This window comes from Aegilops tauschii, chromosome 6 (genome assembly GCF_002575655.3).
Source record: "Aegilops tauschii subsp. strangulata cultivar AL8/78 chromosome 6, Aet v6.0, whole genome shotgun sequence".
NCBI lineage: Eukaryota > Viridiplantae > Streptophyta > Magnoliopsida > Poales > Poaceae > Aegilops > Aegilops tauschii.
In genome coordinates, this window is record NC_053040.3 from 30,510,829 (window position 1) to 30,582,917 (window position 72,089).

General features: G+C 44.0%; 2 protein-coding genes across 2 annotated transcripts; one reads left to right on the forward strand and one right to left on the reverse strand.

The window, feature by feature from the left end:
• The first annotated feature begins 6,003 nt into the window (after positions 1 to 6,003).
• On the forward strand, positions 6,004 to 35,298 carry LOC109784375 (structural maintenance of chromosomes protein 6B-like). The gene is made up of 23 exons (XM_073500905.1): positions 6,004 to 6,218; positions 6,307 to 6,412; positions 7,449 to 7,582; positions 8,215 to 8,270; positions 9,402 to 9,488; positions 10,019 to 10,339; positions 10,652 to 10,771; positions 11,371 to 11,505; positions 15,715 to 15,791; positions 15,877 to 15,952; positions 17,073 to 17,147; positions 17,297 to 17,401; positions 19,660 to 19,826; positions 19,903 to 20,005; positions 20,399 to 20,511; positions 24,449 to 24,656; positions 24,721 to 24,849; positions 24,970 to 25,084; positions 33,071 to 33,153; positions 33,919 to 34,014; positions 34,630 to 34,766; positions 34,861 to 34,959; positions 35,067 to 35,298. The coding sequence occupies exons 1-22, from the start codon at positions 6,113 to 6,115 to the stop codon at positions 34,949 to 34,951; spliced, it is 2,640 nt and encodes an 879-aa protein (XP_073357006.1). The 5' UTR covers positions 6,004 to 6,112; the 3' UTR covers positions 34,952 to 34,959; positions 35,067 to 35,298.
• LOC141025511 (uncharacterized) lies at positions 29,159 to 30,936 on the reverse strand. Its single transcript, XM_073500906.1, has 2 exons — positions 29,853 to 30,936; positions 29,159 to 29,577 (listed from the first exon to the last, which is right to left on the reverse strand). Exons 1-2 carry the CDS (start codon positions 30,928 to 30,930, stop codon positions 29,531 to 29,533), a joined length of 1,125 nt encoding a protein of 374 aa, XP_073357007.1. The 5' UTR covers positions 30,931 to 30,936; the 3' UTR covers positions 29,159 to 29,530.
• Positions 35,299 to 72,089: the final 36,791 nt, after the last annotated feature.

Genomic DNA, 72,089 nt, shown 5'->3' on the forward strand with positions numbered 1-72,089 from the left:
CCCAAGGAAACTATTGGGTATACCTTCTACCTCAGATCCGAAGGCAAGATCTTTGTTGCCAAGAACGGGTCCTTTCTGGAGAAAGAGTTTCTCTCGAAAGAATTGAGTGGGAGGAAAGTGGAACTTGATGAGGTGATAGTCACCCCTTCCGAACCGGAAAGTAGCGCAGCGCGGGAAGATGTTCCTGTGGTGCCTACACCGACTGGGGAGGAAGTTAATGATGATGATCATGAAGCTTCGGATCAAGTTACTGCTGAACTTCGTAGGTCCACAAGGACACGTTCCGCACCAGAGTGGTACGGCAACCCTGTCCTGGAAATCATGTTGTTAGACAACGGTGAACCTTCGAACTATGAAGAAGCGATGGCGGGCCCGGATTCCGACAAATGGCTAGAAGCCATGAAATCCGAGATAGGATCCATGTATGAAAACGAAGTATGGACTTTGACTGACTTGCCCTATGATCGGCGAGCCATTGAAAATAAATGGATCTTTAAGAAGAAGACAGACGCTGATGGTAATGTGACCATCTATAAGGCTTGACTTGTCGCTAAGGGTTATCGACAAGTTCAAGGGGTTGACTACGATGAGACTTTCTCACCCGTAGCGAAGCTGAAGTCCGTCCGAATCATGTTAGCAATTTCCGCATACTATGATTATGAGATATGGCAGATGGACGTCAAAACGGCATTCCTTAACGGCTTCCTTAAGGAAGAATTGTATATGATGTAGCCGGAAGGTTTTGTCGATCCTAAGAATGCTAACAAAGTATGCAAGCTCCAGCGCTCAATCTATGGGTTGGTGCAAGCATCTCGGAGTTGGAACATTCGCTTTGATGAGATGATCAAAGCGTTTGGGTTTACACAGACTTATGGAGAAGCCTGTGTTTACAAGAAAGTGAGTGGGAGCTCTGTAGCATTTCTCATATTATATGTGGATGACATACTATTGATGGGAGATGATATAGAATTCTTGGAAAGTATAAAGGCCTACTTGAATAAGTGTTTTTCAATGAAGGACCTTGGAGAAGCTGCTTATATATTAGGCATCAAGATCTATAGAGATAGATCAAGACGCCTCATTGGTCTTTCACAGAGTACATACCTTGATAAGATATTGAAGAAGTTCAATATGGATCAGTCCAAGAAGGGGTTCTTGCCTGTAGTGCAAGGTGTGCAATTGAGCACGGCTCAATGCCCGACCACGGCAGAAGATAGAGAAAAGATGAGTGCCATCCCCTATGCCTCGGCCATAGGGTCTATTATGTATGCCATGCTGTGTACCAGACCTGATGTAAACCTTGCCGTAAGTTTGGTAGGAAGGTACCAAAGTAATCCCGGCATGGAACACTGGACAACGGTCAAGAATATCCTGAAGTACCTGAAGAGGACTAAGGATATGTTTCTCGTTTATGGAGGTGACGAAGAGCTCGTCGTAAAGGGTTACGTCGACGCTAGCTTCGACACAGATCTAGATGACTCGAAGTCACAAACCGGATACGTGTATATTTTGAATGGAGGAGCAGTCAGCTGGTGCAGTTGCAAGCAAAGCGTCGTGGCGGGATCTACATGTGAAGCGGAGTACATGGCGGCCTCAGAGGCAGCGCAAGAAGCAGTCTGGATAAAGGAGTTCATTACCGACCTAGGGGTGATTCCCAATGCGTCGGGCCCGATGACTCTCTTCTGTGACAACACTGGAGCTATTGCCCTTGCGAAGGAGCCCAGATTTCACAGGAAGACCAGGCATATCAAGCGTCGCTTCAACTCCATTCGTGAAAGTGTTCAGAATGGAGACATAGATATTTGTAAAGTACATACGGACCTGAATGTAGCTGATCCGTTGACTAAACCTCTCCCTAAAGCAAAACATGATCAACACCAGGACGCTATGGGTGTTCGATTCATCACAATGTAACTAGATTATTGACTCTAGTGCAAGTGGGAGACTATTGGAAATATGCCCTAGAGGCAATAATAAATGGTTATTATTATATTTCTTTGTTCATGATAATTGTCTATTGTTCATGCTATAACTGTGTTATCCGGAAATCGTAATACACTTGTGAATACATAGACCACAACGTGTCCCTAGTAAGCCTCTAGTTGACTAGCTCGTTGATCAACAGATAGTCATGGTTTCCTGACTATGGACATTGGATGTCATTGATAACGGGATCACATCATTAGGAGAATGATGTGATGGACAAGACCCAATCCTAAGCATAGCTCAAAGATCGTGTAGTTCGTTTGCTAGAGCTTTTCCAATGTCAAGTATCTTTTCCTTAGACCATGAGATCGTGCAACTCCCGGATGCCGTAGGAGTGCTTTGGGTGTGCCAAACGTCACAACGTAACTGGGTGACTATAAAGGTGCACTACGGGTATCTCCGAAAGTGTCTGTTGGGTTGGCACGGATCGAGACTGGGATTTGTCACTCCGTATGACGGAGAGGTATCTCTGGGCCCACTCGGTAATGCATCATCATAATGAGCTCAATGTGACTAAGGAGTTAGTCACGGGATCATGCATTGCGGTACGAGTAAAGAGACTTGCCGGTAACGAGATTGAACAGGGTATTGGGATACCGACGATCGAATCTCGGGCAAGTAACATACCGATTGACAAAGGGAATAGTATACGGGATTGATTGAATCCTTGACATCGTGGTTCATCCGATGAGATCATCGTGGAACATGTGGGAGCCAACATGGGTATCCAGATCCCGCTGTTGGTTATTGATCGGAGAGGCGTCTCGGTCATGTCTGCATGTCTCCCGAACCCGTAGGGTCTACACACTTAAGGTTCGGTGACGCTAGGGTTGTAGAGATATGAGTATGCGGAAACCCGAAAGTTGTTCGGAGTCCCGGATGAGATCCCGGACGTCACGAGGAGTTCCGGAATGGTCCGGAGGTGAAGAATTATATATAGGAAGTCCAGTTTTGGCCACCGGGAAAGTTTCGAGGGTTATCGATATTGTACCGGGACCACCGGAAGGGTCCCGGGGGTCCACCGGGTGGGGCCACCTATCCCTGAGGGCTCCATGGGCTGAAGTGGGAAGGGAACCAGGCCTTAGTGGGCTGGGGCGCCCCCCATGAGCCTCCCCCCTGCGCCTAGGGTTGGAAACCCTAGGGTGGGGGGGCGCCCCACTTGACTTGGGGGGGGGGAAGCCACCCCCCTTCCCCTTGGCCGCCCCCCCATAGATGGGTCTTGGCCGGCGCCCCCCTCCCAGGGGGCCTATATAAAGGGGGGAGGGAGGGCAGCAACATTACTGCCTTTGGCGCCTCCCTCCTCCCCTGCAACACCTCTCCCTCTCGCAGAAGCTCGGCGAAGCCCTGCCGAGATCCCGCTACATCCACCACCACGCCGTCGTGCTGCTGGATCTCCATCAACCTCTCCTTCCCCCTTGCTGGATCAAGAAGGAGGAGACGTCGCTGCTCCGTACGTGTGTTGAACGCGGAGGTGCCGTCCGTTCGGCACTCGGTCATCGGTGATTTGGATCACGGCGAGTACAACTCCATCAACCCCGTTCATTGGAACGCTTCCGCTCGCGATCTACAAGGGTATGTAGATGCACTCCTTTCCCCTCGTTGCTAGTATACTCCATAGATGGATCTTGGTGATGCGTAGGAAAATTTTAAATTCTGGTACGATCCCCAACACTTCTCTCTATTAATCAGCTAGCTAACACAATATATGAAACACCTAAATTAACCCCCCAAAACCCCCAACCCCTCCCCCCCTTTAAAAAAAAAACAAAAACCCCAGCCCCTGAAATGCTGACGCGTGGATGCCTATTGGTCCCGGTTGGTGACACCAACCGGGACAAAAGGCCCTGCCTATTGGTCCCGGTGGGTGGCACCAACCGGGACCAAAGGCCCCCCTGCCTGGGCTGGCAGCAGCGGCCACGTGGAGGACCTTCTGTCCCGGTTCGTGTAAGAACCGGGACTAAAGGGTTAGGGTTTTAGTAACGACCATTTAGTCCCGGTTCGAAAACCGGGACAAAAGGCCCTTACAAACCGGGGTAAAAGCCCCTTTTCCTACTAGTGGAAGTGGAGGTCGTGACAGTTTTTCCTTGTCGACGGGTTTCTCCTCAACTTTTCTGTGCGTGGGGATCGATCGAACGAGGGGAGAGGTCGAACGGAGGTCGAACCATCACGACGTTCGATCCTCCTTTAATAGTAGAGATTCACATAAGACCTTACAAAGTCATACACCAGTAAGACTAAGCCACCGTCTAGACAACATCTGTCGCTACTCCTATCCAGTTGATGAAGGGATGCTGATAGTCTGGGCCTAATACCAAACAGACCTCGCAGCCAAACCTAACATCTAAGACCTGAGGTCCCAATCAGGACGTCTGCCGGGTATGGGGCACCCACCAGTCCGGCGCACTCCTTAACCAGGACAGCTGCCGGGTATGAGGCCGCCGCAGCCACCTGCCACCACTCCATCTTCAGTACTGTACTACTGCATCAACCTTGCCCGGTCTAGCTACCGTCGACGCCACCACGGCGCCAGACAACACCACCATCCTGCACGTATCCATCCACACACGCCCGTCGCCAAATTCCACAATGCTACCTTCTGCGTTATAAATGCCTGGATTATTGTTTCATGTAGGTCGCAGAAAGAATATGTATTTCTACCACCTCCTCGTCTCGTTTTCTCCCCCACAAGCGAGCAATTAGGAAACGAGAGTCTGCTTCTTCTGATCCGAGGCAGTTGGTCTTCTCTTCCCATTTACTTTATTTATAAAGCAGGGCGAATGTCTATTTCGAGTCTTCTCTCTCCACGGTTGCTGCTATAGCAGCAGCAGGAGTAAGGGGGACGTTGGTCCTCCGCTTTTGTATCGTAGTTTGGGTTAGAGACTTAGAGTCAGTATGTCCAACGGCAACGCTCCGGCAGTAGCAGCGATGTTGTGTTGAATAAATCTTCCCCAACTCCAGCTACGCCTGGACGGTGTTCATGATGGCGGCAAAAAGGAGCCCATGGGTTTTGTCTTCTGGCATTCCTATGGGGTGTCGGATATGGTGTGTTTGGGTGCTACCGACGAGGCGGCAACGACGACTGCATCAGGGTATGTTTTCTTCCGTTTCCAACCCCGTTGCTACGGCGTCTCCTCCATCGCTGTAGTGGCGATCGTGAAGTTCGTTCCAGGAGCATGGCTGGCGGTTGTCCTACGAGTTGATGGCGGCATTGGCTCTTGCAAGTTTCAACAATGTTTGAATTTTTCAAGTGGTTGTTGAAAAGCGGATCCGGTGCCGTTCTCCGACAAGATCGGTTCGTTGCAGTGTTTCGGGATTCGGGAAGCACCGAAAAGATTCCCGGTCGACGCGCCACAAAGATGTGGGCTTCGACGCTTGCGCCAGCCCTCTTCATCGATCCAGAAAGCCGATGGACGATTGTGCATTCCGGTTTCAATGGATCTCCGGTGTTGTCATTGGTTTACCAATGGTAGGTAGTTTCGTTGGCATATGCAGGGACTTCCAGATACTTAGCAGTTATTTCTTGTTGGAGGTGTTTTCTGCAGAGTGTCAGTACGGTTGTATTCTCTCGTGCTCTCTTTTTTTTCCGTGTGGATAGTTTGTAACCTTGTTCTTCTACGAATATATGCATGGTTAACTTTAAAAAACCCCTGCATTTCTTAGTTATACTCCCTCCGTTACACCATAATGTAGTGGTATATCTTTTTTGAGAAATCAAACTTTGCAAACTTTGACCGAGTTTATAAAGAAAATTATTCATATCACAATGCCAACTATATAAAATATGAAACTACGTCTTATGGTAAATCAATTAATATATGTTTGGCATTCTAGATATAAATATTTTTCTTCACAAATTTAGTCAAAATTTATAAAGTTTGACTTTTCAGAAAATATATATGCATTACATTGTGCAATGGAGGGAGTATATTTTTTGTTGAGTCGGTTTTTGTTTTGAGGATTTTTTTTTGAGTCGTTCTAGGTTATACTCCGCGACCAGACACCGCGATGTCTCCCGGCCCATTCATCAGTTTCGGCGGGCTGCCGCCCACCACACCAGAAATCCACCCCCCCCGGAAAATCCCCAAATCTACGCCAACTGCCGGCGAGGAGCAAGGCGGCGGCGGCGATGGCGGGGACGATCTCCCGCATCCGGCTGGAGAACTTCATGTGCCACTCCAGCCTCGACATCGAGCTCGGCCAGCACGTCAACTTCATCACCGGCCAGAACGGCAGTACGCCTCCACTCAAACCCTAGCTCCCCTCCCCCAATCCCCACATCCCCCCTCACCAATGCGCCTTTTCTTCTTCGTGCCGGCGCAGGCGGGAAGAGCGCGATCTTGACGGCTCTCTGCATCGCCTTCGGCTGCCGCGCCAAGAACACGCAGCGGGCGGCAACATTGAAAGATTTCATCAAGACTGGTTGCAGGTCGCGTCTGCCTTCTGTACCCGCTCACATCTTTTATTTTATTTTCTAAATAACTATTAATTGCTGAGTCATTGTCGAAAAAAACCAAGATTTCGTTGCGTTAATTACCTGTCCAACCCTTGTCCGTACCCTTGCCATTGCACATGACACTAACAATCGTCAAAATTTCTTACCTGAAAATCTGCTGGGGTCATTTTTAGACAATGCCACAGCTGTATGCTCCAGAGAAAAGAACAGAGATGACAGGACTTATCAGAAAACTTAAAGACCGGTCTTGTTTTATCGTATTAATTGATGTATTTTGCAAACAGGGCACCAACTGTCACACACCAAATTGTTAATATTAACAGAGTAAGTGAATTGTACTCTGCACTAGGCATATTGCCAATAATTTCACTTTGCAGCATGTGCCATACGGACACATGTTTGAAAAGATCCATAAAAGTTCATACATGTGTATTATGGTATGAAATGTGTACCTATAGTTTTCGTTAGAAAAACACAATTTTAGTTCAAGATTTCATACATGTTCAGAAAATCTAGACAGCGGTCTAGTTGCTCGGATCACACAGTATTCTTTTAACAGAAAATCTGTAGATATACATTCTGCCCTATAATAAACATGTAGCATAATTACTCAGTTTGTCTTGAAGATTTTGATGGAAATATCGAACAGATAGCCTGCCTATTAAAAGCAGATAGTCTCCGGGGTTAGACCTTTGCAAATTGGTGAAATAGCGGCTGAACCTGCTTGTTCACCAAAGAACTGCCCTTGGTCGAATAAAATTATATTAAACAATTCCAAATGGTCACCACCGGCTGAGTAACTGAACAATAAATCAGAATGTTGGCTGGGTAAATGACTGTACAGGTTCCAGTTATCATCTTATGGATGATTGTGGAGCTGATGTCTGCATCGATCACACGTAATGTTTCTACTGTACAACCTCTGGTTAATGGTTTTGCATTTATCCTCCGACTGTCCTATCTCTCTTCCTGTGATCGATTGAAAAATAGTTTATTCGTTAAATCACAGCGATGCAGCAATTGCTGTTGACATCAACAACCAAGGGGAAGACGCGTTCAAGCCTGACATATATGGAAACTTAATTAAATTGGAGCGCAGGATTACCAAGTCATCTAGTTCAACTATCTTAAAAGATCAACATGGTACACATACTTGATCCTTCTTCCTCCTAGTTGTTGGTTGTGCCCGTCTATTGTAAGCATTTCTCCTGCAAAGTTGTTTAGATCTCTTTTAGCTGTCATATTAGTACTTTGTCAACTTGTATTGTTTTAAGGGTAATCGTATTTTTCTGTGACCCTTCAGAGTTCTCACGTAGTTGTATTTTGCTATTCAGAGATGATACATTTCTGAACTTAGGATTGTTGCATTTCTTATTTGATTATCCATTCTTGTGTCCTGGCTGCATATCTTTATTCTATTTAATGGCTATTTCAAGTTTTAATGTTAAATTATCACATCTTTCCCATCCTTGGTTCTATCAACTTTTCATGTTGGCAAAAGACCTATATGTTCGCTGTGCTTGACTTATACTGTACATGTTTGCATGGCCGCAGAAAATTTCCCTTTTCACTTTATAATTAAATAAGCTTTATGTGTCCCAGGCCTTAATTTGCATGTTGCATCCATTTCCATACATTATTAAATGCTAGTTTGGGATGGAAAAAACACTGTAGCAATTAATTTTATTCTTTTTCAGAGTACTATTAGTACGTATTTTCATTAGTTTACTACAAAATATTATATTTTGACAATTGTTTTACATGTGCTGGAATAGGGAGGAAGGTGGCACATCGCAAAGATGATCTTAATGAGATAGTCGAACATTTTAATGTAAGTCGCTTGTTTCTCTCATTCAGTCATTTGTTCTGCTGTTTACTTTCTGTATTTGGTAATATGCAAAACAGGTGTAGAAACTGATGGACCCTCTCATCTACCTGTCCTCGCCGCACTTTTGCCTTTGTTTCTATAGGAAAAAAAATGCCAGGTGAAGATGTTTTTCATACAGATGCATCTGCAAGAAGAGACCATAGCGCCTTCCTCCCTAGTTTTGCTCTCTCGCCCCACCGCGGCTACGCTATTGGTCCGCTTCGCAATCACATATCTATCACCCCCTTCCTCTTTTTTGTTAGAGAAACACAGGATAGACGCAAACACTCACATACACACTAGTACACACACCCCTATCAACGCACACACCCTACTCCTATGCGCACCTCTGAGGGACTGAGATTGACGAAGTCAGCACATGCACCTCGTATTCGACGGGCACGTCGTCTCCCACTAAAAGAACATTGCCAGAAAAGTGCGCAATAAAGGCTCTGGTCTGGGTGATCTTGATCAATGGCTGCTCCCAGCTAACACAGCATGAGTCCAGTTTGGAAACATTTCACATGATATCTCCTTGAAATCTACTTTGATCTTTATGCATGCATGACTCGATTTTACATGATTCCTTTGAACCAAACTAACCTCCTGAGGAGCAACATATCTATACATGTCAACAGTTAACTAATCTTCGTCATCGTATCTCAGGCGCAAGAACCTCGGAGTGTAAGCTATTGGTGCATAATTAGTTTTTTTTAGATAAGCATGGTAGTATCAACACCTGCAGTTTGTTTTGACTGTTTTCACTGCCATGCATCAGCATTATTCAATCATTCATGATATGTACATTGTTTATAAAGCAGCCTGCTTCAGACGTTCAAGAGTCGCGTAAGCAATAAGGCGCCCTGGTAGCGCCTTAGAAATATGCCCGCTTTAGGTGCTTAGGCGCCCGCTTTAGGCGCTTAGGCATCAGTTATGCGTCAGCGGGTGGTGCTTGCTTTAGATCGCTTTACCCTTGTAAACCATGGATATGTATCTCCAAGTTTTTTTGTTTTTGTACCATTCTGTGGAAGTACTTTGTTAGAATGTAATGAATGTGTTATATTTCCACATCCTGATGCGTACACAACTTTTCAGATTGATGTTGAAAATCCTTGTGTAATTATGAGTCAAGACAAAAGTAGAGAATTTCTGCACTCAGGAAATGACAAGGATAAGTTTAAGGTAATCAATTTTTTCAGTTTTCCGCCAATACCATTGTATCAATAAGTGTGCTTTCCCTAATTTTATTTGATGTGTTGGAATATCTATGGTTTGACGAACGTGAATGGAAATGTATAGTCGTACTCCGCAGGGTTTCCATGGTATTTTATTCGCTTTTAGATGTACTCGACCGTGAAGCACGCCTTCAGTTAGTCAGTTTGTATAATACCATGATTGCATTTTCATTTGCCTCTCGACATCTTTCTAGTTGTGCAGGTAACCAATTAGCATTTTTATATATTCCAATCGATCATCATTTTATGAGAACACGACACTCTTATGTATTCAATGCCAGACCAGATATATTTTGGTAGCTTACGACTTCATATGAGTGTATGACCCGTGAACTGAACTGCTATTTGACGCAATGTTGTTTCTGAGTTGAGCTCATAATTCTGCCTTATACCTGTGCTTGCTATATCCCTTCCTCTGATAGAACTCTGAGCATTATTCCTTTTCTTTCACTGTCCATACATTATGTCTTGTTGCAGTTCTTCTTCAAGGCTACTCTTCTTCAACGACTCAAAGAGTTGCTTGAGACAATAAGAGATCAGGTGCACAAGGCAGACTCTGATGTTCAAGAACTGGAGAAGTCAATTAAGCCAGTGATGAGAGAACTTGATGAATTACGAGAGAAGATAAAGAATATGGAACACATAGAAGAGATAGCACATGATATTGATAATTTGAAGAAAAAGTTAGCCTGGTCATGGGTTTATGAAGTTGACCAGCAAATTGAGGAACAAACAGTGAAACTCCAGAAACTCAAAGGGCGAGCTCCTGCGTGCCAAGAAAGAATTGACCGAAATACAGTAAGTTGTGTCCTTTTTACTGGGAACCCATTGTACCATTGTATCCTCTAGAATAACCGGTGTGTTTTTACTGTAATTTTTTTGGTAAACCAAAATAAATCCATGCAAGCTTGCTGGCACATACATCTATTGCCAATTTGAACGTCATCTGTTTGACTAGGGCCAATTTCAAGTCATATTTAATGGAGTGAACTACAGCAATAGTGTGCCAAAACCATCCTGTATAGTTATGTTTGAAAATACATATTCTAAAATAGTAGTCATATTTAATGGAGCTTATTGTTATGTCTGAATTATTTTTTAATCTTTTAGGTTGTTATTGATAAACTGAAGAAAGAACTAATTGAAAAGGAAGAAAATCTCAGATCTTTGGTGGGTAAGACTCGTGAAGAGAACAACATGAAGAAAAGTATGGAAAATAACATTGCTGAGGTATGTGAGTAGATGATGTAGCATCCGGTATGTTGAGAAAAAGCAGCTGTATTTGGACCAATAGGTGGTAGAGCCACATACAGCTCTGTTGTCTTTGCACATGGAAGTAAAAAAGTGATGGTCATGATAAATGTAGCAAGTTATGACTGTCAAGTCTTTGCGATCCTTCTGGTTGTCATATCTTTGTGTCTTCAGTCCTTATTAAGCCTATAAGCTCTGATGCTGGTCATTATTGCAGAACAAAATCTGCAGTAATTTCTGGCTTAGTAATATGTTCATCTTGACCGTGTCATAACATTTGCCTCGAAATATTGCCACTCATCATGAAGTGTTGAGATTCCTATTGTTGGCAGCTTAATTTTTCCTAGTAATAATTCTATTTGAAATTTAAGGATTTTATGTTCGGTAATCTTGTTTGAATATAACGTGTGCGTGTAAATTCAGTCATTTTCTCTCCTCATTTCTGAGTAAACACCCACACTAACTGATTCCTTATTTTGAAGACATTGACACCATGGGCATCTATCTGCTATGGACATGATTGTGCAATTATTTAACTTGTCTTTCTTAACAATTCTTCATGTTCCTTTTGATTACAGGCTGTGAAGCGGGAGATAGAACTAGAGGCGGAGCATGAGCGTGGTGCACACATGCTGCAGAGAAAGAATGGCCGCCTGAATCAATTGCAGGCACAACTTCGTGATTTCCAAATGCAGCATATGCAATCTACTCAAGTGAGCTATTATCTAAAACCCATAAAAACTAAATTCACCTTACAAGTATGAAGTAGTAGATAGTGTTACTCCCTCTATCCGGATATATAGGGCCTTATACGTATTTCGAGATTTACTTTGACCATTGTTTAGACCAATAGTATATGATACGTGTTACAAAGAGTATATTGTCGAATTCGTATTTGGAAGGAGTTTCCAGTAATATAATTTTTATACCATACATCTAATACAGTATTGATCTTACTGATGGTCAAAGTAAATCTTGAAATGCGTATTAGGCCCTATACATCCAGATGGAGGGAGTATGAAACATTGAGTCTGGCTATCACAGCAGCCTAGGCTGCTGTAGCTACAGCATGGCCTGCATGAATTGGTGAAGATAAAGTACACTGCAATTCACAACAGCCTGCATCTAGTCTGGCCTGCATGAATTGGTGAAGATAAAGTACACTGCAATTCACAACAGCCTGCATGTCAGGCTAATATTAGCTAGTACAGGCTGCTGTAGCTACAGCATGGCTCTAAGGGCAGTCCCAGTGCACTATATCTTAAGCTATATCTGATGACATTAAATAGATGTTTACATATAGCAGTCTCAGTGCACTATATCTTAGTGTTGTATATAAAACAACCCTCATTTAGTGTCTTTTGTGAGAGAAAAGTTATGAGATGTTTTGGATTTGGTGCTAAGATATATATCCAGTTTAAGATATGGTTGCTCCCTATTTCCTCATTAAATAGTGTCACATCAGATATTTACCAATGAAACTTTGTGAAGATACAAGCATTGGGAGTGCCCTAAAAAGTGCACAGCACGTCACAGGCTGGAGCAGCGAAGGAGTGAGCTGCAATCTGGACCCACAACAGCTAGCACGGAGCAGGGGAGCCAGAACAATGGAGAACATGGCTCTTAAGGCGTCTTTCTGATGTACATACGTGTCAGTGCTATGGTGCCCGGGATTGTAAGGCGTAGCCCTCGCCTTAGACATTTAGCACAGGACTACCATAGAGAAGATCCTTGGCTTGGCTGTGTGCTTCCTCTGCAGCGCGCTCCCTCCCGCGGTCCACCTGCCGGCCGCCTGTTATGCTCTCTCCTACGTCTGTTCGCTGATATTGCCTCATGTGCTGCCGTTGCCGCCGCTGCTTGCCAAGGCTGAGGCTGTCCGCTGCTCGCCAAGGCTCTAGCCTTCGCTCCTTCTGCTGCTTGCCCGCGGCCCTCCGCGTGGCTCTCCCTACTTCTGCTACTAGCACTGCTTTGCTCCCGCCGCTGCGTCTCCCAGCATGGCTCTCTCTGTCTGCTGCCCCGCGTGCAACTCTTCCTGCAGCTGCAGCTGCAGCTAGCATACTTGCCTGCTGCTGCTAGCGTACTACTGCAGCCGTTGGTGTACTAAGGCTGTCTGGCTCCTATGTGTGCCTATTAGATTCCTTTAGCAAAAAAAAAGCCATCCGACATCTGTTTTCCCTCCTCAATGTTATGTGATTCTTGTCGGTGATCTTTTCCTTGACTCCGTCTCGCCCATGCACCTTCTATTGGTGTTGCATGCTCATTCGCTAGTTGCTACTCATCGCTGCTCCTCCACCTGCACGGCCTCCTTCGTAGCCTCTCACGCATCCATGATGGCTCTTGCATCTTCATCTTGTGTGTGCTTCCTAGCTTCTAGCTCTATATTTTCCGCTACGTCCACCAAATCCGTTGCTATTTCATATTTTTATGTCATCCTTGTCCACCAAAACTTACGCGAGCTTTCCTTTTCTCGCCATGGTCCTTTCTATACAATTTGTGTATCCTTTTCTGGTCCTTGTTTTATGTAGGATTTTTGTGGCCTCTTTTTGCGTTGTCGCGCCCATTCTCTTGCCGCTGAGCTTCTTTAGCCTTGGGTTTTAATGGCTATGATTTTGTACGCAATGCTTCATTCTCTTGTGTTGTCTCAACATAGCTGGTCCCATGCCTGGGTAAAGGAGGGTTGTGATAGGCTTGGCGAGCCAACGTCAAAACTTAGCCACTCTTATGGAGATGTAACCCAAAATAAAATCGTTGGGACGTAACCCATATCGGTACCCGGGTGTGGTGTCAAATGGGCAAGGGCCGGGCCATCACCCCCTGGTGGCGCGCCATATCTTGATCTGGATACGGTGGCAAGTGAGCATCGTCGCATCCTTAGTGGCGTGCTACATCGACTCCTTGGTGTAGTGGAAAATGAGCAAGGGTGTTCGCATTTGACTCGACGAGTGCGAAGGGTAAGGAAGATAGCCGAGCCTAGGAGGATCCGCTTAGGTAGCTGGAATGTAGGGTCCCTGGCAGTTAAGCTTCGAGAGCTAGTTGATATAGTGGTGAGGAGAGGTGTTGATATCCTTTGCGTCTAGAAACCAAATGGAGTGGACAGAAGGCGAAGGAGGTGTAGGATACCAGCTTCAAGCTGTGGTACACGGGGACGACTCCAAACAGAAATGGAATAGGCATCTTGAAGTATGGAGTGGTACACGGGGGAGCCTCAAGTATGGACTGGTAAACATTAAGAGGCATGGGGACCAGATTATCCTAGTCAAGCTGGTAGTTGGGACTTAGTTCTCAATGTTATCCGCGTGCATGCCCCGGAAGTAGGCCACGATGAGAACACCAAGAGGGAGTTCTGGGAAGGCTTGGAAGAGATGGCTAGGAGTATACCTATTGGTGAGAAGCTCTTCATATGAGGAGACCTCAATGGTCACGTGGGTACATCTAACACAGGTTTTGAAGGGGTGCATGGGGCCTTTGGCCGTGGCATTAGGAATCAAGATGTCTTAAGCTTTGCTCTAGCCTACGAGATGATCGTAGCTAACACCCTCTTTAAAGAGAGAGAATCACACCTAGTGACTTTTAGTAGTGGTTAACACTAGCCAGGTTGATTTCATCCTCTCGAGAAGAGAAGACAGGCGTGCTTGCCTAGATAGTATGGTGATATCTGCAGAGAGTGTTGTCCCTCAGCATAAAGCTTGTCGTGGCTGACTTCCGCTTTCAGATTCATGTTCAGCGGGATAAGCGTGCCAAAGTCGCTAGAACGAAGTGGTGGAAGCTCAAGGGGGAGGTAGCTTAGGCATTCAAGGAGAGGGTCATTAAAGAGGTTCCATGGAAGGAAGGAGGTGATGCAGACAATATGTGGATGAAGATGGCAACTTGCATTCGTAAGGTGGCCTCAGAGGAGTTTGGAGTGTCCAGGGGAAGTAAAAGCGAAGTTCCAGGGGAAGTAAAAGCGAAGCTAAAGATATCTGGTGGTGGAACGATGATGTCCAGGCGGCTATTAAGGAGAAGAAAGAGTGTTTCAGACGCCTTTACCTGGATATGAGTGTGGACAACAGGGAGAAGTACAAGGTGGCATAGAAGGCCGCAAAGAGAGCTGTGAGTGGAGCAAGGGGTTCGGGTGTACGAGGACCTCTACCGGCGGTTAGGCACGAAGGAAGGCGGAAGGGACATCTATAAGATGGTCAAAATCTGAGATAGGAAAACGAGTGGACAAGGGTTCATGGAAGCTTGCTATCCATGTGCTAGAACCATGAGTGGGTTGCGAGATCTTATGGGTTTTAGCTCTAGCCTACCCCAACTTGTTTGGGACTAATGGCTTTGTTGTTGTTGCTTCATTCTCTTGTGTGCCATCTTTTGATAACTCATCTTCTCTTGTGACTTATCTTGTATCTTCTACTTATGCGGTGTCTTCCTTCGATGCACCATCTTCTGGTTATCCCCTTTGGCTTGACTCGACAGGTTTTGAAGGCTCTCCATGCCACAATGACACTCTCAAGATGCGCTTCTTCAAATACAGTGCTATAGAGCATCCGAGGGTGTGTGTTAAGTAGTGGTATTGGTCTAGGAGTCTGTATTAGGCTATGTTTTCTTCCTTGTACCCCATGTCTTGTGTGATTCTCCTTGGGCTATACAATAGAGATAAGTTGTATCGTAAAATAGTTTGTTTTCAATAAGGGAGCATCAGTCCTGTTAACTGGACTAATCACATTTTTGGTTTTCACATGAGCTAACTGTTACCACTTTGTACCTGTTCCTCAGAAGACTTTGGGCTATCTCCTAAAAATGACATAATCGGTGAACCTTGATATCAATTGTTCCAAAAGATTCACTTGATAGCATGCCTCTTGATTTTTTTTTTTTGTATTTCCTTGGCTTTGTATGTTTGAATTTAGCTATTCTGTCTGAATCATGTCTTTATCAATCTGAAGGCTGAGGCATCTCAAATGGAGAAAGATATGCAGAACATACAACAACAGATTGATCATCTTCATTCAAATGTTACAAGGTCATTCAATTGTACTTCTTACTTTGCTTAACCACATCCAAGTAAAGTTTCTTGGTTGTTTGATTCGAACTTGTGTGCCATTCAGGTTAAGAGAGGATGAAAATGAATTCACAGCAGAATTATCAGGCATCGTAAAATCTATCAATGACATATCAAAAGAGGTATCTTAAACTCAATGTGCTACCAGAAATACTGCTTTCCTGCATAATGAACTTTAAACTCTGTCAACACAGTAAAAGTGATAATGTTACTCCATCCACTCCAATCACAAATAAGCCACATTTTGAACCAGAAACATTGCTAAAGAAAGTTCCCTAACCCATAAATGCGAATCGTATTTTTAGTTTTATATTAGAAGTATTTCTTCAGGAATCTACTTGTACCATTTTCCTATGGCCTAAATCTTCATTGTGATATTGTTCTGTCAGTTTGGAAAATATTTTATCAGCATTAACTTATTTTGACTGGAGGAATTGTTTCCATATCTATTGTTTACTGTAATTATATTACCTTTTGTATTTTATAGTTACTTAGTGGTACCCATTCCATCTATTGATGTATGAATGCGGGTATATGTGTTCCAGATAATGTAATTATGTATAATGCTATTATTAGAGAATATATATGTGTTCTGGATAATGTTATTCTCATAGAATATTTATCTTTTTTTGCTAGTTCTCATATGTTTTGCTTCTTTCTGATTCCTAATGCTTAATGTGAAAAAAGGGTGGCAGGGTGCGATCGTGCACAGTAATAATTAGGCTTAACTACACATTTTCATGCACACATCAATTCTGATTTGATTTTATTTCAATTTCCAAATAGGTTTGCACATGACACATGACACAATGTATGAAAGAAAACCATGTCCACGCGATGGCCCTTACTCATAGTTGACGCTCCATGAACCCTGTCTGTTTATCACATTTTCCCTTTTGTTGAACTTTAAGAACATAGCTCTACTTGTTCAAAAAGATATTTTGAGCGAGGCTGAACGTGCAGAGTTAGGGGTAAAATACATCTGGGTCTAAGTTCGATGGCCTGTTTAAGTAATTTGTCCTCACATGATTTCAAGCTCAGAATAAGCTTTGGAGCAGTATTAGGTTACCTTTGAAAAGTGTTCCCCCAACATTTATCTAAAAAACATCACTTATAATTATCCACACTATTTGAAGTTCACGAGTCTTCTGTACTTTCATGTGAAGTTGGCCACCTTTTTTCTGCATTGAAAAATGTGGGTCTTGTATTGTATCGTTTATGCCATTAAATTTTATTTCACAGATAGCTGAAAATGATAGAAGGACAAAACAAATAAAATCCGACATTGCAGACCTTCAACGACAGCAAAGTAATACGGTATATTCTCTCTTTACAGTAACCAGTAAGCAGTAGATGCCCTTTTTGTATGATCATAGCCCCGCTTCTCAGGATGTGATTGATTTTAGTAGCAACTGGCAACTGCTCTCTAACATCTTCATTTATATACAATCAATGCTTCATCTTAGGTAACGGCATTTGGGGGACAAAGAGTTCTGAAACTCTTGGAATCAATAGAGACAAACCACAAAAAATTCGAAAGCCCACCTATTGGTCCAATAGGGGCTCATCTGGTATGAAAATGCCAATTATCATGATTCTTGTCTTGAATTATTGGTTACTCTTGAATATGTATAATAATACCATGTGTAGTAACTTGATGCAAATGATAATTTGGTATATCATTTAGCACATGTTTTGATCTGCTGTATTTAGCAATAAACTTCGTTAATCCACATTGCTTATATTTTTATATTGTATTGTTTTATTATTTATTTATCCACGGCTTAACCCGTGGCAGCCCAACTAGTGTTCCCAGCTACAGGTCAATGCTGTGTTCCCATAGTGCAGCTGCATTGGTTCTTACGAAGTTCTTTTTTTTGAAAGGTCACCGGGGGGGGGGGGGGGGGGGCAGAGATTTAGGAGAGAGGTGGAGGGGAGTCAGCTGGTTCGGACTGGTAAACAGTCAAGCCAGGTGTCCACATCACCCGTTGGACTGGGGCAAACGGCGGCCTCCTTGCGGCACAAGCATCGGAGGCGTGTGAGAGAGGGGGTGTCACTGTTGAAGAGCATCCCATTGTAGTGCTTCCTAGCCATGAGAAACAAATGAGAATGAAGGTTGATACCAACCACTTAGGTTATAGCGGGGGAGAGACAGACATCCTGTAGAGATCGAAGCGAGGCCTCGTGCGGCGTCGGCGCACCAACAAATGCCCAGAAGTGCTAGGCGAAGGTGCACTGGAAGACTAGGTGATCTGCAGTCTTGCAGGGCGCCTCACAGCGCCTCACACTGTGGACAACCGGCCTCGGCAGTGGAGGTGATGCTTTTTCGGAGCAACGCACTCCGGGTGTTGATCCGGCCCTGAACCATGAGCTAAGTGAAGAAACGAACCGAGGAGGGGGCTTGCCTCCGCCATGCGAAGTCGTGGAAGGTGGCGACCACCCCACCAAAAGAGCAGAGGTAGTAGAGCTGGGCGGTCTGGAACCCATGGGTAGGTAAGGAACAACACTCAAGCACCTGGTCGTCGGTTGAAGTGGACAGCTGAACCCTGTCTAGAGCCATTAGCAGGGCATCGAGATGACGAGCCCCAGCGGCGGTGAGGCGGGGGATGAGTTGGGACCACACCTCCAGCAAGGCCGCAGGCATCGAGACCACGACGCTCGTCACATGCGAGAACATGGTGGGCATAAAGCTACAAAGGGGGTCGATAGGCAGCCAGTTGTCGAGCCAGAAGGCGGTCTGTTCACCATTGCCGACTGCAACAAAAGAGATAACCCTGTAGAGCGGCATGAGCTTGATGAGAGCACCCTAGTGGCTCCCAGGTAGCCGCGCGATCGCAGCATCACAGACCGGCATCCGGTCCAACGCAGACTAGAGCCACACAGACCAGGGTGTGTTGTCGCTCGAGTGCAGCCGATGCAGGAGCTTCACAAGCAGGAACTGGTTTTGCGTCGTTAGGTCCTGGACATCAGAGTTCTCACCCAGCCTACTACTTTATTACTGTGACTGGGCATCCATATTCTCTGTCCTCTATTCTTCCTAGCACCTCCTACTGCTCTAGAGCTTGTGTTGACTCTGTGAAGTACAAAAGTCTGTGTATATGTCCCAAGTGCTTCATATTAGAATATGGAAACTTCAAAATTTGTTCCAAGTTTTGGGCCTTTTGGCCGTTTGTGAATTGCACAATAAGGACAGAAGGTTTCCCTAATCTTTAAGACAATCTTTTTTTTTTTGGGTACAACGGAAAAAAAGATCTAGACCTAATCGGCTACTGATACAATGTTAGAGGAATAACAATTTAATCTATTGCCAAGGATCTAGGGCCTTATGTTAGGAGATAAATTAGGAATCCGAAATACAAAAAGGAAATATAAGAAACTTAGTACAGTAAGTACCTCTCTGTAACAGCCTCAATGTTGACTAGTCTCTGCATCCTGAGTTCTTGAGTCTTGACCCCATCAATCATTGACCCCTTTAGAAAATTAATCAATTTGTTTGATCTTTTTGTCATTGATGCTAGTTCATTGGAGTATCTGTAATAATATTTGTTCTCGTTGCATCAAATAGCATGAATGCAAAATCGATTTGTTTCATATAGTATTGCTTTTTCTACAATGTACTCCATCCATTCCTAAATATAAGTCTTTCTAGAGCTTCCACTATGGACTACATACGGAGCAAAATGAGTGAATCTACACTCTAAAGTACGTCTATATACGTCCGTAGGTAGTCCGCATTGAAATCTCTAAAAAGACTTATATTTAGGAACGGAGGGAGTAGGTTATAGCTGTATTACTTTTTCCAGACCTTAATAATGCTTGTTCCATGCAGCAACTTGCTAGTGAGTCCTGGTCTGTGGCAGTTGATAGCGCATGTGGGGGGCTTCTGGATGCATTTATTGTCACGTGTTGTAAGGATTTACATGTTTTGCGAGAATGTGCAAGTAAAGTGAATTTCAATAACCTTCGAATTATTGTGTATGATTTTACTAGGCCACGGTGAGATTAAAGGCCCTGTATCTTATTCAATATTCTGTTACATTTTGATAAATTCTAATTCTCTTACCTTCTATAGATTGATCATTCCTGATGGTTCACTTCCTACAACAGAGCACCCTACAGTACTATCAGTTATTCAGTCAGAAAATCACACTGTGCTGAATGTATTGGTGGATCAGGTACTGCATTATATAATCTCAAACAACTACTCTGTTTGTTTCAGAAAAGTGGTCCATTTATCATATGCTAAATACCAGGAGGCACAAAATTTGAGTATTATATAATGGAATTGGACTGCCTTTACCCCTACTTATGTCATATTTCAACCATTTGATATCTTCGGTACCATTGACTGTGCGGGTTGAGGATGGAAAAGTTGCAACAATCCAACAACTGAAATCTTCCCTGGATGGATAATTATTTTGAAACTAATAATCCAAAGAAACCTGACATCTGTTATGAAATAATTTTTAATTATGAGATATCAATAAGCATCACACTTTTTTTTTGTCAGATCCTTCAGTTTGACATGTTATTATTAGAGCAACATTTGCAAAGTTCCTTTGTTTCAGGGTCATGCTGAAAGGCAGGTCCTGGTTAAAGATTATGAAGTCGGAAAATCTCTTGCATTTGATGATAGGATGCGGAATATAAAGGAAGTGTATACTTCTGATGGGGACAAAATGTAAGTCTCGGTGGTGATGCTCATATTAGTTTGGTCATATTGCAGCCATTTACTTGTTATATCAAGCAGTTAACCATAAATAATCCTTGCTAGAAGTAATTTTAGAATCCTTATAGGCGTTTCTATCTCCATGTGCCGCCAAATATTCATGTAATTGCAGATTCCTGCTTATCAATTTAGATTTGATGAATTACCATCTTGCAATTTTAGCGGGAGCACTCCCCCTTCTGAAAAAAACATCTTGCAATTTTGTGGGACCGACTAGCTCGAATGCACTACGGGTATCAGTATCGGGCCAATACGGATACATAAATTCGACATTTTGAAAAAGTGCCAATACGGATACGTTGTATTATTTTTAAATAATTGATTTAGTGTTGGCCCCTCCAGGTGATTTCTCTATGATTGTAACATGGCTCCACAATGGTGCCCTTAGATTTGTAGGTACAGTAGGAGGTTCAGCAGAGCCATCTGGAGGAGATGAGAATATGAGATCTTCAGAGATCAGAGGAGAAAGAAGAGGGGATGAGCTTGGCTGGGCAGGAGAAAAGGAGAAGAGAAGTGCACATACCTGGCTGCTGCGTGAGAGGGGACGTTGGCGAGGAGGAGCAGCAGCTCCTCGCCAGCTAGCCGCTGCCGCCACCAGCCATGGGTGAGGAGCTGCTAGGCACACAGACGCCTTGTCGCCGCCTGGTGTGAGCTCGGGAGGGAGGAAAGAAACTGGGAGGGAAAGGATGGGGGGCATTGGAGTACTAGGGTTGCTGGCTGCCTCTTAACTGGGCTGAGTGGGATCTTAGGTGGGCTGAGCCGTATCCAAAACGAATTGAGAAAGTATCCTTCAAGTATCTGAATTGTTTTAAATCATTATTCACAGATACTCCATGGATACGTAGCGGGGGTGTATCGGTACTAGATACAGTATAGGATACCGATTCGCTGGTCGCCTGAAGTATCGGTGCATTCGAGACGACTAGTGACTTGAGATCAGTTTCTGGAGTTCCCCAGTTGGGTTGATGGCACACGGGGTCATTTGGAGGGCCAACTAACCACAGTTCCCTGATTCGCAATCCGCTTGTTCATGAGTTGTTATTCATGCTTCGTCGCTTCCTATAAGTAGAGTTATTTGGAGTATGCACATTTCTAATCGAAAAGCTTACCTCACATGCATTAGATGCAGAGCGAATGGTCAGAAATGATGGTCGGCGGACATACCATCATCACCAACTTGGTCTTTTATAAGAGTAGAGAAGTTAGTGTATACACACATGGAGTGTTTGGCTGGGCTGTGGCTTTAAAATAAGCAGCTGTTGTCTGTCGGTTATTGCAAAGCTGCTGTGAGGAGTAGAGCTATTTGGAGAGCTGGTTGTCTGGGATGTGACTGTAGTACAGTAACTAGAATACTCGTCCAATGCTGATATTCTGTTTATCTACTGATTTAATGATAATAACCTCATGTTTTCCCGATTTAGCTCTATTTCCCCGACTTGTGAGCTGTTGTATGTAGTCTTATTAGAATAGCATACTTCTTTTAGCTAACTTATTTAATAGAATGATGTCATGTACAAACAAAATGCTTGACATATTATTTTGCATGTCATTCATTATTTAGAGGTTTCAAAGTATTATGTCTGCTATTTTTATACCAAGAACAAAATCTGCCACCAAAATTGCATACACATAATAGTAATAATTACCTAAAAAATGCATAGTATGGCAGCAGGAGCATGATCACATGGACAAGAACCAATGTGTGTAGATTTTTTTTTTTGGTCTCAACCATTTATATAGATTACAAGCAATTCACTCAGCCAAATCTGAATCCATTACTCTTGTAATTTCGTCCACCATCATCCATTTACGACTACAAGCATCCATTCATCATGAGAAAGAAACCAAAGGGAAAAATAGAGAAGAAATCCAAAGCCAGGTTCCAGCATGGGCTTGCAGTCGCTCGATGGCAGGCTGCTGTGAGGTGGATCCAGCGCATGCTTACGGTTGCTGGATGGGCAGGCTGGTGGTCCTGTTCTTGCCGGTACGGGGCTGCAGGGCCAGCTGCCGGCGGGGGTCGTCGTAGTTGCAGAGGAGGGCCGTGGAGGAGCAGCGGCGTCGCCCCAAAGTGGGTTTGCAGGGGAGTAGCCGTGCCATGCCTTGCTTCCTGGGAGGAGCCGCACCACGTCTAGTTGTCAAGAGGAGAAGTTATAGGGGAGAAGCAGATCGCTGGATGGTGCCTTTTTCTGGTGTCTGGAACCGGAGGAACCACAAGACGGCAGTGGTAGTGGCAACCCTAGTGCTGCCACCTTGGATCTCGCATGGGGTGGCGACTCGGGGATGGGAAAAAATGAAGATAGAGGCCAGTCGAAGGGATTTCTGTGCGAGGAATATCCATTATATGTGGTATCAGCGCGTAGGATCTAGGATGTTTCAAAAGCCAGAAAAGCATGCTTTTGCTCATATGCACTAATTAATAAGCCACCATGCGTTTTTTTAAAAGCCAGCTGGTTGGTTGGGCTTTGGCTTATGAGTGCACAAAACCAAAGTCCAACCAAACACGTCACATAGTATGTCAATTTGGAAAATTCACATTTGAAAGTCATGACCATGTACTGGGCCTCTTCTTTATATCTCCCATGCCTCCTTCGGCCCGTGTGCGGTACTCAGTGATTGCTGCGAGTAGTGACCACGCTAGGTCATGGAGATAAAGAGAAATACCAGCAGCTGCTACAGCGAGGACAAGAAGCAACAGGGGCCCAAGGTCTCATTTCCCTTCTCTTCTTCAGCGCGTAACCTGACGGTGTCCAGATAAGCATTCCAGAATGTTAGTGACCTGCAATTGTGAAGACCCACCATGATTATAGACCATGCGATTGGACAGTAATCCTGGTAACTGACTCTGGCCCCATCCAAAGTTTGCTGTCGCCACTGGCAACCTTATCACAATGGTTACTGTGCCTCTCCAGCTCCCTATCTGCCTTGTGCATCCAGGGATGCTGCAGCCCTTTGAGGAGAATACATAATCCTAGTACTATTCTCCCTTGTTGAAAGAAGGGTGTGGGCTGGCTGGGTTGATATTGTGCTAAAGCTTGCAAGTGGCCTATGTATATCCCATATGCAGCCCCTTGCGCTCCTCATGTTGACAACTCCCTTATCCGAAAATTCCCAAGTGTTTGTGCAGGCAGTCACTTTGTCCACCCCCTCTCTCCTCCCTTCTTTCCACTGAACTCCCTAAATTGCTCATGCGGCAAGTTGAGGTTGCTTCCTCCAGTTAGTGCAGTTATGTAATGAGACACATATATTTAATTGACCTCTTGATAACATGATAAAAAGGTGAGAAAAATTCGGGGAAGTAAACGCTTCTATAGAAGCATCTCATAAACTGATTTTTCCCGAAGCAGAGCTCACCAGTGTTGCTATGTCTCGTGTGTTTCAACTCTCACGGCAGTTTTACAGTTTACTGACGAATTCTCTGTTCATGAACTTTTGGGAAATAAAACATCATGCAAATTGCTAGATACTCTCTCCGTCTGGGTTTAAAAGGCCGGAGGGCCATGAAGCCATGTCCTGATTTTTAGGCCAGGTATAATTAAGATCCTACTTTTTTGCTGGATTCAATTGGGGTTTTCTTCGCTGATTTGTGGAATTAATTATCGAGAGAAAATGCGATGCATGCAAAAGCTAGGGGCGAGGCTGCATGCAGAATTAGCCAAAGCATGGCTGAATTAAATGGACTCCTTCTCATTGGTGCATGCGGCCAGTGGAGGATGCAGAAAAAAATTTCTTTCCGTAACTAATGCTGGATTAATTCCTCCTTGGTTCAGTGTTTTGGCTCATAGGCTTTTTAAACGCGGGTGGATGAAGTAACTTCTTTCGCTTAGGAAATGAGCATGCTGTGATCTGTTCATTCTTTGATGATTCTGCTCCCGTCGAATTTTTCTTGTAGATTTTCTAGACGTGCTGTTCAGACTTTTTATCCTCCTACAAGCAAAAAAGGAAGACCTAATCGTTTGTGCAGTTCACTGGGAGAGAAAATTGCTGAACTTAAGAATGAAGCAGAAGGTATTCAAAGAACAATCGTGGAAAAAAATGGTCAGAAAAGCAAGTTAGTTAAAGATCAATGTGACCTTGAACAGAAAATAGCAGATTCGAAGGTAAAATTCTTGTTGATGTGTAATGCATTTCAATTATCTTGTAACTTGCCATGTTGCTTCGCAGAGAAAACGAGAACCTGAGGAGCATCGTTTAGAGAAAAAAATACTGGAACTTGATGACGCCAAGAGAGCTTTTGCTGAAATTAATAGATATGCTGCTGTGGATAACAGTGAACTAGAGGAGGACATAAAGGTTTGCTCCCTTTTTCCTTTCTTGAGGAACCATCTATCTCATTTCACTGCACTAGGTATAATGATCCTCGTTATCTAAGCAAAAACTTTATCAGTTTTGTCATGTTACTTTTTTCTGCAGAAAGAGAAGAATATCATTGTGGAGAGCGAACAATTACTTCAGAAGATTAAAGTGAAGTTAGCAGCGGCTTCACGAGAAGTGAACGATAGAAGAGAAGCTTACAAGACCTTTATGGGTATGATAATTTACTGGCATGTACACTGTGAAGTTGTTTAGCATTTGAGTTTTTGCATTTCGATCTTGAGATAGATAACCATGCCTGCCACATTGTAGCATTTTACTTCAGAATTATGCTTAGTTATAAATGATGATAGAGGAATAGTGGCGTTAGCGTCTTTAAAGTAGGCATCCGGCAAATGGAAGGCAACATGTCTATGTAAAGGATATAATATAGCTTAGTTATAAAGCTAGTATGTTTGATATGTTAGGCAATATCTGTCCCCTGATGAAGATAAAACACCCGCTCATTTTTTATTTTATTGTGCTATCTTACTCCTGTACATGGAATGGGAAAAAAATGACACCTTTTTCCAGTGAAGTACATGTATATTTTGGGTTGTTTCTGTGAGGAAATATGCAACTTTTATTCCTGTGAGGCCATAGGCCGTTACATGCATAATAAAATATGCAGAAAACCCCTTATACAACTGGGATATCACATGGCTATTATATACTCCCTCCGTTCACAAATATAAGATATTTTGGATATTTCAATATGGACTACATACGGATTGAAATGAGTGAACAAACACACTAAAACGTGTCTATATACATCCGACCCACAAAAAAGTTAGAACATCTTATATTTGTGAACAGAGGGAGTACAACTTAGAGCAGTTTCTAGCCGGAACTTGTTTCTCAAGTAATTTTTTTCTGCATTCCAAATTTATCATAGGTTTCTTTCATTTATGATAGACTCTAGTATTTAGAAACAATTATCCTCTTTCTAAGACAAGCACTAGTTTTCTATTCCTTCTATTGAAATTTACGGATAGGCCTTGAACTCCGAGGCCTACCTCATAATTTTTTTCCTAAAAGGAGGTTAAACCCCCCTGGCCTTTGCATCCCAGGATGCACACAGCCATCTTTATTATATTATTCAACAGAGCCGGACAAAATAAATACATGGATCAACCCAAAGCCACCTTGCTGGTGACCTCTGCCATTGGCGCCATCATGACGCCAAACAGTGCCACTGCCCTGCTCTCGTTCATCAAGACGCATCCATCGCTGAATGCCGCCGAGACCCACCGTCGTTGACGTGGTAGATGCCACACCGCTCCACCTCGTGACGACTCTAGCAAGCATCTGCTCCAAAACGATGCCCTCAAGAGGGATAACGACACCGAAATCGTCACCAGCGTCTAAGAGACCTAGATCAAGGGTTTCCCCTCGTAACAACCCGAGCTAGGAGATGATGACTGCAGTGACAATGCATTCAACAAGGTAACGACGCATAGACATCGCCCGCCACGACCGAGGTCGGAGCTTGGTTTTCACTGGCGGCCTTTTCTTCCCAACTCCCAGCCGGATGGATCGCCACCAAGTCGCGCAGATCGGCTCCGCGCTGTTAGGAATAAGCAACTTGTATTCCCATGAGGCCATAGGCCAATATATATACATGTACAGGTGTGGTACATATGCAAGAAACCCCTTATACTACGGGATAAATACAAAGGGGTATACATGACTTATATTATAACTCTAACACCCCCCCTCAAACTCATGGTGGAGGAACAACACTGAGTTTGGAGAGATAAAAGCCATGTTGTGCTCTAGTCTGGGCCTTCGTCAGGAAATCCGCCAACTGTAACTCGGAAGGCACATACTGAAGAGCAACGACCTGATCCTGCACAGCAGCGCGCACATAGAAAGCATCAACACCAATATGCTTGGTGAGCTCATGCTTCACAGGATCGCGCGCAATGCTAATAGCACCTGTACTGTCAGATAAGAGCATAGTCGGTGTAGTGATAGAAACACCAAAGTCCTGAAGTAACCACCGTAACCAAGTCACCTCTGCCGTCAAAAGAGCCATAGCTCGCAACTCAACCTCAGCACTCGAACGGGAAACTGCAATCTGTTTCTTCGTCTTCCAGGCAATGAGAGAACCGCCAAGAAAAACACAGTAAGCAGAAAGCGAACGGCGATCAGAAGGATCACTAGCCCACGTAGCATCCGCATAGGCCTGAAGCTGTAAAGAACTGGAGCTAGGAAAGAAGAGACGGTGAGAGATCGTGCCCCGAAGATATCGAAGAACACGAAGGAGATGACTATAATGAACCGATGTGGGAGCAGAAACAAACTGACTCAGAATATGAACCGGATAAGAGATGTCCGGACGAGTGACAGCTAGATAGACAAGACTGCCAACGAGATGACGATAACGCGTCGGGTCAGGGAGAGGATCACCATCAGTAGCACGAAGGTGAACATTGAGCTCCATAGGAGTCTCAACAGTGCGCTCGTCAGAAAGAGCAGCACGAGCAAGAAGATCCTGGATATACTTTTCCTGTGATATAAAAAAGCCATCAGAGGTAGAAGAGACTTCAATCCCAAGAAAATAGCGAAGAGGCCCAAGATCAGACATAAGAAACTGCTCACTAAGACGGGCCTTTACAAAGGCAATATACTCGGGATCATCCCCAGTGATGACCATATCATCAACATAGAGAAGAAGAAGAGTCCGGCCACGTGGAGAAAGGTGAATAAACAATGCGGGATCGTGAACACTTGCTGAAAAACCAGCAGTAGTGACCACAGAAGCAAAACGCTCAAACCAGGCGCGAGGGGCTTGCTTAAGGCCATAGAGAGAGCGACGAAGACGACACACCATGCCATCAGGAACAGAATACCCAGGTGGTGGCTGCATGTACACCTCCTCACGCAGCTCACCATTAAGAAAGGCATTCTTAACATCAAGCTGAGATATAGACCAGTGGCGTGCAGAGGCAACGGCAAGAAGTGTACGAATAGTGGTCATATGGGCCACAGGAGCAAAAGTCTCGTCATAATCACGACCATGCTCCTGCTGAAAACCACGAGCCACGAGACGAGCTTTGTGACGCTCAAGAGAACCATCGGAGCGAGTCTTAACCTTGTAGACCCACTTACAAGTGATGGGACGGACTCCGGGAGGAAGAGAAACAAGATCCCAGGTACCAGTGCGTTCAAGAGCAGCAATCTCCTCTGCCATCGCAAACTGCCATTCAGGATGAACAACAGCCTGACGGTAAGAAGTCGGCTCAAGAACAGCAGCACCAGCGGTGGGAAATCCAAGGCGATCAATAGGCGGACGAGGACGAGAACGCAAGCCATAAGGAGGCTGAGAGGAAGAGGACGACTCATCCAAGGAAGCATCCACAGGTCGTGAACGACGAGTGTAATGCTGAGGAAGAGATGGAACAAGAGAAGGAGGAATCGCCAAGGTAGAATCAGGGGGTGGCGACGAAGAAGTCACCGGAGATGAAGGTGTAGAATCCGGGGACATGCTAGGTGAGGAGACCGGGGAAGATGGTGGCGGTGAATCGACAAGGGGTGGAGAAGCAGAGGGAGTGAGACGAATAGGCACAGGCGCGACGGGAGTGATAGGGGAGTCAGGAAAAGTGAGAAAAGAGATATCCTCCACGGAAAAGACCGAGGAAGATGGGCGTGGGTAAAAAGGACGAGACTCATAAAAGTCACATCTCGAGAGATACGCATCCGACGACCGACAGGATCCCAACAACGATAGCCCTTATGCTCATCACTGTAGCCTAAGAAGACACACTCAACAGACTGAGCGGTCAGTTTGGTGCGTTCGCGAGGGGCAAGAAGAACATAGCAAACACAACCAAACAAGCGAAGCATCGAATAATCGGGAGAGCGATCAAACAGACGCTCAAAAGGAACACCACCCTGCAAAGCAGCAGATGGCTGAAGGTTGATGAGATAGACAGAAGTGGAGATAGCCTCGGCCCAAAAATGAGGCGGAAGAGAGGCGGCGATCATCATAGCACGAGCCGTATCAAGAAGGTGACGATGCTTGCGCTCAGACAAACCATTCTGAGCATGAGCACCAGGACAAGAGAACTGGGCAAGAGTACCCTGCTCAGCAAGGACACCACACAACATCTTAGAGATATACTCACCAGCGGAGTCAGCACGAAAAACACGAATGGGTGAAGAGAACTGAGTATGAACCATGGCAGCAAAACGCTTATAAATAGACAACACCTCACTACGTGAAGTCATGAAATAAAGCCATGTATAACGAGAAAAATCATCGATGAAAATAATATAGTATTTATGACCACCTTTCGAAGGGAAAGGAGCCGGACCCCATACATCAGAATGGACTAAATCGAAAGGACGCTGAGACACTGACTCACTATGAGAATATGGTAGCTGAATCTGCTTGCCAAGACGACAACCCTGACACTCTAAAGAGACATCTCCTGAGACAGACCCCAGAAGGCCTCGACGAACTAAAGACGATAATCGAGAACCACACAGATGACCAAGTCGATGATGCCACTGCTTGAAGGAACCAGTAACAGAAGCGACAGCAGCGGAGGAACTGGCGATGGTGGTGGCAGCAGAAGGAACATGAAGCCAGTCCAACTCCCAAAGACCCTGAGAATCACGGCGGCGAGGGCCAGCCCCAACCAGAGTGTGCGTGCGACGATCCTGGACAGAATAAGAGTCAACATCAAGGATGACACGACAACCAGGATCAGTAAGTTGACCGGCAGAAAACAGATTCATGGTAAGTCGAGGAACATGAGCAACATCAGGAACAGAATAAGGAGTAGAAATATGGCCTCTACTGGCAACAGAGAGTGGAGTACCATCAGCAGTAAAGACATGAACAGGAGAATCCAGCGAGCGAAGAGAAGACAAAGCAGAAGAATGAGAAGACATATGAAAAGAAGCTCCAGAATCCAGAACCCATGGGGATGTACCTGACTGTGTAGAGGGCGAGTGCTCAGTGCGGGAAGCATCAGTCACAGAACCAGCAGTACCCGTCGAGGAAGAACCTGAAGCCGCGAGCAGACGCTTAAGTCTCAGAATATCCTGCTCGGTCAAAGCAATGGCTGAAGCTGGCGAGGGAGATGACGCAGTCCCTGATGATCGCGCCTTGCGCAGGTGTTTCCGCTTGGTGTAGCACTGTGACTCAATATGACCATCATTCTTGCAGTAGTCACAATGTGAACGGGGGCGACCTGAGCCTCCAGAAGGAGTGGGCAAGAGCGGCGGAGCACTCGAGCGAGAATGAGGCGGTGCAGCAGGTGGAGTGGAAGAAACCCGAGTAGCGAGCACAGAGGGAACCTCCAGCAAGCCAGCACCACGTAGGCGAGTCTCCTCAGCACGAATCTCTGAAAGCGCCTCCATGAGAGAAATACGGCCACGAGCAAGCAACTGAGCACCCCGGGGCTCAAACTCCTTACGGAGCCGAGACAAGAACTCGTAGACGCGATGAAACTCCAAATCGGCCTGGACAGCCTGGCAGCAGGGGCAAGTACGACAACCAGCACTGCGGAGAGAATCAAGCTGGCGCCAGATAGCAGAACTCTGTGCATAAAAGTCATCAACAGTAGAGTCATCCTGCTGAAGAGCATGCTCCTGACGAACCACAGAAAGATATAAGGCATCACCAGAGGGCTCATAGCGCTGACGAAGACAGGTCCACATCTGGAAGACAGTAGGAAGACCTAGAAACTCGGAAGCAAACTGAGGCAGAACACTAGCAGTGAGAACAGCTGCAGCACGAGCATCATCATCAAGCCACTGGGTGTAAACAGACAAAGCACCATGATACGTCTGAAGAGCCTCCTCATAAGCCAGAGCCCTCTCATCATAGGCACGATCAGCAGCCTCATCAGCAACCTTAGCCGCATCCTTGGCGGCCTGATTAGCATCCGGAGGAAGAACCAGTGGAGTCGGCGGAGTAGGGGCCACTGGAGGAACCGGACGTGGCGGACAGCAGACCTCGCCAGAAAGAACACCCCAGAGACGGATGCCACGCATGTGAATACGCATGAAGCCAGCGAACTCGGTGTAGTTGGTACCATCGAAGATCACCGGACAGCGAGGGACAGCAACGTAGCCTGATGCAGTAGACATTTTTTTTTTTGCAAAGATCCGAAAATAGCAGAGGCCAGACGAGGACGGCGGCTGGGAACGAAGGCCGGCGCAGCAGACCTCAGCGCCTGGGCAGGAACGAACGCGGCCGAGCAGCGCCCGGGCAGGAGCAGCGGCCTGGCGGGAGAGGCGCTGGCGGGAGCTGCGTTGGCGGGAGAGGCGTCCTGGCGGGAGCGGCGGGCGGGAGATGCGTCCTGGCGGGAGCTGCGGGCGGGAGATGGGAGCAGCGCTGGCGGGAGCTGCGGCCGGACGGGCTGCGTCCTGGCGAGCGCTGGCGGGAGCTGCGGCCGGACGGGCTGCGTCCTGGCGAGCAGCGCTGGACGGGAGTAAGGTCGCCTGGCGGGAGCTGCGTCCGGACGGGAGCGACGAGAAGAAGACGCGGCGACGGCGAGAGAGGATCGGAGCACGAGTTGCGCGTGCGAAAAAAGAAACCTAAGGCTCTAATACCATGTTAGGAATAAGCAACTTGTATTCCCATGAGGCCATAGGCCAATATATATACATGTACAGGTGTGGTACATATGCAAGAAACCCCTTATACTACGGGATAAATACAAAGGGGTATACATGACTTATATTATAACTCTAACACGCGCAACCATCAAGCCACCACCACTGCTCGGCGTGGGATGCCAAGATCTGCCACCACCGACCATCAGCTGGCCAACCACCCACGAAAGGAGATCACTGCCACCAAGTCCGGTGTTCGTTCCTCGATGACCTTGCACAACGTGCAAGCCGCACACCCAAACTCGCATGTGCGCTGCCACTGGAGTGATGTTTAACGTACCAGCATGGCGCAGCCCGTACGCCCATCTGGGCCGAGATCAGGCCCGCCCGTCGCTAGCAGCCTCGCCACCACCGCATTTGGCCGACACCAACCTGCCGCACACCCGCTAGAGGAGTCGGCCCCACCTCCTCACTCCAAGTCGGAGCCTTATAGATCCACCGCACTGCGACGCTAGGGCTTTACCCGACGACTTCATTGGCGGTGGCGAGCGGAGGGAAGGGCGGAGGTCGGGCTATAGGAGGGAGGGCGGGGAGCGCCCCGGAGCGGCCCGACGCGGCTGCACGGGGGTGAGAGGAGGGTTACGGTGATTTACTTCTGCCAGTACCCGGCCTGCCTCATCCTACAAGCTGCCCTCCTTGTGTTTACTAGGTTGAGACCGTTAAACATGTGATGGTCGCATGTCTTTGCTAAACAAGTTTGGGTGGAGATCTTACAGCGTCTGGTCCAGGTGGCGCTTGTAGACCGAAATCATTTTTCCTTCCAAAATTATGGTTTGAGGCAATGCTACTAGTCGAAACTCATCAGTGAAAGGGGTTCTTGGTCATGCTAGTAGCTTGGTTTCTTTGGAAACACCATAGTGGATGTGTTTTTGAGGGTAGAAATTCTGGGGTCAGCCAGCTTGTCCAAGAGACCAGAGAGGAATCCACTCTTCAGTGTTCTGCTGGCTCCTATGAGTTTGAGTCTCTTTGTCCTTGATCTTTGTTTGGTCTGGTGGTTGTTTGTTTGATATGTTCTGGCGCGCTTGTAATCTTCTGGTGTCTTTTGAGTTTGGTGACTGTGTTCCGTGTATGTGTTAAAGGCCCTTTTGGGTCTATTATGTTTTGTGTTTTTCTCTTCTTAATACTCCCTCCATCCCAAAACAAATGTCTCAACTTTGGTAAGTTGAGAAACATTTTGGGACGGAGGGAGTACAATAATGACTGGCACCTCTCCTGCTGGTTCGATAAAAAAAGAACTCTTTTTTTCTTAACCCAGAGATTACCTAGTACTAGAATATCAAATTAATTTCCCTTTACCTTCTACAAAAGATGCCATAACTGCGGAGCATGCAAATATGGATTTTTGTTTGTTCACTAAATCTCTGTTTTAAGTTCCTTTCATCTCATACTTGTGGACTATGTTTTCCTTTACAGAATATACGTTCTTCCATGCTTGAAACTGCAAGTTACTGTTCTGCTGCCTGTGGCTGCCTCCTTAGCTTTAATTACCATTCTCTGCAGATTCTAACAGTAATTTTTTTTGTTTCAGATTCTGTGAATGAGACGGGGCATCGTGCTAGCGCAAATGATGAATTAGAACTTATTAAGCGTAAACTAGATGCAGCTGAGCAGGTGCTTCTCCTTATCCTGCAGTCATAACTCATAAACGATATACAGTTCGCTCTTGATTTGTGTTTCTATGGTCTCTGACACTAGTATAGCTGAGATGTACTGGAAAGCATTTGTTTAATCTATCAGTTTCATGAAAGCGTCAATGAGAAACACATCTTCCCCTTTCCTTTCTTACCCTATGTAAACACTGTATTGTAAATGACCCCCTTTTGCTCAATTAAAGCTGTCATCCATTTTGTCTTACAGCCGTATGGTTCCTATAGTCTGTGACCCTCCCCACCTTAGTACCACATTTCATATTTCCATTATTCTTTTTATTTAACTTTTTTTCAAATGGAAAAATATTTATTATATTGTAGAAGAAGTGGATAACCATCACATTTTAGTTTCGTTAGAATATGACACTAGCTCTTCACCTACACCACTTTTTATATGGATATTTTGTTAAAATTTGTCTCTTCTGGAGACAAACTATCACCATCAACAGCTTGGTCAACCAAGCTCTGGCTATTCCTATCAGGAAGAAATTACTCTCTCCGTTCCTAAATATAAGTCTTTTTAGAGATTCCAATACAAACTACATACGGATGTATATAGACATATTTTAGAATGTAGATTCACTCATTTTGCTCCGTATGTAGTCCGCATTGGAATCTCTAAAAAGGCTTATATTTAGGAACGGAGGAAGTAGAAAATTGCGATCACTTAATTGTCTGTAGCATGTATGTACTGATGGTAGTTTCTTCCATTGAATATGTGAACCAGGAGAAGGCTCACTATGAAGGTCTCATGACAACCAAAGTTTTACCTGCTATTAAAATGGCTGAAGCAGAGTATGCAGATCTTCAGCAGCTTCGACAGGTTTTTGTTCTGTTACTGGCTTTAATTGCCTTGTTTTACTTTGTTGGACTATGATTGTTTCTGTATGGTTCTTCTCTAAGAGAAAGTGTGTTCTGTTATAGTTAGAGTCAGTGTGGGCCTGAAAATTCACATTGCCAAAAGAATTATAAAACTTGATAAGAGAACAGTTTCTTAATAAGTAAATAAGATAAATACAGTGTCTAACATTCTGATGGAATGAACCCGCTGCAAGAGGCAATACAAGTGACGATTCTTGATTTTATTAATTAACAGGATGAAATACAAAGTAGTAAGATTAGCGTGAGTGTTCACGTAATTTGATTTTTACCTATTGAATGGACAGATGGTGTTTCAGGATGGTCCAGAACCACCAAACTCATGTTTTTTGGGTATATTTTTGGAAAAGGTCATACCTTGAATAGTGGCCGAACTTAAACCAGCAACTTCATCTTAGCATTTATGTACTGCAATTAGAGTAATGCTGGACGTACTGTCAACTTAATACATCCAGCGTGTGTGTTCCGTTAATTTCTACGAAGCATTTTTAACACCTGGACGTATCAGGTCTTATGTGTTACCTGACTCACATGTGAGTGATGACCTTATATTCTGTAGGATAACTTCAAGAAGGCTTCGACTATTTGCCCTGAGAGCGATATGGAAGCTCTGAATAATGTTGCTGGATCCACTCCCGAACAATTAAGTGCCACGTTAAATAGACTGAAACAGAGATTTGATCAAGAAAGCAGAAGGTTTGGAACCAAATTGGTCATAGTGGCAGGAAAAAGTTGATGCCCATGAGTTTTTATCCTTTGTGAATAATAACAGTGATAATAATCTGAGCACACATGCTGAGTCCATAGACGATCTGAGGGCATTGCATGACAAAAAGGAGCAGAAAATCTTAAGCAACAGCTGTATGCAAGTTTTAGGCTGAACATTAATGTAAGTTCATTACTTCATGTTTTCCTACCTATGTTGGCATGTTTGACTTTGATATGCTCATTGCACTCTACTGGATCTGCTTTTGACCCAAGTATATTGCTGTGCAGTCGTGTGAAAAATTATTGGACTTGCGGTGGAAGAAGTTCCAGAGAAATGCTGGCCTTTTGAAGAGACAATTGACATGGCTGTAAATACAAGTTGCTTTCTTGGATGTTTATCATCTGTTTTTCTGCTGGCTTTGATTTCTCTTATCCATCAGTTGAAACGGTTAGTCCTGATAGGCCGTCCACTTTTATTGTTATGAAAGTTCAATGAGCACCTGGGAAAGAAAGGTATCAGTGGATTCACCAACGTAGATTACCAGAATAAAGTTTTATCTATTGAGGTGTGAATCCTTCATAACATTGCCATTTTGCCATGTACATAGCGGTCGGAGGATTTGTGCTTCATGTAACAGTTGTCTATGGTGTTTGATGTAGCTAACGATGCCTCAAGATGCATCTCATGATACCATCAGAGACACTAGAGGACTGTCAGGTACCTGTACCATGGTTGTAACTTGCAAGATGGTATTTTTCACATTTCATTTATTGCTCAGAATACCATTCACCAAGTCGTGTTTCTTTAGGAATCTTTTGCTAGTATTTCATACCCATGTTTTCGTTAACTACAACTTTTGCTATGCAACTTGGTCCAGGGGGAGAGCGATCTTTTTCGACACTTTGCTTCGCTTTAGCTCTTCATGGGATGACGGAAGCACCTTTTAGGGCCATGGATGAGTTTGATGTATTCATGGTGAGCAAACACGACACTTTCTACAACCATCCTGTTAATGACAAATCAAACCTTTTTATTGGCGGTATCTGATTTGCGCAGGATGCGGTGAGCCGCAAAATAAGCTTGGATACCCTTGTAGATTTTGCTGTTGCACACGGGTCACAATGGATATTTATAACGCCGCATGATATCAGGTCTGAAAATCGCCTGTAGTTTCTCTAGTTCGAGTTCTCGCAAATGGATATTTATGACATTTATGTTTATTCAGCATGGTGAAGCCTGGAGATCGGGTCAAGAAGCAGCAACTGGCCGCCCCTCGTGGTTGACTAAGGACTCTGTCTGTCATTGTGCTCAGTAGTGTATATGTCTCCTTAGCCTTAGGATCCACCTTCGACAGACCTGTCGGGAACTGCTTGCTTCGTAATTAAGTTAGTGGTGTTGGTTGATTAGGTAGCATCAGGAGCAAAAGAATTACAGATGACGAGGACGAACAAGAGTTGCCATATCTGCCAGATAGTGTGTACGTTCATAAGAACAGAACAGTTAGTTTAACTTGTCTGATGTAAACGCCTGGACTTTGGAGAAACAACTCTACAATGTATAACACTGTATCAGGCATGTAAAAAGAGGTGCTACATTCTGGGACCAGCTCTCTGCAGATATGTAAGCTTAGTTGCCTGTCATTCTGTTCCCCGGTTCAAAAAATAGCACAAAACAAAAAAAAATTCTGTTTTTTGTTGACAAACATTCTTTGGTGTTCTACCCTACATATAAATTCATCTGGAGAAATCCCATTTGTGGCACTTAAGGTAAAAAGCCAAAACAGGTAGCCCAAAATGCTTCAGAAATGACGTTTTTCACAGTATTGCTTTTGTTTCCTCAAAAAAATGTATTGCTTATTTCGTCATGAAATTTTGCACAGGAGTAGAACATTTAGACATGCGTGTTGTAAAAACATTTCAGATTCTTTTGATCCTTTTACTATATGACGAAAGATCTCTACCTCCTGCCATGTAAGCATTGTGCTAGTGTAATAGCTCTTGTTTACTATCTTTCATGTTTTTTTTGGAGCTAGAAAATAAGTTGTCCAATTTGAAATAAGCGAGACAAGTTATGGGTGAATAACAGCTAATTTTGAGTGACCCAAAGGCTATTTAACAAGTTTCTTTAATGAACTTTACACGGAGGAAGAATTCGAATCATGTCCAAATCCATCCATTTGTCTTGATTATTGTTAGAAAAGTTGCCAATATCAAAGGTTATATTCATACCAGGCTCAAATTCGTAAGCTTTGGCCAATCTTCAACAACTAGAACAACCAAAATACGTGTGGTCTATGTGATTAAAGATTGTAACTTTGAAATGGAAACCATATTTCGTCTTGAAGTAAGCAAGAATCTTAGTATGCTCGTCCATGTTGCAGACAATATACTTATCTAGAACATCAATCTTTGCAAAGCAGGGGACACACTAATCCAAATTGAAAAAACAAAAATTACAATTTAAAAGGATAACCTTAAGACATGCTTAAGAAAGAAATATGTGCACAAAATATTAAACTAATTACCATATAATATTTGTAGTCATGTCTAAGCGTGAGGGAGAGAAGCGATTGTTGTCCAGTCCAAGGTTGTCGCACAAACCCCGCGTGACGGAGTAGGGGCCAGCACTCATCTAATTGCTGCATCAATATTGACAAGTGTACATAAAAGATTAAAAATCAACAGAAAAAATCGGCATGACTTTTGCTTAATATTGGACATATTAATTGCCAGAAATTTGATGAAATCGAAATCAATCAACACTTCGCCAAAAACATTGGAACTTGGTATGAATGGTTGTAAAAATTTGAACATATGTAGTACAACACAATATGAGCATCATCATACATAGCATCCATACTAATTACCCTAGTATCCAGTAGCATCATCCAAAGCGTCCATAGCAACATCTAGTAGGCCATATCCATATAGCATCAAAACTAATTACCCTACCATCTAAACTAGTTACTCTAGCATCCATATAGCATCCAAACTAATTACCCTATCGTCCAAACCAATTACCCTAGCATCCACACCATCCAAACAAATTATCGTAGCATCCAAAATAGCATCCATATAGCATCCAAACTAAATATCCGAACATCCAAAATAGCATCCATAGCAAAAGCTAACCTTCATATATACTCCCTCCGTTCCTAAATATAAGTCTTTTTAGAGATTTCAATAAAGACTACATACGGATATATATAGACATATTTTAGTGTAGATTCACTCATTTTGCTTCGTATGTAGTCCATATTGGAATATCTAAAAAGACTTATATTTAGGAACGGAGGGAGTAGAATTCAATGCATCGGCTAGTCGGCTTGTGCGCGCGTCGCCTTGACGGACGGGGCGGTTATATACAGGGAGCTTGAAGGTTACTATCTGCGCGAGGGAAATGCAGGTCCGGCGACGGACAAGGACGACAGTCGACGAACGCAGCGACGGCGGATCGGTGAAAGGGGGGAGAGGAGAGGAGTGGTCAAGAGAGCAACACAAGTGTGGATAAGCCCTCGGCGGCCGAAGCGGTATATTTAATTAATTTATGGAGGGCGACTATGTGAGCCCTCACATTTGTTTCTGCATTTTACGTAAGCCCTCGGCGGCTGAAATGATTTGATTTCATTTTTAGTCGTAACATTTTGGTTCTTGTTGTGCCAAGTTATAGTCTAGGAAACGAACTTTCCTTCTTTACCAAGTAGTTTCAGTTTTGTCCGTACGAACTTGTGCCAATTCTGCTGCTTAAATTTCTAATAATTTATTACTGCACGCAGCCAACAAGTCGTGCCGACGAGTTACCTAACATTATTTTTTCTCGTGTCCAGTCCATAGACGCCTCAACTTCTTTATCGCTCCTATTTCCCCTCGCTTGTTCCTTTCTACTGTCATAATGTAGATCTGCTCTGTTCAGAATCGTACCGGACGTTGCTCCCAAGGCTTGCCAAATGTCGATGACAGTGCAAAAACCGTCAGATCCCTTGGTAGGGTTGCTGCCATAGCTGGAGGTCACAGATCGGAGATCGCTCGGTGAGTTTATCCAAGTTCAGGACTCTAGAGAGTAATACCCTACGTCCTGCCTGTTATTGCTATTCATGATGGGGATATCTCATGCGATGGATTACATAGGTGCTAGATGGAGATTGCTGCTGAAAGTTATTCTATGGAGAGTAGAGTTTGGGATGAGAGACCTCTCGCCTCCCATTATATACACGGTGGAAGCTAGGTTTTTTTTTTTTACAAAGGGAGATGCAATCTAGGTGGCCGTTGCCACCAACTTGGGGATAAAGATGATCCAGGGATGTCACCCCCTTTCTCTGGGCTCCTTCCTACTATTGAATAAGTGGTGGACCTCCTGGTCAGTAGCCCACGAGTGCGGCGGAGGTTGCAGGAATTGGTCTTCGAGACCTCCGGTGGTTCCTTTATAACGCCTTCGTCTTCAAATAATGTTTCTTCGGGGAGCTCGGCTTTATGAAGCTCCTGTGATGTTTGACATGCAGTGCGGGCTCCATGAGTACTTTGTGTTTCGGGTTGTGTCCTTGGATGAAGCTCGTGGGAAGCAGCAGCCCGCCTCTATGCGTTTTGAAAGGTCGCACCACTAGTATCCGCTCCTCATGCCAAGACTACATCAACTGAAGCCTTCGCAGACTTTCTCATCACCACTCCATCAACCCACACAGGAGCTGCCAGTCAGAGATCTTCATAGCCAAATGCCATGGATCGAGCCTAGAGTGACGCTTAGACATAGGTCACTTTGATCTTTTTGGTATTTTGATGCTAAAGGGGAAGAGTGATATAGATCTATAGGGTTGAGAGAGAGAGAGAGATTTTTATTTTGTTGGTTTTCATCCTTGCTACTTCATATGATTCTTGTTGGATGTAAACTTGTTTATCTCGTGTCTTTGACTGTACTTTGCTTGTTTACCGTACTCATGTTACCCATTATTTGCATATGCATTTTATCATGGTCATTCATACTTGTGCTTGGTGATGTGTGCAAGTTTAAATTCTATTCATATTCTTTTGTGCACTCCACCAAGATGTATGTGACATGAAAGAGTTACTCCACAAACGTAATCAATTGTGCATTTGCATTCAAACGCAAATCCAAATAATGCACAAATTTAGGGGGAGCTCTTGCATATCACATACCCCCCAAAATGACGATATTATTCATGTTTATATCTTATGTCGAAGCTTTGATCTGTATATTGTCATCAATTACCAAAAAGGGGGGAATCGAAAGTGCACTAATCCTCGGGTGGTTTTGGTAATTCATGAACACATATGTCTCACTGAACTAATGCCTACTCAAAAAATATTAGGAAATAGTTCAATCTAGGTACAACTTGGGATGTGAAAATGGACCCCTCAAAATGCTAAGGACAAGTGTTGGTCAAAGGCTCAAGAATCTTCATTTTATGTTTGAGTGATCCAAGATCACATTAAGTTCATAGGAAAATCAATATTATGAAAAGGGGATGAGGTTATGATAATGGACTAGCTGCTCAAGTGCTCAGAGATATTGCTCAAAAAGCCTCAAACATTTTCCCACAATCCACTATGTCAAAACTATAAAGTTCATCTCGGTCCCACCGATCCACATCTACCTGGACACACCGAGATACACATGACATAGTCATTTCCAAAACCCTAGAACCTCGGTTCCACCGAGTTGGCCCTTCGATCCCACTGAAGTGCACTAGGCAACCTTCTGTTGCCAACTTAAATTCAATTAGAATTTCTGATCGATTTCAGTCGGTGACACCGAAGTGTGGAAAGTTCTTAGGTGACCATGCCTCGTTGCACCGAAAGGTTTCATCCGGTCTCTCCAAAAATCCTAAAGTTCAAACCTTTTGTACATGCCGATCTCACCAAGTGGTTTCACCCGGTCCCACCGAACTGTGCATAAAGGTGTAAAAGTTAAATTTTTGGTGCTGCCTATATATACCCCACCCATTGCACCAACTCTTAGAGTGCGACCAGAGCAAAGCATACACTTCCCATATCCATTTTTTGAGAGAGAGATCCCCATCCTTGTGTTGAGATCAAAGGGATTCCACTCACTAGTAGAAAACAGGGCATCAGTCCCGGTTCCAGAGGGCCTTTAGTCCCGGTTCTGCAACCGGGACTAATGCCCACCACTTTTAGTCCTGATTGGCTTACGAACCGGGACTAAAGGAGCTCCACGTGGCCGCCGTAGGGTGCCCAGGCAGGAGGACCTTTAGTCCCGGTTGGTAACACCGACCGGGACTAAAAGGCAGCCACGCATCAGCAGCTGCCAGGCGCTGGGGTTTTTGTTTTTTTGTTTTTTGAAAGGAGGGGTTTAGTGGTTTTCATATTGTGTTTCCCCTTTTATTTTTGTTTTTACCCTTCAATTCTTTTACATTTAGGGTTTTATTTTTATTTAATGTTTTCCATTCAACTCGACGCTAGCTAGCTACTACATATAGAAATGAAGGAACCATTACACAAGATCGTCATGAACATATATAGAGATAAGTGACCTCTCTTATCTCCGTGCTTGGCCGAACAACAAGTTTTCGTATATCTATCCGACGCTACTACATAAATACAATATAACATCTCTTACGATCCCTGACATCATCTACCAAAATCCATTTGCAATTCCTAATGGTATTCTCCGTCTTTATGTATGACGTGGTCAACAAAGAATCCTACCAATTCCTCTTGAATTGCTCGTATGCGATCATGTGGTAGGAGTTCGTTTCGCTTCTCCCGGATCTAATTTGAGTTCATTACAGTACCTTAAAGTGGTGGTTTGCTTTCTTGCACTAACGGAGCTCATGGGATTTTTTGTTGAGTTTTGTGTTGTGAAGTTTTCAAGTTTTGGGTAAAGATTTGATGGACTATGGAATAAGGAGTGGCAAGAGCCTAAGCTTGGGGATGCCCAAGGCACACCAAGGTAAATTCAAGGACAACCAAAAGCCTAAGCTTGGGGATGCCCCGGAAGGCATCCCCTCTTTTGTCTTCGTCTATCGGTAACTTTACTTGGAGCTATATTTTTATGCACCACATGATATGTGTTTTGCTTGGAGCGTCTTGTATGATTTGAGTCTTTGCTTTTTAGTTTACCACAATCATCCTTGCTGTACACACCTTTTGGGAGAGACACACATGAATCGGAATTTATTAGAATACTCTATGCGCTTCACTTATATCTTTTGAGCTAGACAATTTTGCTCTAGTTCTTCACTTATATCTTTTTAGAGCACGGCGGTGGTTTTATTTTGTAGAAATTATTGATCTCTCATGCTTCACTTATATTATTTTGAGAGTCTTTTAGAACAGCATGGTATTTGCTTTGGTTATAAAATTAGTCCTAATATGATGGGCATCCAAGTTGGGTATAATAAAAACTATCATATAGAGTGCATTGAACACTATGATCAATTTGATACTTGATAATTGTTTTGAGATATAAAGGTGGTAATGTTAGAGTCATGCTAGTTGGGTAATTATGAAATTGAGAAATACTTGTATTAAAGTTGGCAAGTCCCGTAGCATGCACGTATGGTAAAAGTTGTGTGACAAATTTGTAGCATGGGGTGCTCTTTTGATTGCCTTCCTTATGAGTGGAGGCCGGGATCGCGCGATGGTTAACTCCTACCAACCCTTCCCCTAGGAGCATGCGTAGTAGTACTTTGCTTCGAGGGCTAATTAACTTTTGCAATAAGTATATGAGTTCTTTATGACTAATTTGAGTCCATGGATTATACGCACTCTTACCCTTCCATCATTGCTAGCCTCTACGGTATCGTGCATTGCCCTTTCTCACCTTGAGAGTTGGAGCAAACTTCGCCGGTGCATCCAAACCCCGTGATACGATACGCTCTATCACACATAAACCTCCTTATATCTTCCTCAAAACAGCCACCATACCTACCTATTATGGCATTTCCATAGCCATTCTGAGATACATTGCCATGCAACTTTCCACCATTCCGTTTATTATGACACACTCCATCATTGTCATATTGCTTTTGCATGATCATGTAGTTGACATCGTATTTGTGGCAAAGCCACCTTTATAATTCTTTCATACATGTCACTCTTGATTCATCGCATATCCCGGTACACCGCCGGAGGCATTCACATAGAGTCATATTTTGTTCTAAGTATTGAGTTGTAACTCTTGAGTTTTAAATAAATAAAAGTGTGATGATCTTCATTATTAGAGCATTGTCACAAGTGAGGAAAGGATGATGGAGACTATGATTCCCCCACAAGTCGGGATGAGACTCCGGACTTTATGAAAAATAAAAGAGGCCAAAGAAGCCCAAATAAAAAAAAGAGGCCAAAGAAGCCCACCAAAATAAAAAATTGAGAGAAAAAGAGAGAAGGGACAATGTTACTATCCTTTTTCCACACTTGTGCTTCAAAGTAGCACCATGATCTTCATGATAGAGAGTCTCCTATGTCTTCACACAACCTCCATCATCATACTCTATTCCACCCATAGTGCTATATCCATGGCTTACGCTCATGTATTGCGTGAGAGTTAAAAAAGCAGAAGCGCGTTAAAAAGTATGAACCAATTGCTTGGCTGAAACCGGGGTTGTGCATGATGGGAGTATTTTGTGTGACAAAAATGAAGCATGGCCTAACTATATAATTTTGTAGGGATAAGCTTTCTTTGGCTATGTTATTTTGATAAGACATGATTACTTGTTAGTATGCTTGAAATATTACTATTTTTATGTCAATATGAACTTTTATTTTGAATCATTTCGATCTGAACATTCATGCCACAATAAAGAAAATTACATTGAGAAATATGCTAGGTAGCATTCCACATCAAAAATTCTGTTTTTATCATTTACCTACTCAAGGACGAGCAGGACTTAAGGTTCGGGATGCTTGATACGTCTCCAACGTATCTATAATTTTTTATTGTTCCATGCTATTATATTACCCCTTTTGGATGTTTATGGGCTTTATTTTACACATTTATATCATTTTTTGGACTAACCTACTAACCGGAGGCCCAGCCCGTATTGCTGTTTTTTTGCCTATTTCAGTATTTCGAAGAAAAGGAATATCAAACGGAGTCCAAACGGAATGAAACCTTCGGGAGCGTGATTTTTGGAACGAACGTGATCCGGAGAACTTGGAGTGCAAGTCAAGAAGCAAACGAGGCGGCCAGGAGGTAGGAGGGCGCGCCCACCCCTCCTGGGCGCGCCCCCTGTCTCCTGGGCCCCTCGAGCGGCCACCGACCTACTTCTTCCTCCTATATATACCCACGTACCCCGAAAACATCCAGAGAGCCACCGAAAAACAATTTCAACCGCCGTAACCTTCTGTATCCGCGAGATCCCATCTTGGAGCCTTCGCCGGCGCTCCGCCGGAGGGGGAATCGATCACGGAGGGCTTCTACATCAACACCATAGCCCCTCTGATGAGTTGTGAGTAGTTTACCACAGACCTTCGGGTCCATCGTTATTAGCTAGATGGCTTCTTCTTTCTTTTTGGATCTCAATACAATGTTCTCCCCCTCTCTTGTGGTGATCTATTCGATGTAAACTCTTTTTGTGGTGTGTTTGTCGAGATCCGATGAATTGTGGGTTTATGATCAAGTTTATCTATGAGAAATATTTGAATCTTCTCTGAATTCTTTTATGTATGATTGAGTTATCTTTGCAAGTCTCTTCGAATTATCAGTTTGGTTTGGCCTACTAGATTGATCTTTCTTGCCATGGGAGAAGTGCTTAGCTTTGGGTTCAATCTTGCGGTGTCCTTTCCCAGTGACAACAGGGGCAGCAAGGCACGTATTGTATTGTTGCCATCGAGGATAAAAAGATGGGGTTTATATCATATTGCATGAGTTTATCCCTCTACATCATGTCATCTTTCTTAATGTGTTACTCTGTTCTTTATGAACTTAATACTCTAGATGCATGCTGGATAGCGGGCGATGTGTGGAGTAATAGTAGTAGATGCAGGCAGGAGTCGGTCTACTTGTCGCGGACGTGATGCCTATATACATGATCATGCCTAGATAATCTCATAATTATTCGCTTTTCTATCAATTGCTCGACAGTAATTTGTTCACCCACCGTAATACTTATGCTATTTTGAGAGAAGCCACTAGTGAAACCTATGGCCCCCGGGTCTATCTTTTATCATATAAGCTTTCAATCTACTTTTATTTGCATCTTTACTTTTTGCATCTATATTATAAAATACCAAAAATATATTTATCTTATCATATTATCTCTATCAAATCTCACTTTCGCAAGTGGCCGTGAAGGGATTGACAACCCCTTTATTGCATTGGTTGCGAGTTCTTTGTTTGTTTGTGTAGGTGCGTGGGACTTTGAAGGAGCTTCCTACTGGATTGATACCTTGGTTCTCAAAAAACTGAGGGAAATACTTACGCTACTATTGCTGCATCACCCTTTCCTCTTCAAGGAAAACAAACGCAAGCTAAGACGTAGCACCTATTAACCGGAGGCCCAGCCCAAATTGTTGTTTTTTTTGCCTATTTTAGTGTTTCGCTGAAAAGGAATATCAAACGGAGTCCAAACGGAATGAAACTTTCGGGAGAGTTATTTTTGGAACAAACGCAATCCAGGAGACTTGGAGTGGACGTCAAGAAGCAAACGAGGAAGCCACGAGGCAGGGAGGCGCGCCCTAGGGGTTGGGCGCGCCCCCACCCTAGTGGGCCCCTCGTGGCTCCCCTGACCGACTTCCTTCGCCTATATATACTTGCATAGCCTGAAAACATCCAGGAGCACCACGAAACCCTATTTCCACTGCTGCAACCTTCTGTACCCGTGAGATCCCATCTTGGAGCCTTTTCCGGCGCTCCGCCGGAGGGGGAATCGATCACGGAGGGCTTCTACATCAACGCCATAGCCTCTCCGGTGAAGTGTGAGTTTTCTCAATTCGGAGCTCATATGCAGAAGTTATGGCAGTTTTGGTTTCCTAGCGGTAGTACCGCGGGCGGGAGCGGTAGTACCGCGGGCGGGAGCGGTAGTACCGCTTGGGTGCTACAAGCGGTAGTACCGCTCTAGAGCGGTAGTACCGCTAGTAGCGCCCAGCCGTAGTACCGCTGCGGTCTCGTGCTAGTACCGCCTCGATTCGAGGGGTCTTTTTCGTGTCGGGTTTTACGGTACTAGCCGCGACAGTGGAGGCCGTAGTACCGCTCGTTTGCGGTAATACCGCCCTGCCACCGCGGTAGTACCGCTCTGGGCCCAGCGGCAGTACCGCGAGGGGGAGCGGTAGTACCGCTTATAGGGCCAAGCGGTAGTACCGCGGGCCGAGCGGTAGTACCGCTCTCTGCGGGGCTGAAGTGGGGGTAACGGCTGGATTTCTTCCCCCACTATATAAGGGGGTCTTCTTCCCCATTCTACCTTATCCTTTGAGCTCGTGTTCTTCCCCCATTGTTGACCTTCTTCGAGCTTGCTAACTCTCAATCCCTCCATGGATTCTTGCTAGTTTTTGAGGGAAAAGAGAGAGGAGATCTAGATCCACACTTCCACCAATCACTTTCTCCTCTATGTGAAGGGAACCCCTTGGATCTAGATCTTGGAGTTCTTGGTGTTCTCCTTCTTGTTCTTCCTCTCTTTTTCCTCCCTAGCATTAGTTCTTCGGTGGGATTTGAGAGAGAAGGACTTGGGCACTCCGTGTGCCCTTGCCATTGCATTTGGTGCATCGGTTTGAGTTCTCCACGGTGATACGTGGAAGTTACAAGTTGAGAAGCTTATTACTCTTGGGTGCTTGGTACCCTTGAGCTTGTTCCTCTTGGGTGCTTGGGCGCCCTAGACGGTTGGTGGTGTTCGGAGCTCAATCATTGTGGTGTAAAGCTCCGGGCAAGCGTCGGGGTCTCCAATTAGGTTGTGGAGATCGCCCCGAGCAATTTGACGGCTTTCGGTGACCGCCCCCAAGGGTTGCCAAAGTGTACGGGTTCGGTGACCGCCCCCAAGGGTTGCCATTTGTACGGGTTCGGTGACCGCCCTCAAGGGTCCCTTAGTGGAATCATGAAATCTTGCATTGTGCGAGGGCGTGAGGAGATTACGGTGGCCCTAGTGGCTTCTTGGGGAGCATTGTGCCTCCACACCGCTCCAAACGGAGATTAGCATCCGCAAGGGTGTGAACTTCGGGATACATCATCGTCTCCGCGTGCCTCGGTTATCTCTTACCCAAGCCCGTTACTTATGCACTTTACTTTGTGATAGCATATTGTTTCTTGTTATATATCTTGCTATCACCTAGTTGTTTATCTTGCTTAGCATAAGTTGTTGGTGCACATAGGTGAGCCTAGTTGTTGTAGGTTTTGTGCTTGACAAATTAACCGCTAGGTTTATTCCACATTTGTTCAAGCCTAAACCGTAATTATTTTAAAGCGCCTATTCACCCCCCCTAGGCGACATCCACGATCTTTCACCCCGGAAGGCATCCCCTCTTTCGTCTTCGTTTATCAGTAACTTTACTTGGAGCTATATTTTTATTCGCCACATGATATGTGTTTTGCTTGGAGCGTCGTGTATTATATTAGTCTTTGCTTTTTAGTTTTCCACAATCATCCTTGCTGTACACACCTATTGGGAGAAGCCTACTTTATTAGAATCTATTAGAATACTCTCGTGCTTCACTTATATCTTTTGAGCTAGATAGTTTTTGCTCTAGTGCTTCACTTATATCTTTTAGAGCACGGCGGTGGCTTAATTTTGTAGAAATTGCTAGTCTCTCATGCTTCACTTATATTATTTTGAGAGTCTCTTAGAACAGCATGGTATTTTCTATGGTTATAAAATTGGTCCTAGAATGGTAGGCATCCAAGTTGGGTATAATAAAAACTATCATAGGAAGTGAATTGGATGCTATGATCAATTTGATACTTGATAATTGTTTTGAGATATGGAGGTAGTGATATTAAAGTCATGCTAGTTGGGTGATTATGAATTTAAAGAATGCTTGTGTTGAATTTAGCAAGTCTCGTAGCATGCACGTATGGTTAAAGTTGTGTGACAAATTTGAAACATGAAGTGTCCTTGGATTGTGCATCCTTATGAGTGGCGGTCGGGGACGAGCGATGGTCTTTTCCTACCAATCTATCCCTCTAGGAGCATGCGCGTAGTGCTTGGTTTTTGATGACTTCTAAATTTTTGCAATAAGTATATGAGTTCTTTTGACTAATGTTGAGTCCATGGATTATACGCACTTTTACCTTTCCACCATTGCTAGCCTCTTCGGTACCGTGCATTGCCCTTTCTCACCTTGAGAGTTGGTGCAAACTTCGCCGGTGCATCCAAACCCCGTGATATGATACGCTCTATCACACATAAACCTCCTTATATCTTCCTCAAAACAGCCACCATACCTACCTATTATGGCATTTCCATAGCCATTCCGAGATATATTGCCATGCAACTTTCCACCGTTCCGTTTATCATCATGACACGCATTACTTTTGTCATATTGCCATTGCATGATCATGAAGTTGACATCGTATTTGTGGCAAAGCCACCATGCATAATTTTTCATACATGTCACTCTTGATTCATTGCACCATCCCGGTACACCGCCGGAGGCATTCATATAGAGTTATATCTTGTTCTAGTTTTGAGTTGTAATTCATGAGTTGTAAATTCATAAAAGTGTGATGATCATCATTATTAGAGCATTGTCCCCGAAAAAAAAGGAAAAAAAAGAAAGGCCAAAAGAAAAAAAGGGGCCAAAGAAAAAAAGAAAAAAATAAATAAAAAGGGGCAATGTTACTATCTCTTTTTCCACACTTGTGCTTCAAAGTAGCACCATGTTCTTCATATAGCAAGTCCCATATATTGTGCTTCAAAGTAGCACCATGTTCTTCATATAGTGAGTCTCATATGTTGTCACTTTCATATACTAGTGGGAATTTTTCATTATAGAACTTGGCTTGTATATTCCTACGATGGGCTTCCTCAAAATGCCCTAGGTCTTCGTGAGCAAGCAATTTGGATGCACACCCACTTAGTTTCTTTTGTTGAGCTTTCATTCATTTATAGCTCTAGTGCATCCGTTGCATGGCAATCCCTACTCCTCATGTTGACATCAATTGATGGGCATCTCCATAGCCCGTTGATTATCCTCGTCAATGTGAGACTTTCTCCTTTTTTGTCTTCTCCACACAATCCCCATCATCATATTCTATTCCACCCATAGTGCTATATCCATGGCTCACGCTCATGTATTGCGTGAAAGTTGAAAAAGTTTGAGATTATTTAAGTGCGAAACAATTGCTTGGCTTGTCATCGGGGGTGTAGAATTTGGGAACATTTTTGTGTGACGAAGATGAAGCATAGCCTAACTATATGATTTTATAGGGATAAACTTTCTTTAGGCATGTTATTTTGGGAATACATGATTGCTTTTATTAGTATGCTTGAAGTATTATTATTTCTTATGTCAATATGAACTTTTATTTTGAATCATTTGGATCTGAACATTCATGCCACAATAAAGAAAATTACATTGAGAAATATGCTAGGTAGCATTCCACATCAAAAATTCTGTTTTTATCATTTACCTACTCGAGGACGAGCAGGAATTAAGCTTGGGGATGCTTGATACGCCTCCAACGTATCTATAATTTTTGATTGTTCCATGCTATTATATTACCCCTTTTGGATGTTTATGGGCTTTATTTTACACATTTATATCATTTTTTGGACTAACCTACTAACCGGAGGCCCAACCCGTATTGCTATTTTTTTTGCGTATTTCAGTATTTCGAAGAAAAGGAATATCAAACGGAGTCCAAACGGAATGAAACCTTCGGGAGCGTGATTTTCGGAACGAACGTGATCCGGAGAACTTGGAGTGCAAGTCAAGAAGCAAACGAGGCGGCTAGGAGGTAGGAGGGCGCGCCCACCCCTCCTGGGCGCGCCCCCTGTCTCCTGGGCCCCTCGAGCGGCCACCGACCTACTTCTTCCTCCTATATATACCCACGTACCCCGAAAACATCCAGAGAGCCACCGAAAAACAATTTCAACCGCCGTAACCTTCTGTATCCGCGAGATCCCATCTTGGAGCCTTCGCCGGCGCTCCGCCGGAGGGGGAATCGATCACGGAGGGCTTCTACATCAACACCATAGCCCCTCCGATGAGTTGTGAGTAGTTTACCACAGACCTTCGGGTCCATAGTTATTAGCTATATGGCTTCTTGTCTCTTTTTGGATCTCAATACAATGTTCTCCCCCTCTCTTGTGGAGATCTATTCGATGTAAACTCTTTTTGTGGTGTGTTTGTCGAGATCCGATGAATTGTGGGTTTATGATCAAGTTTATCTATGAGAAATATTTGAATATTCTCTGAATTCTTTTATGTATGATTGAGTTATCTTTGCAAGTCTCTTCGAATTATCAGTTTGGTTTGGCCTACTAGATTGATCTTTCTTGCCATGGGAGAAGTGCTTAGCTTTGGGTTCAATCTTGCGGTGTCCTTTCCCAGTGACAGCAGGGGCAACAAGGCACGTATTGTATTGTTGCCATCGAGGATAAAAAGATGGGGTTTATATCATATTGCATGAGTTTATCCCTCTACATCATGTCATCTTTCTTAATGTGTTACTCTGTTCTTTATGAACTTAATACTCTAGATGCATGCTGGATAGCGGTCGATGTGTGGAGTAATAGTAGTAGATGCAGGCAGGAGTCGGTCTACTTGTCGCGGACGTGATGCCTATATACATGATCATGCCTAGATAATCTCATAATTATTCGCTTTTCTATCAATTGCTCGACAGTAATTTGTTCACCCACCGTAATACTAATGCTATTTTGAGAGAAGCCACTAGTGAAACCGATGGCCCCCGGGTCTATCTTTTATCATATAAACTTTCAATCTACTTTTATTTGCATCTTTACTTTTTGCATCTATATTATAAAATACCAAAAATATATTTATCTTATCATATTATCTCTATCAGATCTCACTTTCGCAAGTGGCCGTGAAGGGATTGACAACCCCTTTATTGCGTTGGTTGCGAGTTCTTTGTTTGTTTGTGTAGGTGCGTGGGACTTTGAAGGAGCTTCCTACTGGATTGATACCTTGGTTCTCAAAAACTGAGGGAAATACTTACGCTACTATTGCTGCATCACCCTTTCCTCTTCAAGGAAAACCAACGCAAGCTAAGACGTAGCACCTATTAACCGGAGGCCCAACCCAAATTGTTGTTTTTTTGCCTATTTTAGTGTTTCGCAGAAAAGGAATATCAAACGGAGTCCAAACAGAATGAAACTTTCGGGAGAGTTATTTTTGGAACAAACGCAATCCAGGAGACTTGGAGTGGACGTCAAGAAGCAAACGAGGAAGCCACAAGGCAGGGAGGCGCGCCCTAGGGGTTGGGCACGCCCCCACCCTCGTGGGCCCCTCGTGGCTCCCCTGACCGACTTCCTTCGCCTATATATACTTGCATAGCCTGAAAACATCCAGGAGCACCACGAAACCCTATTTCCACTGCCGCAACCTTCTGTACCCGTGAGATCCCATCTTGGAGCCTTTTTTGGCGCTCCGCCGGAGGGGGAATCAATCACGGAGGGCTTCTACATCAACGCCATAGCCTCTCCGATGAAGTGTGAGTAGTTTACCACAGACCTTCGGGTCCATAGTTATTAGCTAGAAGGCTTCTGCTCTCTCTTGGAATCTCAATACAAAGTTCTCCTCGATCTTCTTGGAGATCTATTCGATGTAACTCTTTTTGCGGTGTGTTTGTCGAGATCCGACGAATTGTGGGTTTATGATCAAGTTTATCTATGAGAAATATTTGAATCTCCTCTAAATTCTTTTATGTATGATTGGTTATCTTTGCAAGTCTCTTTGAATTATCAGTTTGGTTTGGCCTACTAGATTGATCTTTCTTGCAATGGAAGAAGTGCTTAGCTTTGGGTTCAATCTTGCGGTGTCCTTTCCCAATGACAGCAGGGGCAGCAAGGCACGTATTGTATTGTTGCCATCGAGGATAAAAAGATGGGGTTTATATCATATTGCATGAGTTTATCCCTCTACATCATGTCATCTTTCTTAATGTGTTACTCTGTTCTTTATGAACTTAATACTCTAGATGCATGCTGGATATCGGTCGATGTGTGGAGTAATAGTAGTAGATGCAGAATCGTTTCGATCTACTTGTCACAGACGTGATGCCTATATACATGATCATGCCTAGATATTCTCATAACTATGCACTTTTCTATCAATTGCTCGACAGTAATTTGTTCACCCACCGTAATACTTATGCTATCTTGAGAGAAGCCACTAGTGAAACCTATGGCCCCTGGGTCTATTTTCCATCATATAAGTTTCCTATCTATTTTATTTTGCAATCTTTACTTTCCAATCTATATCATAAAAATACCAAAAATATTTATCTTATTATTATCTCTATCAGATCTCACTTTTGCAAGTGGCCGTGAAGGGATTGATAACCCCTTTATCGCGTTCGTTGCGAGGTTCTTATTTGTTTGTGTAGGTACGAGGGACTTGAGTGTAGCCTTCCTACTTGATTGATACCTTGGTTCTCAAAACTGGGGGAAATACTCACGCTACTTTGCTGCATCACCCTTTCCTCTTCAAGGGAAAACCAATGCAGTGCTCAAGAGGTAGCAGAGATCAAGAAGCGCCAGGCAAGGTCTCTTCCTAAGATGAGGCCTCGACCACGGCCAATGGAGCTCGCCATCGAGGCTAGGGCCCAGGAGCTTCTGGCGGAGGCAAACAGGCATGCGGCGCAGAGGGAGAGGGAGTTGGAGGAGAGGACGACTAGTCTGTTGGAGGCGGAGAGGAACCGGAATGACGTGGGTCACCGGGCCCTATACGAGCTCCTCGTGGTAAGTTTCTCCTGCATATTAGCCAAATCATGCACGTAATGTTTGTTTCATTACTAACTAATATGACTGACTCGTGAAAACAAAATGTGCAGTCCATGTGCGAGAAAAACGGTCAGACCCCTCCGCTGATGCCCCGGATTGGTATAGTGGACGCAGTGAGTTTCATTTGAATGGTCATTAGTTACTAGTATTCACATTTCAGTTGCATCATGCTAACTAGACATTGCAAATGATCTTTGGTGCAGCACGCCTCCCGACAAGCATCGACCGATCCTTCTTCGTCTGGCATTGGCGCAACCCCGACCGGTCCTTCTCCGTCTGGCACTGGCGCAAACCCAACCGGTCCTTCACCTCCGTGATGATGGTAAGTTTTCCCAAGTGTTTTTCTTAACAAATGCATACTTAGCTTAAGAAATGACCTACTTAGCTCCAAAATGACCTATACTTAGCTTATTTTCCACGAAAATGACATAATAACCTTACTTAGCTCCAAAATGACATATTCTACCTAGGATACCTATAAAAGACCTATACTTAGCAATTTTTTCCTCCAAAATGACTTGATATGCTTAGTTAGCTAGAAAATGGCATAACTACCTAGGATAGCTCAATAATGATCTATAGCTAGCTTAGCTAGTTCATTTATGACATAATTAGCTCACTTAGGTAAAACATGGCATAACTACCTAGGTTAGCTCAATAATGATCTATAATTAGCTTAGCTAGTTCATTTATGACATAATTAGCTCACGTAGGTAAAAAATGGCATAATAACCTTGGTTTAGCTCCAAAATGACCTATACTTAGCTTATTTTCCTCGAAAATGACATAATAACCTTACTTAGCTCAGAACTGACATACTTTACCTAGGATAGCTATAAAATGACCTATACATAGCATTTTTTCCTCCTAAATGACTTAATATGCTTAGTTAGCTAAAAAATGTCATAACTACATAGGATAGCTAAATAATGATCTATACATAGCTTACCTAGTTCATTTATGACATAATTAGTTTACTTAGGTAAAAAATGGCATAATAACCTTAGTTTAGCTCCAAACTATCATATAATTAGTTTATTTTCCTCCAAAATGACAAAATAACCTTACCTAGCTCCAAAATGACCGATTTTAACTAGGATAACTCTAAAATGACCTACAATTACCATTTTGTCCTCCAAAATGAATAAATATGCTTACTTAGCTCAAAAATGGCATAACTACACCTAGGTTAGCTCCAAAATGACCTATTTACCTAGCTTAGCTCTAAAATGACCTACACACTTAGCATTTTTACCTAGCTTACATAAAATATGGCATTTTTACCTACCTTAGTTAGAAGAAGAAGATAAAGAAGAGGAGAGGAGAAAAAGAAAGAGAAGATAAATTCTTCTTCTTCTTCTTCTTCTTTTTCTTCCTATTTTTCTTCTTTTTCTTCCAGCTAGTCTTCTTCTTCTTCTAACTTTCATCTTTTCTAATTTACAGATTTGCTTTACATGAGGAAGCTTGCATTGATGAAGTGTACTCTTCTCCTTGTGCTTCCTTTTTGTTTATGGAAACATGTTGGAAACTTGTTTTGGATATGTATGTATGGATATGTTATTGGAAACCATTGTATGTTGGATATGTTGTTGGAAACTTGTATGTTGGATATGTTGTTGGAAACTTATTGTTGGTATGCTTGTTGAAATTAATATGAAATGTGTGTATATATATATATATATATGAAATTCTGTCAAATTGAATGAACTTAAGAAAAACAGAAAAAACAGGGGCTATACAGGAGCTTTGCCATCAGCCAACAAACGGCAAAGCTGCCACGTGGCAGCTACTTGTGCAACCTGGGGTGCACTGGGCTGGCCTATTTGGCAGCTTTGCCGTCTGCTGGCTGACGACAAAGACCTTTGCATCTTTGTCGTCAGCCAACAGATGGCAAAGCATGTCGTTAAACCCTTAACGAACCTAAGCTGCCACGTGTGCCGTCTAGGCTCTTTGTCGTCTGCCAGCAGACGACAAAGAGGCCTTTGCCGTAGCTTATTCAGCCAGACCTGTTGCCATCTGCTGGCTGACGGCAAAGGCCTTTGCCATCCGCCAAGCATGCCTGATTCCTGTAGTGATCTTTGATCAACGAGCTAGTCTAGTAGAGGCATACTAGGGACGCGGTGTTTTGTCTATGTATTCACACATGTATCAAGTTTCCGGTAAATACAATTCTAGCATGAACAATAAACATTTATCATGAATAAGGAAATATAAAATAACAACTTTATTATTGCCTCTAGGGCATATTTCCTTCAGTCTCCCACTTGCACTAGAGTCAATAATCTAGATTACATTGTAATGAATTTAACACCCATGGAGTCTTGGTGCTAATCATGTTTTGCTCATGAAAGAGGCTTAGTCAACGGGTCTGCCACATTCAGATCCGTATGTATTTTACTAATCTCTATGTCTCCCTCCTTTACCAAATCTCGGATGGAGTTGAAGTGTTTCTTGATGTGTTTGGTCTTTTTGTGAAATCTGGATTCCTTCGCCAAGGCAATTGCTACAGTATTGTCACAAAAGATTTTCATTGGACCCGATGCACTAGGTATTACACCTAGATAGGATATGAACTCCTTCATCCAGAATCCTTCATTTGCTGCTTCCAAAGCAGCTATGTACTCTGCTTCACACGTAGATCCTGCCACGACGCTCTGCTTGGAACTGCACCAACTGACAGCTCCACCATTCAATAAAAATACGTATCTAGTTTGTGACTTAGAGTAATCCGGATTATTGTCAAAGCTAGCATCGACGTAACCACTTACGACAAGCTCTTTGTCACCTCCATAAACGAGAAACATATCCCTAGTCCTTTTCAAGTACTTCAGGATGTTCTTGACCACTGTCTAGTGATCCACTCCTGGATTACTTTGGTACCTCCCCGCTAAACTTATAGCAAGGCACACATCAGGTCTGGTACACAGCATAGCATACATGATAGAACCTATGGCTGAGGCAGAGGGAATGACTTCCATTTTCTCTCTATCTTCTGCAGTGGTCAGCCATTGAGTCTGACTCAATTTCACACCTTGTAATACAAGCAAGAACCCTTTCTTTGAGTCGTCCATTTTGAACTTCTTCAAAACTTTATCAAGGTATGTGCTTTGTGAAAGTCCTATCAAGCGTCTTGATCTATCTCTATAGATCTTGATGCCCAATATATAAGCAGCTTCACCGAGGTCTTTCATTGAAAAACTTTTATTCAAGTATCCTTTTATGCTATCCAGAAATTCTACATCATTTCCAATCAACAATATGTCATCCACATATAATATTAGAAATGCTATAGAGCTCCCACTCACTTTCTTGTAAATACAGGCTTCTCCAAACGTCTGTATAAAACCATATGGTTTGATCACCTCATCAAAGCATATATTCCAACTCCGAGATGCTTGCACCAGTCCATAAATGGATCGCTGGAGCTTGCACACTTTGTTAGCACCTTTAGGATCGAAAAAACCTTCTGGTTGCATCATATACAACTCTTCTTTAAGAAATCCATTAAGGAATGCAGTTTTGACATCCATTTGCCAGATTTCATAATCATAAAATGTGGCAATCGCTAACACGATTCGGACAGACTTAATCATCGCTACGGGTGAGAAAGTCTCATTGTAGTCAACTCCTTGAACTTGTCGAAAACCTTTTGCGACAAGTCGAGCTTTATAGACAGTACATATACCATCAGCGTCAGTCTTCTTCTTGAAGATCCATTTATTCTCTATGGGTCACCGATCATTGGGCAAATCCATCAAAGTCCACACTTTGTTATCATACATGGATGCTATCTCAGATTTCATGGCCTCAAGCCATTTATCGAAATCTGGGCTCATCATAGCTTCTTCATAGTTCATAGGTTCGTCATGGTCAAGTAACATGAATTCCAGAACAGGATTACAGTACCACTCTGGTGCGGATCGTGCTCTGGTTGACCTACGAGGTTCTGTAGCAACTTGTTCTGAAGTTTCATGATCATTATCATTAGGTTCCTCTCCAGTTGGTGTAGGCATCACGGCAACGGATTTCTCGGATGAGCTACTTTCCAAATTGAGAGAAGGTACAATTACCTCATCAAGTTCTACTTTCCTCCCACTCACTTCTTTCGAGAGAAACTCCTTCTCTAGAAAGGTTCCATTCTTGGCAACAAAGATCTTGCCTTCGGATCTGTGGTAGAAGGTGTACCCAATTGTTTCCTTAGGGTATCCTATGAAGACGCACTTCTCCAATTTGGGTTCGAGCTTATCAGGCTGAAGCCTTTTGACATATGCATCGCATCCCCAAACTTTAAAAAAAAGGACAGCTTAGGTTTATTGCCAAACCACATTTCATACGACGTCATCTCAACGAATTTTGACGGTGCCCTGTTTAATGTGAATGCAGCTATCTCTAATGCATAACCCCAAAACGATAGTGGTAAATCGGTGAGACGTCATAGATCGCACTATATCTAATAAAGTGCAGTTACGATGTTCGGACACACCATTACGCTGTGGTGTTCCAGGTGGCGTGAGCTGTGAAACTATTCCGCATTGTTTTAAATGAAGGCCAAACTCGTAACTCAAATATTCACCTCCACGATCAGATCGTAGAAACTTTACTTTCTTGTTACGATGATTCTCCACTTCATTCTGAAATTATTTGAACTTTTCAAATGTTTCAGACTTGTGTTTCATTAAGTAGATATACCCATATATGCTCAAATCATCTGTGAAGGTCAGAAAATAACGATACCCGCCACGAGCCTCAACACTCATCGGACCACATACATCGGTATGTATTATTTCAAATTAGTCATTAGCTCGTTCCATTGTTCCGAAGAACGGAGTTTTAGTCATTTTGCCCATAAGGCACGGTTCGCAAATATCAAATGATTCATAATCAAGTGATTCCAAAAGTCCATCTGCATGGAGGTTCTTCATGCACTTTACACCGATATGACCTAAACGACAGTGCCACAAATAAGTTGCACTATCATTATCAACTTTGCATCTTTTGGCATCAATATTATGAATATGTGTATCACCACGATCGAGATTCAACGGAAATAGACCACTCTTCAAGGGTGCATGACCATAAAAGATATTACTCATATAAATAGAACAACAATTATTCTCTGATTTAAATGAATAACCATCTAGCACTAAACAAGATCCAGATATAATGTTCATGCTCAACGCTGGCACCAAATAACCATTATTTAGGTCTAAAACTAATCCCGAAGGTAGATGTAGAGGTAGTGTGCCGACGGCGATCACATCGACCTTGGAACAATTTCCGACGCGCATCGTCACCTCGTCCTTAGCCAATCTTCGTTTAATCCGTAGTCCCTGTTTTGAGTTACAAATATGAGGAACCAAACTGGTATCGAATACCCAGGCACTACTGCGAGAATTAGTAAGGTACCCATCAATAACATGTATTGGGGCAGTTCCGCTTCCAGTGACCAGTCCCTTTGTAGTAGAAGCACCCAGCTTCAAGCTTGGGTTCAGCTTTGGGTTTCTTCCCGGGAGTGACAACTTCCTTGCCATTCTTCTTGAAGTTCCCCTTCTTACCCTTGCCATTCGTCTTGAAACTAGTGGTCTTGTTAACCATCAACACTTGATGCTCCTTCTTGATTTCTACCTCCGCAGCCTTGAGCATTGCGAAGAGCTCGGGAATAGTCTTTTCCATACCTTGCATATTGTAGTTCATCACGAAGCCTTTGTAGCTTGGTGGCAGTGATTGAAGAACTCTGTCAATGACACAATCATCTGGAAGATTAACTCCCAGCTGAGTCAAGTGATTATGGTACCCAGACATTCCCAATATGTGCTCACTGACAGAACTGTTCTCCTCCATCTTGCAACTATAGAACTTGTTGGAGACTTCATATCTCTCTACTCGGGCATTTGCTTGAAATATTAACTTCAACTCCTGGGACATCTCATATGGTCCATGACCTTCAAAACATCTTTGAAGTCCCGATTCTAAGTCGTAAAGCATGGCACACTGAACTAACAAGTAGTCATTAGATCGAGCTTGCCAGACGTTCATAACGTCAGCTTCTGCTCCTGCAGCAGGCCTTTCACCCAGCGGTGCATCAAGGACATAATTCTTCTGTGCAGCAATGAGGATAATCCTCAAGTTACGGACCCATTCCATGTAGTTGCTACCATCATCTTTCAACTTAGCTTTCTCTAGGAACGCATTAAAATTCAAGGGAACGGTAGCACGAGCCATTGATGTACAACATAGATATGCAAAAACTATCATGACTAAGTTCATGATAAATTAAGTTCAATTAATCATATTACTAAAGAACTCCCACTTAGATAGACATCCCTCAAGTCATCTAAATGATACGTGACCCAAATCAACTAAACCATGTCCAATCATCATGTGAGATGGAGTAGTCATTAATGGTGAACATCTCTATGTTGATCATATCCACTATATGATTCACGTTCGACCTTTCGGTCTCCAGTGTTCCAAGGCCATGTATGTACATGATAGGCTCGTCAAGTTTAACCCGAGTATTCCGCATTTGCAAAACTGGCTTGCACCCGTTGTATTTGAACGTAGAGCTTATCACACCTGATCATCACGTGGTGTCTCAGCACGAAGAACTTTCGCAACGGTGCATACTCGGGGAGAACACTTATACCTTGAAATTTAGTTAAGGGATCATCTTATAATGCTACCGCCATACTAAGAAAAATAAGATGCATAAAGATAAACATCACATGCAATCAAAATATGTGACATGATATGGCCATCGTCATCTTGTGCTTTGGATCTCCATCACCAAAGCAACGTCATGATCTCCATCATCACCGGCTTGACACCTTGATCTCCATCGTAGCGTCGTGGTCGTCTCGCCAACTATTTCTTCTACGACTATCGCTACCGCTTAGTGATAAAGTAAAGCAATTACATGGCGTTTGTATTTCATACAATAAAGCGAGAACCATGTTCAGATCCATTATGCTATTTAATACTCCTCTAATGATGAGCATATTTATCACTTGTGAGTAGTTACTTTTGTTCTTGAGGTCACGGGAGAAATCATGTTGCAAGTAATCATGTGAACTTGATGTGTGTTTGATATTTTGATAATATGTGTGTTGTGATTCCCTTAGTGGTGTCTCGACTACATGACACTTCACCATGTTTGGGCCTAAGGGAATGCATTGTGGAGTAGTTATTAGATGATGGGTTGCTAGAGTGACAGAAGCTTAAACCCTAGTTTATGCGCTGCTTCGTAAGGGATCGATTTGGATCCAAAAGTTTAATGCTATGGTTAGATTTTATCTTAATAATTTTCTCGTAGTTGCGGATGCTTGCGTGGGGGTTAATCATAAGTAGGAGGTTTGTTCAAGTAAGAAGAACACCTAAGCACCAATCCACCCACATATGAAATTATCAAAGTAGTGAACACAAATCAAGCCAACATGGTGAAAATGACTAGATGAAATTCCCGTGTTCCCTCAAGAACACTTTGCTTATTATAAGAAACCGTTTTGGTCTGTCCTTTGCCATAAAAGGATTGGGATACCTTTCTGCATACTATTTGCCATTACCGTCACGTGCCCGTTACAAATTTTATCTTGCTATCAAACTATTTGTTACTTACAATTTCAGCACTTGCAAACATTACCTTGCTGAAAACCACTTGTCATTTCCTTCTGCTCCTCGTTGGGTTCGACACTCTTACTTATCGAAAGGACTACGATTGATCCCCTATACTTGTGGATCATCAAGGCTCTTTTCTGGCACCGTTCCCGGGGAGTGGAGCACTCTTGGTAAGTGGAAATCGGTAAGGAAAAATTATTACTATGTGCTGAAATTTACTGTCACTTGTTACTATGGAGAACGATCCTTTGAGGGGTTTGTTCGGGGTATCTTCACCTCGAGCGGAACCACAATTAGTTGCCCCTCGACCTACTGCACCTACTGAAAATATTGATTATGAAATTCCTTCGGGTATGATAGAACAACTGCCAGCTAATCCTTATGCAGGTGATGGAACCGCACATCCTGATATGCACTTGATAGATGTGGATGAAGTTCGTGGATTATTTAAGCTTGCAGGTTTACCCGGAGATGAAGCTAAGAAGAAGGTTTTCCCTTTATCTTTGAAGGGAAATTCATTGGCATGGTACAGGCTATGCAATGATATTGGATCTTGGAATTGGAATCGCTTGAAAATGGAGTTCCATCAAAAAAATTATCCTATGCATCTAGTTCATCATGATCGGAATTTAATATATAATTTTTGGCCTCGTGAAGGAGAAAGTATCGCTCTAGATTGGGGGAAGCTTAAGTCAATGATGTATTCATGCCCCAATCATGAGCTCTCGAGAGAAATTATCATTCAGAACTTTTATGCTCGGCTTTCTCATAATGATCAATCCATGCTTGATTCTTCTTGTACCGGTTCTTTTATGAAGAAGACTATTGAATTTAGGTGGGATCTTTTGGAAAGAATTAAAGGAAACTCTGAAGATTTGGAACTCGATAAAGGTAAAGAGTCAGGTATTGAACTTAAGTTTGACTGTGTTAAATCTTTTACGAATACTGATGCTTTCGAAAGTTTAGCACTAAATATGGACTTGACTCTGAGATAGTAGCCGCTTTCTGTGAATCTTTTGCTACTCATTTTGATCTCCCTAGAGAGAAGTGGTTTAAATATCACCCCCTATTAAAGAATAAATTAAGGAACCAGTAGTTGCTAAAGAAGAAACTATCATCTACAATGTTGATCCAGTTGTTCCTACTGCTTACATTGAGAAACCACCTTTTCCTGTTAAGATAAAAGAACATGCTAAGGTTTCAACTGTGGTCCGTAGAAGTAATATCAAAGCACCTAAACCCCCTGAGCAAATCAAAGTAGAACCTAGTGTTGCTATGGTTAAAGATCTCTTGGTCGATAATATTGATGGGCATGTTATTTACTTCGTTGGTGAAGCTGCTAGAATTGCCAAACCCGATGGGAAAGATAAACATAGACCCGTTGTTGGCACGCCCGTTGTCGGTGTCAAAACCGGCGGATCTCGGGTAGGGGGTCCCGAACTGTGCGTCTAAGGCTAATGGTAACAGGAGGCTGGGGACACGATGTTTACCCAGGTTCGGGCCCTCTCAATGGAGGTAATACCCTACTTCCTGCTTGATTGATCTTGATGATATGAGTATTACAAGAGTTGATCTACCACGAGATCGTAGAGGCTAAACCCTAGAAGCTAGCCTATGGTTATGATTGTTGTATATCCTCGATCGACTAGCCTGGCCTCGGTTTATATAATGCACCAGAGGCCTAGGATGACAACAGTCCTAGCCGAATACGCCGGCGGGGAGGAGTCCTTTTCTTGATCACCAAGTATTGTGGAATCTTCCTTGTATGCGGCAGCTGTCCGAACTGGCCCATGAGTATACGGCCATGGGGGTCCTCGGCCCAATCTAACTGATCGGGGAACGACGTGGTGAGTACCCCCTAGTCCAGGACACCATCAGTAGCCCCCTGAACCGGTCTTCAAGTTGGGGACGCTCCTCGATTCTTCCGCACTGTTCTTCATCTTCGGTCGTCGGTCTTGAAAACGGGTTCAATAAATCTGCTCATCTTCGATCTTGAGGATCGCCGAAGTAAATCCGAAGAGTTTACACATCGGGTATCCGAGGAGCCCCTTTAAGTTCTCGGCCTTTATCAATGCCTTGTTATTTTTATGCCACACCTTGGGTTTGAAGTTGTTCCCGGGCGGCAGTGTCCTCTTGCGTCCGAGCTCCAACGCCGAACTGCATTTGAGGTGTCTTTTCCAGCCGAGCACCAACGCCGGACTGCTTCCGAGCTCCAACGTCGGACTGTGTCCAAGCTTCAACGCTGGACTGTATTCGAGCTCCAACGCCGGATTATATCCGAGGTGTCATAGATCACCTTGGTTCAAAAAAGTTGAAAGAGTTTAGCTAAGCTTAATACCGGAAATGCCCTCTATGGAGCCAGCCACTGGCGCCCGAGCTTTATGCCGGACTGCTTCCGAGGTGGTGCACCACCTTGGCCATGGGCTGATTTTTATGAATTTAATTCCGAATTGTGCAATGTAATCTCTGACGAGATTTATAGCCAGTAGCCCTCAAGGTGCATGTTGGCCTAATATCCGAGATGAACCTGAAGGATAAAATCAAACCGCTAACCCCAGTAGCCCCTGAGACTCAGGTCGATTCGTGAAATCGGCCTGAGGATCAATTCCCAGCTCGGCAGCATACTTAGGAATAGAAACGCGGTGTAATATATTAGGAAAAATAGTGATCGGCGAACAGGCCCTTGATAGAGGGTCTTGAGAAGTCGCCATAATATGGTAGCTTGATGCCGAATAGGTCCAGATGGTACCTATTGTTGTCCGAAGACGCGCTTGCGCACAGTTCGGTCAAGCCAAACACTGAGCACTGCAAATTTCCTGCATTGAATAGGCAATGCAGTAGCCCCCGAGACACTGGTCGGGTGGCAACACCAGATCAGTGGATCGATGTACCCTTTAATATTTGTAAATGATAAGCAGAAGCCCAGTAGCCCCCGAGCCTTAACGTGGGCACCGGTGGCCGAATTAAGGATCGATATCCAGAGTAAAATCACAAAGTATGTGTAAGGATTCTATGTATCCAAGTACTTTACATCATTAATGCTCGGATCCGCATTGTACAAAACTTTGTTGACCGACCATCGGCTTCCACCTCCTTGGCCAGAAGCTGAGGAGTGTTTGTCCTACTTTATAAAGCCTTTATGAGGGCAAAGATTTACGGCAAACAAGGCAATCCGTCCATACGGTTTTATAAACAAGGGTACGCGGAGAGATATGTTATATTACTTTTTAACGTAAGAAACATCTTCCAGAGAAAATAGTCCCGCTATCGGTTCCTTTCTTTGGGTTGTCATGCTAAGCATGATCATGAAACCTCAGCTCCGATCAATGTGGGAGGAAAATATTGAGGATTTAGTTCGGGGAAAGTTCCCGAACTCTATGGTATTAATGAACCAAAAAAATTACTTCCGTCGTTGCCGACCAATGTGATCCTTTAAGATTGCTAGCTTTCGGCTTCACCCAATCTGAGGTACTAACTCGGATGACCCGGTAGTAACAATCATAGAGGTGCTCCCTTTACCGCCTAGCCGAACAATCGGGAACGTAGGGGTAAGCACAGGAGCCAGGCAACCCAGCTTGGCCAAAATCTTAAGTCAAATTGATGCATATTTATGGCTTTATAACGATGATTACGGAATGCGGCCCTTGTATATTAAATACAAACGCCGATGATATATACTTATTTTGACTCCATTGCGACCGTTTATCAGTTGAAAGTGGCCCATCGTCGGCTTCTACCCCTTCGTAGATACTACGCAGGGTGTTTCCGCAATAACAAGACAACCCTTAGCCGACATCTCGGTGCCCGGAGGCGGTTGTGTTAGCGGAAACGAGGCAATCAGATATCCTGGCTTTATAACTTTCACTTAGTCATAGGAGCTTTAAACTGGGGAAGCTAGCTATGAGCCCTCGGTTAGCGTTCGGCGACAGCTGAGGTTAAGCCGTAAACACTTCGGCCAATGTTATGAACGGCCCATCATTTAACACGGTCATCGGATCACTGACCACTTTGCGCTTATTGTGACAGTCAGTTTTCGGCTTTCTCCATTGAGGTGCTTAACCATACAAGCTGGAAGCACAATCGCAGTGGTTCTCCCGTTGCACACCTAGCCAAACAAAGCGGAACATAGGAGTCAAGCACAGGAGCCAGGCAACCCAACTATTGACCGAAGACACAATTCGAAACCGATGCATATATAGCAACATCCGAGAATGTTTTTGCCGAATATCTAAAGGTGTCCGGCGTTGCACTGTGAGACTTATGCGAAAAACACACAAATAGTTTAAAACTGCCAAAAGCTTGGAAAACCAAAAAAAGTCAGTAAAAACATGACGTCCAAACAAGATCAAGTGTTCGGTGCCAATCCGAGAATTGGAAAAAAAAATTGTGCTTCTGTCGTGCTTTAACATGACACATCCGATCTCTGGACTTCGAGTCAAAAAAGGAGCGGTAGAGAAAGACTTTGCAGCGACCAAGAAGAAAACACATTTACTATAAAATAGCTCAGATAAATTTAAGAGCCCCCAAGTGAGTTGGGTAAAAGAATTTTATGTATAATGATTGTATGTACCGAAGTACTTATATCATATATGCGTTCACCCGAACTTTAAACGCGTCTTAACCGACCGTCGGCTTCTCCCTCTTCGGTCAAGGGCCTAAAAGTGTTATGTACTCCACCTGTCGAGAATATCGACGGTGTTTCCGATAACCAGGCAATTAGGTCATAAGGTTGTAACAGACAAAGCGCGCTCAGGGAACTTATGCTATATTACCGACGAAGTGTAAGAAGCATCTTCGAAAAAAATAGTACCCCCACCGATACCTTTCTTCGGTTGCTCATTATTACTATGAGACTTGTGCAATAGATTTTTTGTACTCATGAGTTCCGTTGTGTGCCGACCATTATTGAAAACAGTAAGAGCGCTAGTTTTCGGCTTCACCCAGTCTGAGGTCCGGCTCGGATGACCCGATCGTGACAATCGCAGAGGTGCTCCCTTTACTCCCTAGCCGAACAATCGGGAACGTAGGGGTAAACACAGGAGCGAGGTAACCCAGCTTGCAAATCGCTTAGGTCAATATGGTGCATATTGTGGTGTAATACACGAACAAGGAACGAAGCCATACAAGTAAGTTCAAGAAAGGCAAGGGTAAAAAGAACTTCAAGAAGGACGGCAAGGGAGTTGCCGCGCCCGGCAAGCAAGCTGCTGGGAAGAAGCCAAAGAATGGATCCAAGCCTGAGACTGAGTGCTTTTATTGCAAGGGAAACGGTCACTGGAAGCGGAACTACCCCAAGTACTTAGCGGACAAGAAGGCCGGCAACACCAAAGGTATATGTGATATACATGTTATTGATGTGTCCCTTACCAGTACTCGTAGTAGCTCCTGGATATTTGATACCGGTGCGGTTGCTCATATTTGTAACTCAAGACAGGAGCTGCAGAATAAGTGAAGACTGGCGAAGGACGAGGTGACGATGCGCGTCGGGAATGGTTCCAAGGTCGATGTGATCGCTGTCGGCACGCTGCCTCTACATCTGCCTACAGGATTAGTTTTAAACCTCAATAATTGTTATTTAGTACCAGCTTTGAGCATGAACATTGTATCTGGATCTCGTTTGATGCGAGATGGCTACTCATTTAAATCCGAGAATAATGGTTGTTCTATCTATATGAGAGATATGTTTTATGGTCATGCCCCGCTGGTCAATGGTTTATTTTTATTGAATTTGAATGTGATGTTACACATATTCATAGTGTGAATGTCAAGAAATGTAAGGTTGATAATGATAGTCCCACATACTTATGGCACTGCCGCCTTGGTCACATTGGTGTCAAACGCATGAAGAAACTCCATGCAGATGGACTTTTGGAGTCTCTTGGTTATGAATCATTTGACACGTGCGAACCATGCCTCATGGGCAAAATGACCAAGCCTCCGTTCTCCGGAACAATGGAGCAAGCAACCAACTTGTTGGAAATCATACATACTGATGTGTGTGGTCCAATGAGTGTTGAGGCTCGCGGTGGCTATCGTTATGTTCTCACCCTCACTGATGACTTAAGTAGATATGGGTATGTCTACTTAATGAAACACAAGTCTGAGACCTTTCAAAAGTTCAAGGAATTTCAGAGTGAGGTTGAGAATCAACGTGACAGGAAAATAAAGTTCTTACGATCAGATCGTGGAGGGAAATATTTGAGTCACGAATTTGGCACGCACTTAAGGAAATGTGGAATTGTTTCACAACTCACGCCGCCTGGAACACCTCAGCGCAATGGTGTGTCCGAACATCGTAATCGCACTCTATTGGATATGGCACGATCTATGATGTCTCTTACCGATCTACCGTTGTCATTTTGGGGTTATGCTTTAGAGACTGCCGCATTCACTTTAAATAGGACTCCGTCGAAATCCGTTGAGACGACACCGTATGAATTATGGTTTGGGAAGAAACCTAAGCTGTCGTTTCTAAAAGTTTGGGAATGCGATTCTTATGTCAAGAAACTTCAACCAGAAAAGCTCGAACCCAAGTTGGAAAAATGCGTCTTCATAGGATACCCTAAGGAAACCATTGGGTATACATTCTACCACAGATCCGAAGGCAAGATCTTCGTTGCCAAGAACGGGTCCTTTCTGGAGAAAGAGTTTCTCTCGAAAGAAGTAAGTGGGAGGAAAGTAGGACTTGATGAAGTACTACCTCTTGAACCGGAAAGTAGCGCAGCTCAAGAAAATGTTTCTGTGGTGCCTGCACCGACTAGAGAGGAAGTTAATGATAATGATCAAGGTACTTCGGATCAAGTTGCTACTGAACTTCGTAGGTCCACAAGGACACGTTCCGCACCAGAGTGGTACGGCAATCCTGTCCTGGAAATCATGTTGTTGGACAACGGTGAACCTTCGAACTATGAAGAAGCGATGGCGGGCCCAGATTCCAACAAATGGCTTGAAGCCATGCAATCCGAGATAGGATCCATGTATGAAAACAAAGTATGGACTTTGACAGACTTGCCCGATGATCGGCGAGCGATAGAAAATAAATGGATCTTTAAGAAGAAGACGGACGCGGATGGTAATGTTACCATCTATAAAGCTCGACTTGTCGCTAAGGGTTATCGGCAAGTTCAAGGGGTTGACTACGATGAGACCTTCTCACCCGTAGCGAAGCTGAAGTCCGTCCGAATCATGTTAGCAATTGCCGCATTCTATGATTATGAAATATGGCAAATGGACGTCAAAACGGCATTCCTTAAGGAAGAATTGTATATGATGCAGCCGGAAGGTTTTGTCGATCCTAAGAATGCTGACAAGGTATGCAAGCTCCAGCGCTCAATCTATGGGCTGGTGCAAGCATCTCGAAGTTGGAACATTCGCTTTGATGAGATGATCAAAGCGTTTGGGTTTACACAGACTTGTGGAGAAGCCTGTGTTTACAAGAAAGTGAGTGGGAGCTCTGTAGCATTTCTCATGTTATATGTGGATGACATACTATTGATGGTAAATGATATAGAATTCTTGGAAAGCATAAAGGCCTACTTGAATAAGTGTTTTTCAATGAAGGACCTTGGAGAAGTTGCTTACATATTAGGCATCAAGATCTATAGAGATAGATCGAGACGCCTCATAGGTCTTTCACAAAGCACATACCTTGATAAGATATTGAAGAAGTTCAATATGGATCAGTCCAAGAAGGGGTTCTTGCCTGTATTGCAAGGTGTGAGATTGAGCACGGCTCAATGCCCGACCACGGCATAAGATAGAGAAAAGATGAGTGTTATCCCCTATGCCTCGGCCATAGGGTCTATTATGTATGCCATGCTGTGTACCAGACCTGATGTGAACCTCGCCGTAAGTTTGGTAGGAAGGTACCAAAGTAATTGCGGCATGGAGCACTGGACAGCGGTCAAGAACATCCTGAAGTACCTGAAAAGGACTAAGGATATGTTTCTCGTTTATGGAGGTGACGAAGAGCTCGTCGTAAAGGGTTACGTCGATGCTAGCTTCGACACAGATCTGGATGACTCCAAGTCACAAACCGGATACGTGTATATTTTGAATGGAGGGGCAGTCAGCTGGTGCAGTTGCAAGCAAAGCGTCGTGGCGGGATCTACATGTGAAGCGGAGTACATGGCAGCCTCGAAGGCAGCACATGAAGCAATCTGGATGAAGGAGTTCATTGCCGACCTAGGAGTTATTCCCAATGCGTCGGGGCCAATGACTCTCTTCTGTGACAACACTGGAGCTATTTCCCTTGCCAAGGAGCCCAGGTTTCACAATAAGACCAGGCACATCAAGCGTCGTTTCAACTCCATTCGTGAAAATGTTCAAAATGGAGACATAGATATTTGTAAAGTGCATATGGATCTGAATGTCGCAGATCCGTTGACTAAACCTCTTCCACGAGCAAAACATGATCAACACCAGAACTCTATGGGTGTTCGATTCATCACAATGTAACTAGATTATTGACCCTAGTGCAAGTGGGAGACTGTTGGAAATATGCCCTAGAGGCAATAATAAAATGGTTATTTTTATATTTCCTTGTTCATGATAATTGTCTATTGTTCATGCTATAATTGTGTTATCCGGAAATCGTAATACATGTGTGAATACATAGACCATAACATGTCCCTAGTGAGCCTCTAGTTGACTAGCTCGTTGATCAATAGATGGTTACGGTTTCCTGACCATGGACATTGGATGTCATTGATAACGGGATCACATCATTAGGAGAATGATGTGATGGACAAGACCCAATCCTAAGCATAGCACTAGATCGTGTAGTTCGTTTGCTAAAGCTTTTCTAATGTCAAGTATCATTTCCTTAGACCATGAGATTGTGCAACTCCCGGATACCGTAGGAATGCTTTGGGTGTACCAAACGTCACAACGTAACTAGGTGGCTATAAAGGTGCACTACAGGTATCTCTGAAAGTGTCTGTTGGGTTGGCACGAATCGAGACTGGGATTTGTCACTCCGTATGACGGAGAGGTATCTCTGGGCCCACTCGGTAATGCATCATCATAATGAGCTCAATGTGACTAAGTAGTTGGTCACGGGATCATGCATTACGGTACGAGTAAAGTGACTTGCCGGTAACGAGATTGAACGAGGTATTGGGATACCGACGATCGAATCTCGGGCAAGTAACGTACCGATTGACAAAGGGAATTGTATACGGGATTGCTTGAATCCTCGACATCGTGGTTCATCCGATGAGATCATCGTGGAGCATGTGGGAGCCAACATGGGTATCCAGATCCCGCTGTTGGTTATTGGCCGGAGAGATGTCTCGGTCATGTCTACATGCCTCCCGAACCCGTAGGGTCTACACACTTAAGGTTCGATGACGCTAGGGTTATAAGGAAGATTTGTATGTGATTACCGAATATTGTTCGGAGTCCCGGATGACATCCCGGACGTTACAAGGAGTTCCGGAATGGTCCGGAGGTGAAGATTTATATATGGGAAGTCATCATACGGTCACCGGAAATATTCGGGGGTATACCGGTATTGTACCGGGACCACCGGAGGGGTTCCGGGGGTCCACTGGGAGGGTCCACCTGCCCCGGAGGGCCTTATGGGCTGTATGTGGAAGGGAACCAGCCCCTAAGTGGGCTGGGCTCCACCCCCTAGGGCCCATGCGCCTGGGGTTTGGGGGGGAACCCTAAAGGGGGGCGCCCCCCTTGCTTGGGGGGCAAGCCCCCTCCCCCTTGGCCCCCGCCCCCCCTCTAGATCCCATCTAGAGGGGCCGGCCCCCTTCCCCCTTTCCCCTATAAATAGAGGGGTGTAGGGAGGGCTGCAGCACCACATCCAAGGCGCAGCCCCTCCCCTCCCCAACACCTCTCCTCCTCCGCGTGAGCTTGGCGAAGCCCTGCCGGAGAACTGCCACTCCATCACCACCACGCCGTCATGCTGCTGTTGGAGCCTTCTTCCTCAATCTCTCCCTCCTCCTTGCTGGATCAAGGCGTGGGAGACATCACCGGGCTGCAGTGTGTTGAACGCCAAGGTGCCGTTGTTCGGCGCTAGGATCGGAATCCACCGCGATCTGAATCGCTACGAGTATGACTCCTTCATCCGCATTCTTGCAACGCTTCCGACTCGCGATCTTCAACGGTATGAAGATGCACTCCCCTCTCTCTCATTGCTAGTTACTCCATAGATGGATCTTGGTGATGCGTAGAAATTTTTTAATTTCTGCAACGATCCCCAACATAGGCCAGGAGTGTGACTTATATGCTCGACCCGAGGGGTCAGCCTTCGGCAGCCTAGTACTAGTAAGACATGTGGTGAAGCTTCTTTACGCCAAACTGACAATTCAAGGCATAGTCCATTGTTCAGTTGTGAAGGAGTGTCGCTACTTGCTCTAGGTGAAGCTCAACCTTAACAGGTCTTCACTGAAACACTAGTATATCGAAACAGCAATTGGAACAGAGGACACAATGGGCCCTCGAGATCTGATGGGGGATTGCTGAAATTTGGGATGTGCTTTAGGCCCATATAGCAATTTCTGAAAATCTCTAAGGGCCCATGTGGGTTTATTGGCACTAGGTGGAGGTGGGAAGTTTAGTCCCACCCCGAAAGTGGAAGAGGAGTTGGACCTCCTTATAAAGGTTTCTCTTCCACATGCTATTGGAGCATGAGAAAAGAAGAGGCCCTCGCGCACTTCTCCTCTGCCGCCCGCCACGCCACGCCACGCCACACCTCGAAACGACGCGCCGTGGGTTGCGCGAATGAGCCGAGCCGAGCTCACACCTACGCGCTTATTTTTGTCAGTCTCTAACGGAGAGTTTCTGACAGTTGGGCCACGATCTGAGACGTCGGATCGTGGACTGTCACGGACTCAGAAGTGGGTCGAGCCCACGTCTCTCCACGCGGCTGCGCCTATATAAGTGTGCGGTGTCTCCTAACCCTAGCGCCACGAACAGATCACATCTGCTCTCACGCAAACCGCCCACGTCGTTGCTTTGCTGCTGCCGCCGGGTGACTCCATCTCGTTCGCCGCGTACACGGTCGACGGGGGAGCAGGTTTCCGAAACCCCGTCTCTCCGGTTCCTGTACGGGAGAGAGGCAAATAGGTTTTTGGGGAGCGACTACCGATTGCTCGCCTCCGATCCACTACTTCTCTACGTCCGCGTCGTCTTCGTCATCACCATGTCCACCGACGCCGAACGTGCCGCCGCCGAGAAGACCGAGGCCGACAAGAAGGCCGCCGAGGATGCCGTTGCTGCTGTCACCGCCGCCACGGCTTCTGCCTGGCCTACTGGAGGGTATAACACGTTTATCCTGCTCCTGTTTACCTTCGTATTAGCAGTACTAGCAGTATGTGTAGATTTGTCTACTGTTTGCTTAGTACGTGCATGTTTAGATCAGAGTTAGTATGTCGTCAATTCAGTCAGTGCCATGCTAGTGATTTATCTATGGATTAATTTGTCGAAAAAGTGCCTATTTAGTCAGCAATACATTCATCCCGCTGTTGATACTAGATTCATAATCGGAAACTGAAGATGGTCTATTGCAATCATTTACATGAAGAACATGTTGCTCAAGACAACAATAAGATGAGAATATCAAAAGGTTCATCACTGAGACAGTGCCACATTCCTCCAATGTATCTCCGGCTGCATTTGATGATATTTTCAGTGACATGATGGGGTTTGTAGAAAATATAGGTAAATTTTTCTGCCCCTCATAACTGTTTGAGATCTCAGTGTCAATATTGAGACCTGGAAAGATCAACGATGGTTCATGTTCTATGCATGTTTTGCCATACGTCCATAGGCCAATCCGTAATTATAGTTTCATGCAAAACATTCTTATTTTACC

Excerpts from the sequence above, each read along its gene's own strand:
- LOC109784375 (XM_073500905.1), top strand. The coding sequence starts at position 6,113 with ATGGCGGGGACGATCTCCCGCATCCGGCTGGAGAACTTCATGTGCCAC. Across the intron at positions 15,792-15,876 it reads CTTCATTCAAATGTTACAAG|GTTAAGAGAGGATGAAAATG; the intron begins GTCATTCAATTG and ends TGTGCCATTCAG. Across the intron at positions 15,953-17,072 it reads TCAATGACATATCAAAAGAG|ATAGCTGAAAATGATAGAAG; the intron begins GTATCTTAAACT and ends TTTATTTCACAG.
- LOC141025511 (XM_073500906.1), bottom strand. The coding sequence starts at position 30,930 with ATGCGTATTCACATGCGTGGCATCCGTCTCTGGGGTGTTCTTTCTGGC. Across the intron at positions 29,578-29,852 it reads CTCGCCCTCTACACAGTCAG|GATCGTCGCACGCACACTCT; the intron begins GTACATCCCCAT and ends TATTCTGTCCAG.